The following is a 61,799-nucleotide window of genomic DNA, read 5'->3' on the forward strand; positions in this document are numbered from 1 at the left end:
TTAAACACACAGCTGGAAATCAGGTAAGACGGCAAGAGGAGCCCATCTTGCTCCATGTGCCCCAAAATAATAAGACCTCCCCGAAAATAAGGCCAAGCACTTATTTTGGGGTTCAAAAAAATATAAGACAGGGTCTTATTTTTGGGGAAACACAGTAGGAGGAGAACTGTGTGTATTAATGTAAAAAGTCAGGAGGAGTCTTATGGGACTTTTTCCAACTAACACATTTTCTTAAAAGGCAGAAACTTTTGTGAGTTCGCTTCATCCGATGGATCTTGTACTGCAATTTCACCTGCTAAAAAGGAAAGAGTTCATTATTTCACTGATGTGCTATAAGGCAAAGTGAAACCGAATCCAATCACATGGAAGGGTTTGCATAACACATGGCACCACGAATGGTCATCCTGTGATTTTCTATCCCTTGGTTCAATTTTTTTCCCCTTAGCCCACAAAATAAATCATGGGAACATGAGAATGTGTATTTATTTACTGTATTTGTATACAGCTGGTGCTTGACTTACGTCCACAATGGAGCCCAGAATTTATGTCGCCAAGTGAAAAATGTGTTAAGTGAGTTTTGCCCCATTTTACGACTTTTCTTGCTACATTTGTTAAGTGGATCACCGCAGTTTTAAATTAGTAACACGATTTTAAGTGAAACTGGCTTCCCCATTTTGACTTTGCTTGTCAGAAGGTCATGCAAGATGGTCTCATGACTCCAAGATACTGCAAGCATCATAAATGTGAGTCAGTTGTCAAGCATCCGAATGCAAATCGTGTGACCATGGGGATGCTGCAACGGTCATAAGTGTGAAAAATGATCATGTCGCTTTTTTCAGTGTCATTGTAATTTCAAATGGTCACTAAACAAACTGTTAAAAGCCAAGGACTACCTATACTGTCTTTATATGTTTATATAGTACTCTCAGTATGTGAGAGCCAGAGAGTACTAACCTTTGGAATACTAGCAGCAGACCATTTTGAAGCATAATAAACCCCTCTCTCCGTAAGTGTGTGCAGGAGATTTAATTTTAAAACCACTAGTGTAATCACACACACCTGGGATTAAACAGGCCAGGAAAAAACCAAGGCCTCTTTCAGAGTAGATTTTTAAATGTTTTAACAATTTGTACTTTTGGTCCCTAACAATTTTCAGGGGTGTCAAACTGGCGGCCTGTGGGTCGGATGCATCACATGCAGGCCATGCCAACCCCAGCTCCACAAATGGGGAAAAACATTGCGAAACGTCACATGACGGCGTGAGTTTGACACCCGTGCCTAACATCTTCTTTAAGGTCTTTAGCCTTGAGGAGACAAGAGAATATTTAATGGCATTCAGATCAGGGGTGAAATCTAAAATTTGTTACTACCGGTTCTGTGGGCGTGGCTTGGTGGGGGGGGTGGTAATGTGACTGGGTGGGCGTGGCCTTTTTTTTTTTTTTTTTTTACTTTTAAAACCATTTTTTCTACAACCTCTTCAGGGAAGAGGTTGTAAAAAAATGCTTTCAAAAGGCTCTGACGATCCCAGCTGAGTTGCCTGATCGGCAGAGACTTTTTTTCTTTTAAATGCCTCTGCCAATCAAGCAACTCAGCTTGGATCGTCAGAGACATTTAAAAGAAAAAAAAGGTTTTTTTCTTTTAAAAGCCTTTGATGATCCCAGCTGAGCCGCATGATCATCAGAGGCTTTTTTTTTACTTTTAAAAGCATTTTTTCGGCCGAAGAGGTTGTAGAAAAAATGCTTTTAAAAGTTTTTTAAAAAAGCCTCTGATGATTGTGCAGCTCAGCTGGGCATGGGGGGAGAGGGCAGGGATTTTTGCTACTGGTTCTCCGAACCACCCGCCTCCATCGCTACTGAATCGGGCGATCCGGTCCGAACCGGGAGCATTTCACCCCTGATTCAGATACATGAAAGAGGGTCCTATCCAATTAATGGCCCTATCCAATTTGCTTCTAATTAGGAAAAGCAACATTTTATATCTAAATAATTACAATTATTTACCGTATTTTCCGGTGTATAAGACGACTTTTTAACACATGAAAATCTTCTCAAAAGTCGGGGGTCATCTTATACGCCGGGTGTCGCTCTCCTGTAACCAGGCAGACCAGCCCGAAAGGCTCTGACGAGCTTTAAATGGCTCTGGCGATCCAAGCTCTGACGATCCCAGCTTTGCCTGCTAATCAGGCAACTCAGCTGGGATCACCAGAGCCATGTAAAAGGAAAAAACTTTTTTTCTTTTACATGGCTCTGGCGATCCAAGCTCTGATGATCCCAGCTGAGTTGCCTGCTAATCAGGCAATGCAGCTGGGATCGCCAGAGCCATGTAAAAGGAAAAAAGTTTTCCCCCTCCAGCTTGCTTACCTTAGCTACTAGTCGCAACGCTTGCCTTGCTTCGCTTGCCTGAATCCATTCCATCAGCAAGCCACTCCCTGCCTGCAATCAAGCAGGCAGGGAGTTGTGGACTTCAACTCCCAGAATTCCTCAGCCAGCAAAACAAAGCTGGCTGAGGAATTCTGGGAGTTGAAGTCTACAAGTCTTAAAGTTGCCAAGGTTGGAGACCCCTGTTCTATTGGGTAAGTTTTTTCCCCCTTTGGGAGCTTTAAAAAAAATAGTTAATTGGGGTTTTTTTTAGTTGTTCTTTTTTAGACCTAGCCATTTAAAGTTTAGGAAGTTTTAAATTTAGTTTTCATATAAAAATAAAATAAAATAAAATAATATTTGTGCAGCTTTCTGAGATTTAGTGTGTTTCTGTAGTGTTTCAGTCTAACTACACAAACACAAAAAATCTCACAAAGCTGTATGTGGAATTTTGTGTGTGTTAAAGTGTGAAAGTTGTTTTTTGGGGCTTTTTGTGGCTGTGTGAGGTTCCTGCTTGTTGCAGGGGCCATTTTGGGTCTAGCACAGCTGCTTTTACATTGTGGGTGAGCCAGTTGTGTTGTGTTGTGTGTGTGTAAAGTGTGAAAGTTGTTTTTTGGGGCTTTTTGTGGCTGTGTGAGGTTCCTGCTTGTTGTAGGGGCCATTTTGGGTCTAGCACAGCTACTTTTACATTGTGGGTGAGCCAGTTGATGTTTTTTAATTTTTATTTGGTGTGCGTTGGAAGAGGGGTAGTCTTATACGGCGAGTATAGCCCAAACCCTATATTTTAACAGGAAAAGTCGGGGGTCGTCTTATACGCCCAGTCGTCTTATACGCCGGAAAATACGGTAGCTTTAGCAAAAGGTTTAGCAACTGAGACTTCTTGAGGTTTTTTTTTTTTATTGTAGTAAGTAACCCGGCTTACTGTAGGAAACGTCCTGTATCTTCCATTAACATCGTTGACCAGAAGGAAGGATTGAGCAACCAAGGTACTCAGTAGGGCTCTCTCTGAATCATGCAAAATTAGATCTACTTTAAAAAGGATCCCTGAACCTCTTCTGCTCTCTGTGTATGATAAGCCATCTGCTTAAGTGAGGCCAGAGCTCAATGGAAAAGCCCCATGTAGAAAGAGCCCTGTATAATGGGAAAGGCATCCAGAGTGAATTGACACATCTCCTTGCTGCAACTTTCTTGGGGAAGGACTTGGCAGACATGACAGGCAAGTGGAATCATAACCTGGTCTGGATTTAGCAGTGTCCTTGACTGTAAAAAGAGCAGGCGAGTAACCCATACCATAAATGTCCAGACACAAAGTCATTTTGGACCACAGACAAGACATCTGAGATGCGGCAAGCTCACTCACACTTATTACGCCCCTCTTTGAACCCTGGTCAAGTTCAGGCGGTAGCTGACAAGAAGGGTGTGCACCTCTAGTGGGAAAGGAAGGGGGATCAATACACAGGGCCCTACTTTTCACCTTTGGAAAGGATAGTGGGTTGTCAGCTGATGCCTTAGACCTTGTTACCAGGGCAATTCTGCACATGTTTTCTCAGAAGGCTCCAGTGAATCAGCATGATTCACTCTGAGGTAAATACGTAAAGGATTACAGGTAGTCCTTTGCTTGACATCCATTTGTTCAGGGACCATTTAAAATTATGGGGGCACTGAACAAATTATATTCATGACTGATTCTTGAAGTCCCAACCTTTGCAATAACCCTAGATCACGTAATCAAAATTCAGATGCTTGGCTTCGAAACATATAGGAGTGCTTCAACTCCCCTCATCCATCTTTCTCCCCTTATCTCTGGCCTTTTGGCTTTCCTGCACTTCGCTGTATACCCTTGCTGCCCTCCACCACTGCTGCCCCCAGCTGAATTTTGCCATCTTCTTTCTCCTGCTTCTGGGCCTAGAATCTAAGCACTGGGTGAGAGTGCAGCTCTGTGACATATACAGAAAAACCGCTGCACAGCCTTGTTTGCTGAAGGAAGTACCTATCCCCACTTACAAAACCAAACTTCTCTGCTCTTTGAGCCAAGGGAGCTGCAGTTAAATGAAGCAATACTATTGATAATCTTTTATACGCATCAGCCACCGTTATCCCTACTAGTGCAATTTTCTTTAACAGACTCTCCAAGGTTCTTCGCTGCTTTTGTCTTGGGCTTCAAAGCATCCTGCTGAGTTTCCTGCTTTCTTCGGTTGCATAAATTAGCCAATCTTTTCTCTTTCCCTGCCTTCGTTCAGACAGTGTAACATTTCTGCGCTCCAGGTTTTTTTGTGGCAAAAAGCTATACAAATAGTCCTCACTTAGCATAATTAGAACCATTGGAATTGCTGTCACTAAGCAGGGCAATCACACAATGTTTTGCCAATGATCCCTTCGCTTAGGGATGGAAATTTTGGTCATTAAGTCAGAATTGTCCCATTGTTGAGGGAGGACCTCACACTTCTCTTGCCCTGGTGTGCTTACCTCCACTTTAATCTCCCATGCTCCATCTCTGCCCATTTGTCCACGCTGCACTCTGTGGGTTACTCCTGCCACCTCCAGCTGACTTCACCATATTTTTCCTCCTGCCATTGGCCTGGGACCCCGGCACTAGATGAGGGTGCAGCTTTGAGATGAATGTGACAAGCAATGTAGGCAAAGACAGGCAAAGACCTGTCTGCTGAAGGGAGCTTGCCAGGCCCAGCTGAGGAGGAGGTGGTGAGATGGGATAGTGAGATATAGTGTAGTGCACTTGATCCCTGAGTGACTTAGGAGAGGTGGCAGCAGTTCCCCAAGTGAAGGTGGAGGCTGTGAGGAAGACACTTGGATGGCAATAGAACTGAAGGAAGCAGAGAGAGAATGGCTTCCTAGAGGCACAGTGCATGCTCTGCAGCTCATGTTGATAATGTACCTGGAGACTTGGCCTAAAGGCTTCAGGAGAAGTAGAAGCAAGCTCAGCACCGCACCAACAGAACGTAACCAAAGGCCCTCAGCGCCCTCTCAGACCAGCCTTCCTTTTGCAAAACCTCAAAAAGGTTCAGCAGCTTCCAATGTGCTGAAGCCAGTGGTGGGTTGCCCCCGGTTCGGACCAGTTCGCAAGAACCAGTAGTAAAACCAGCGGGAGGCCCCGCTCACCACCCCAGATGTCATCATCAGCTATCTGCACATGTGTAGAAGCGATCCCATTGCAAACCGGTAGTAAAGGTAAGTAGAACCCATCCCTGGCTGTAGCCCATAGATTGGTTCTCTAGGGACCTTCTGGTGCATACTCTGCAGCTCACATTGGAAGCTGCTGGCTCTTCTCCACTCCCTCTGGTGATACAAGAGACAAATACTTTAAGTTTGGCTTCAGTCTTCACTCATCTTAGTGCACAGGTGTAAAGCAATCTTTAATCAGGAAACATTAGAACACCTGTAAGGTTAATGATCTCTTGAAGTACAGGAATATATTTCCTCTCATTTAGAAGTTCAAGTTGCTTTCCTCAATTGATGCTCTCCAGATGTATTTAATGAGAATTCTCATTCTCTTCCCCCAATAAATATATGAGTTGGAGATAAGCCAGCATATTGAAATGCAAAACATCATATTGATAGATAATGTTTTAGAGAGGCAGTAGTCTCCCAAAAAAATTATCACATATAATTTTAATTTTTTTAAAAAAAAACTGAGCACTAATGTTGTTTATTAATAGTATTTATAAATCAGTTTGCACTTACTAAAATAGTGTCAATTTATTCATTAATATAGGTTAATTGTTTTACATAAAATTCCAATATTTTCTCCCCATATTGATTGCTTTATAGACTTCACTTCGGGGACCATTTCTTTAGAATGAAACCACATTATCTTCTAGGAAATGCAATATATTTTCACAGCCAAATCAAGTCCAATACATTTGAAAAAGTAAATTTAAAATACAAGAAAACCCATGTTAGTTAGCCAATGCAATAGTACCACAAAAACTATATTGCAAATATTACAAAGTCTATATCCTGTGTGGTTCTCAATATACATAGAAATACTTACAACAGGTAGCCAACCTCACTGGTGCTGAGTACCTATTGTAAGTATTCCTTTATAATATAGTGATTGCATTTTAAAAATTTTAAAAGATTTTTGAACTTCAAAACTATCCTGAGTTCAGCAATCTCTGATTTCTAGAGAAGCAGAAATATTGCAACTTCAAAGAAGGTAAATATAGTTCCCAACAGCAATATAACCAATGGTGAAATCCAATTTTTTTTACTACAGGTTCTGTGGGCGTGGTTTGGTGGGCATGGTGTGGCTTGGTGGGTGTGGCTTGTGGGTGTGGCAGGGGAAGGATACTGCAAAATCCCCATTCCCACTCCACTTCTGGGGGAAGGATATTGCAAAATCTCCATTCCCACCCCACTCTGGAGCCAGCCAGAGGTGGTATTTGCCGGTTCTCCAAACTACTCAAAATTTCCACTACCGGTTCTCCAGAACCTGTCAGAACCTGCTGGATTTCACCCCTGCATATAACCATTCTTTTTTCAAGCCTTTCCTCATAGCTTTTTCTTTCCAGTTCTCAAAATACTGAATTCTATGATAATCTCATTTTCTTGTTTACAATAATGCAACTTCAGAATCTATCAGTTCTAAACCTTGGAATTTTCCCTTACATATCAGCAGCACTGCACAAAATACGCCTTTTGGTTTCAACCAATTTCCTGTGCCTCTCGGGCTACATAAGGAGACTTACCAGCCATGGGCTGGGCTGAGCCGTTTCCATACATTCCTCATTTCTAATTGATGGTCATAACTCGTTTCAATATTAACAGTCATTTATTTTGCTCTACTTATCACAAGAGTAGATCATGCTGGTTTAAAAGACAGAGAATTTTCTGTATTTCTTGCACCACCTCTATCCACTGCTGACCTTCTGATCAGAGCTGAGCCAGAGTCAGAGTATATTGGCTGCACTATTATATAATGGACTATTTTCTAGTGAACCTCAAAGAAGCAACTATAAGCTTATTTAACCATGAACCAAACCCAACAGCTGGACATCAGGACTGATGGTATAGGACCACACCATTTATGTTTAAAAACTTACACAGTGTTTATTGAGGAGTGTTCAGTGAGGCAACCTGGCAGTTCCTGATAAAATATGGAAGCCAGAGAAGTCATTAATCAGACTACGTACACAAGATCAATTGTGGCTCTATTTCCAAGTTTCAGTCATGAATAACATGCTTGATTTGTGAACAGTCTTTTCATAGAAGTCATTATTGTATAAATCAAGTGCACAAACACCAAAAAAAAAACATTGGACTTTTAATACACTTAATGTAACATATTACAAACACTTATTTCCAGAATGTTACATGATAAGCATATCTTGTGGACAGGTCCAAGTGATCAGATAAATCCATCCTTGTTGAAAAGGATGTTCCCAGCTCTTTTTAAGGAGGCACTGGTGTACCCCTTCCTCAATAAGCTATTGCTGGATCATGTCATTCTGGACAATTTTTGCCCAGTCTCCCACCTCCCCTTTTTAGGGAAGGTGGTTGAGAAGATGGCAGAGTTGCAACTCCAAAGAATCCTGAAGGAAATGGATTATCTCTGGATCATTTTCTGTCAGGTTTCAGGCCCGGATATGGGACTAAAATGGCATTGGTCATACCCATGGATGATTTCTAGAGGTGGAACATCCATCCCTGCTCTTTTTAACCTCTCTGTAGTTTTCAATACCACTTTTGGGGCCAACTTAGAGTTAGGGATGAGTAGCACGATTCTATGCTGGTTCATCTCTTTCCTCCGAGGTCAATCCCAATCAATATTGATAGAGAGTGAGAGGAACAGCTCTTGGACACTGCTTTGTGTGGTGGCACAGGGATAGGTGCTCTCTCTGCTTTTTAATATCTGCATGAAACTGCTGGCCAAGATCATCTGTCACCATGAGATGAGGTATCATCAGTACGCTGATGATACCCTGTTATATATCTCTATCATGTGAAGTGAGTGACATTCTTTCGTAGTGCCTGGAGGCTGTGGGGGCCTGGATGGGGAACAACAGACTCCAACTGAAGCCTGGCAAGACAGAATGGCTGTGGGTGGGCTCCTCTGTACCCAGGAGTTTATCACCTGTGGTCTTGGATGGGGTTGTACTAACCCAGACTGATCCAGTGTGTAACCTGTACATCCTCCTGGATTCACACCTCCTGCTCGAAGAGCAGATGGCAGCTGGGGCTAGGAGGGCCCTTTGTTGTGCATCAGTTGTGTTGTGCACCAGTTGTATTGTGTACCAGTTATGCTGTTTCCAGGGTAGGGAGGCTCTCCACTCATTGGTCATTTCCTGTTTGGACTACTGCAATGCACTTTAATAAGACTACCCTTGAAAAGTTCCAGGAAGCTTCAGCTGGTACATAATGTGGCCACATGGGCAATTTTAGGTGCCCAAAGAAGGGTACATGTAACACCTATGTTCTACAAGCTGTGTTTGATACCAGTTTATTTTCAGATCCAATTCAAGACGTTGATTGTGACTTTTACAGGGCATAGGGCCAGGCTACCTACAGTAGTGTCTTTGTCCCATTACATCAGCCCATCCCACCTAGTCAGGCAGGAAAGGAATGTTGAGGACCCCTTTAGTTAAAAATTCCAACTAGCAGGAAGAGAGACTTCTCTGCTGTTGCCTGTGGAACATTCTTCTCCCGGAAGCGAGACAGGCCCTCACTCTCCTGGTCTTCCAAAAGAGCTAATACTTGGCTCTTTGGCCTTGCATGGGAGCATGGGGCTAGTTAGTCCCCTGAAAGCCCATTATTCAGATCTTAACTGATTTTAATCTCTTGCCTCTTCTTAATTTTTTAAAAATTTTCAACACACACACACACACACACACACACACACACACACACACAGGGAGGGAGGGAGTTTTATATTTTTTAACGTTTTATTCAACACTGCCTAGAGTCTGTTTTTGAGAGAAATGGGCAGTACAGAAATGTGGAAAATAATTAAATAAATAAATAATGTTCATCTTAGTAGGATTTTTTTTTTAGACCTAAATAACAATAATGCATACTAACACAGTCATCCTATGTTTGGAAAGACTGGCTTTCACCATTTGAAACTAAAGGGCACAACATATAACAAAACCTATGTAAAGGAAGGTATATATAATGTATGCATACCCATGTAAATGAAAACATGTATTTTATGCTTACAAAAACCTGTTTTAGGTCTAGAGACATTTGTTTAAATAAGGAGGCATCCGATCTATCTCAAATACAAAGAAATCTTTATTTGTATTAAGCTAATGCATTCCACTCCATTCATAATGATTGGATAAATTTCTGAACTTCAGAACCTGCGTGGCCACTCAGTAACATTGGGTGAATGAACATACTTTGACTCTCCACTGATCATCTGGTATGTTTTACTGGATTCCCAGTTTGGAACAGATCGTGGGGAAAAAAAAGGGCAAATCCTTCTTATAACTTATGTCATGATGTGATGATTCAGCCAGGAGCACCAAAGTTAACTGGATGAGTGCTGCATGGATTTGAGGACGAACAAGCTAACATGAAGCTATCTTGCCTTTAGCTCTCGAATTTATCATTGCTGTTTCTCACTGGAGTAACAAAGGGACTCTTGGCTTTTGCCAACCAATCAGGTTGCCAGTTAGTAAGTAAGTTCCTGTTAGTAAGTAACCCCTTTAAATTTATTACTGTACATTTGATATTTGGTTATTCTGCACCACACACACAGACAAAAAATAAAACTTTTTGCTATGGGTGCCACATTTTTAAGAAGTGGCACCTCATTAGGAGGTCTCCAAGTCTCCTGGAAGGAACCTAAAGTGTACTAGACAAGTGTGTCAGCTTTAAAATAGGGACATAGATTGGGGAAGATATAATCCCTAAGAATTTGCCCCAGTTAAACTCCTTGCTTGTTGGAGTGAAAGCAAGCAAGTTCATCCTGCTAGAACAAAAATTCATGCTTGGGTGTTGCAAATGAACCAGGTATTTAGATAATTGGCAAAGAAAAATTGGTACTTCTCAATGTCAGTTAAAACTGTTCTGGTGCTGTCTAAAAGACTTGGCATCTCAGCAGATCCAGGATTGATATCTATGGGCTAACTTGTCAGATAGAAATTGCCCACACAAATATACAACTGGGCACTTACTACAGTAATTTATTGCAAACCCTGGGAGAAATGACTAAAAAATCTCTGAACTGGCCAGAACATCAAAGTGCTTAACAAAAGGTTGATAAAACCCTCATGCTTATCATGCCAGACCCTGTAAAAACTGAGGATTGTAAATGGTGCTTTTGTAAATCAAGCAGCACCTGATTTCAGGCAACATTTTTTTAAACAATCCTATCTAACTGGCCAAACATGGATCCTAGGAATTGAACAGAATAACTATTTTTGCTTTTAATCAAAGAAAAAGAAAGACATGAACAAGGCACCAGTATTTTCTGTTGGCAAGCATTTGTCTATGTAAATTTGTGTATGCATTTGTCAAGGCAAGTGGGTAATACACGGCTTGCTTCACCTTATTCTCAAGATATGTGGTGTTTGTGCCTGCACATATGTATGTACTGTATATAAAATGTTAATTTGGAAACCGTTTCGAGCTGGACAGAGAAAATTAAAAGCAATGTGGGTCTGTCTTGTGAAAACTGAACAATTGGACAAACTGGACAAACTCCCCACAATTGGAAGCAACCTATGGCCAGGCCATTTATATTCCCTTTGTGTATGTTGAATGCATTATAGAAATTAGGAAATTTCTTCTTAGCTTACTGCCATTTACTCTTCATTGTTTGAAGTCTGTGTTCAGTAAGTCATGCCATATTGAACTACTTCTATTTTTTGCCCCCCCCCCAAAAAAAAAAAAAAAGCTTTGTGAGTATGAGTGAGAAGCTCTCGATTTTGTTGGTCAGGATTGTTTGTCTGATTTCCTAATTGCATGGGAGGAATTGAAGACCTGTTCATGCCCCACTGGGCTGGGCTTTTGGGGTCCTGAAAGAGTGAGCACTGTTCTACTTAGCCTGGGATTCTGTCTATTCTTATTTTCTTTTGATATTGAATACATTAAGAAAACAATGAATAAAACATGTAGGTGTTGAATTGAATGAAACTAATCACTGTTACAGTAAATCTTTTTGTGGTCCTTCAGAAAGTGTAGGTTCCTATGATCTGTTAAGATTGCTGTCATTCCAGAGCAGCTTCATCTGTGAGCACTCAGAAAGATAAGATTTATTGCTGATATCTGGCTTCATGATCCATGTTTTCCTGTAGCTCAAGTACATTCTCTTCTGACATTAAAAAAGGAGGAAGGAAGGCTAGGAACCAAAGTAGTAGAAGCAATTACAAGCATGGAAAGATTCCTCTCAACATTTGAGTAGTTTTTTAAAAAATCTGAGGAAAAGGTTATGGTTTTTATTATTAAACAAGACAGTCTTTACAGCTGCACAATTCTGGGATTAACTCAAAATAGTTAAATTCAGTTGTGGCCTTAGATCAGTAATATACTGTATACAACGAGCTATGCCAAAATGTAGCTTGTTTTTAGTTTAGCATGTAACATACACCCAACTGCTGGTAAGCATGTTTTATTCAGTAAACCATATTTAAACAAGCAATGTTGTATGAGATCAGCCACTTTTCCTCAGCCTGAAGTAGAATGAGAAGAATCATATACACTGCACATTTGGAGAAAGGGTTAGCTTAAAACAGAATACAAGAGATACTATATAGAAGTTATTAATGCATTTTTTCAGCATTTCCATAGCAATTCAGACAAATAGAAATGAAGTAACCCTATGACTAATCAAGTTTTCATAAATGTCAGAAGCAAGTAAGCTACATTTATAGCTATCAGCAGCAGAGACAATTTTAAAATCTGTTTGCCATCATGAGTCATTTACCTTTTTAATAATTTTATTGAAATATATTCCATAAAAGAGGCAATTAGAAATAACATCAGTAGAATAGTTCCATTCTCTAATTGCCTAAGGGAGAAAAAAGTCTTGCAGTAAGGCATGAGAAGGGGGGCCTCAAACACTGGGGGGGGAGACTTTGGATCAGCCATTAGAAAGGGGTGGGAGGGAAGAATCCAAAATCTCAAGAGCTGAGCTGAAAAATAAAAGCTGGATCAGCTATCACTTTTAGTGGTTCACTTCCACCAGATTCAGAGTAGGTATCTTTTTATTTTAGTCCCCAATAATTAGCTTCAGCCTGCCTTTAAAGATTGTGGAATTGAACCCTTATATATGCATGTTCTTATGTCTTTTGGGGGAAAAGACATGTGCATATAAAAACACCTTTCAAATCTCTTTGATAGTCTTAATTCTAATTATTTTGTAAATAGATCAACCTTTGACGGCTGAAAGGGATTACATTTTTACAAATATCGTAAAATTTATGTAAATAAAATTGTGCGAACCAGACATGAATCCTAAACAACTGGACTGAACCAAATTCTTTTGCCAGCAAAAGACACCTTACTGTAACATAACTTTTATTACCAAAAAGAAAAAAAAACCATGAAAAACATGGCTGTAATACAAAGGCACCTTATTTGTAATGTTAGTTTAGCGTCTAGATTTTGTATTTATATATTGCCTGCTTGTAAATAATTTTTATTTTTATATTTATACAGGTAGTCCTCGATTTACGACAATAGAGCTCAACATTTCTGTTGCTAAGTGAAACATTTGTTAAGTGAATTTTGCCCCATTTTATGACTTTTCTTGCCAACAGTTGTTAAGTGAATCATTGCAGTTATTAAGATAGTAACATGGTGGTTAAGTGAATCTGGCTTCCGCACTAACGTTGCTTGTTCAAGTCACAAAAGGCCTGACCCGGGACACTGCAACCATCATAAATAGGAGTCAGTTTGCCAAGCATCCAAATGTGGGGATTCTGCAACAGTTGTAAATGTGAATCATGGTCATAAGTCACTTTTTTCAAGGTTTTTTTTTGTAACTTTCAACTGCCACTCAATGAACTGTTGTAAGTCGAGGACAACTTGTATTATACGCTGCTCATTACTTCTTTGAGTTGGGAGACCTTGTAAAACTTGAAATGAAGGGAGATGAGAATCAAGAGACCATCTTCTTCTTCTAAAGACCATCTTGCAAAGCATTGCTGCAAAAAAAGGAAAAAAAAAACGGGAGAAGGACAAACGAACAGCAAAACTGGGATTGATATAACCGGGCGGCCGCCGTTTTTATTCAAAAACACCAACGATTCACCATCGCGCGAGCCTCCGCCCTCACAAGGATCGTCACTCCCAACGACTTCAGGATTACCGCTTCGTGTCGCTTTCTATACTCTTCCGCTTTTTGGCCGCCTCTTCCGGTACGCTGCGCATGAATGACGTATCGTCCTGATCTGGGGGAGGGGAGGCGCATGCGCATTTGCGACCGCTGCCTACATAGTTCCGGTTGGTATAAATTACCGGTAGGTATAGTCTTTAAATGTCGTTGATGACGTAACGAGGGACGTAAAACTATGGCAAATCAGCTGTTGGCTCTGCAGTACAGTAATAAGGATGAAGATGTAAATCTCGGAGGTCACTCCTTGTTCCGAGAAATAATTTAATTTGCCGTGTGTCTGCCGTGCTAGAGGCCTGTTCATAAACAATGCCTTCTCAACAGTCAGTTTGAACCATCAGCTTATAAAGTGTGTTGAAAATGCAAATCTTTTGCCAGTGGAGTAAGTCGGTCCAGGGGAGATCGAACTAAAAGGGACGATTGGGCTTTATTACTGTAGAAAAAACACGCAGATGCAGCTTTTTTCCCACCTCGCCCCCCTTCCTCTGCTTTTTCGCCAATTTTTTTTTAAAAAAATATATTTTGGGGATATTCTGTAGTTTTCTGGACGGGAAAGGGAAAACTGCACCTTGTTACGCAACCTCTCAGGGTATAGAATAGAATAGAATTATTTTTATTGGCCAAGTGTGATTGGACACACAAGTAATTTGTCTTTGGTGCATAGGCTCTCGGTGTACAGAAAAAGAAAAGATACGTTCGTCAAGAATCATAAGGTACAACACTTAATGATAGTCATAGGGTACAAATAAGCAATCAGGAAACTATCGATATAAATCGTAAGGATACAAGCAACAAAATTACAGTCATACAGTCATAAGTGGAAGGAGATGAGTGGTGGGAACGATGAGAAAATTAATAGTAATGCAGACTTGTAAATAGTTTGACAATGTTGAGGGAATTATTTGTTTAGCAGAGTGATGGCGTTTGGGAAAAAACTGTTCTTGTGTCTAGTTGTTCTGATGTGCAGTGCTCTATAGCGTTGTTTTGAGGGTAGGAGTTGAAACAGTTTATGTCCAGGGTGTGAGGGGGTCTGTAAATATTTTCAGACCTCTTTTTGACTCGTGCACTATACAGGTCCTCCGTGGAAGGCAGGTATGAAACAAAAGCAAATGAATAACAAACTCACAATCATCTCGTCCTTTTTAAACCAATGAAATAAAATACCAACAAAAACCAACTTTCTTTTTTAACTGGTTAAAAAACCATCGCCAAATTTTCAAACCTTTACTGCATTAGCATCTCCCTAACCATCGCATCTCCCATTTGCATTGGGGGGCAGCAAAGGGCGAAACTGGTTCTCTGAAACCCGGAAGTTTGACCCTTCAACGATGGCGTCTGTGGTTTGCTTTCTTGGACCGTACCAAGAGCGGCGGGGGGGGAGGGAAATGCTATCTCCGCAATTTCTATTTTAAAAGCCTGGAAAGGGTTAAAAGCCTTTATGTAAATGAAATTCAGGCGTTTCTCCCGGCGGGCGGGCAGAAGCGACCTTGGCCAAGAAGAGTAAGTACTTCAGGCTCGCCCTTGAGGATGATTTTTCAAATCCCTCTCTCCCATGTTGTCTTAGTTGAGCCGATCCGAAGATTAAGTTGCTTGTGTAGGGAAGCACCCAGATCTGGGACAGGTGAGTTGCCAGCTGTTATTCCCAACGGGCACCCCTCTGCCTCTTTATGCCCCCCCTCCCACCTCCCAGGAGGCGCGAGCCCTTGTCCGGTCGGTTGCCTTAGTTACCGAGGGCCTCCTCCTCCTCCTCCTCCTTCCCCCTCCCCTCGAAGAAAGCCTAAGGAGTGTTTTGGTCACAGCACTGCGGAAGTCACAAGAGGTTTACCACCCCTCTCAGGGCTGAGGTCTGCGTTAGGAACTAAACACGTTCTTTTCCCTGGTGGGGTTCAAAAGCCCAACGTGGTGTATTGGTGAAAAGACTGAAATATATGGTCTTAAATGTCCCAGCCAATCAGGTCATTCGGAAATAATTCGAAAATAAAAAGTGACCTCACGTAGGTGGGTACATGAGGACCAAAGACCGTCCTTACTTTTATTGTTGGGTCAATGGGTGGCCTTACTTGCAATTTTTTTCAAGTTACAGTGCTGCTGGGTTGAGGACTACAGTATTATATCCCCAAGGTGCTTTTTCAAAAGGCAACGACTTCTTTTTTTTCTCCCCTTGAAGACATTTAGCTTCTCATCCAAGAAGCTTCTTCAGTTCTTGGATGAGAAGTGAACCGTCTTTAAAGAAAACAAAGAAAATCCAGTTGCCTTTGGAAAAAACACCTTTGGGGCAACCATGACCTGGATGACTCCATAGATGTTGAGGACTATTGCATCTTTCAAAATTCTTGGGAAATAATGGGATTCTTTTTTTTTGTTTGTTTGGTGATCAGTTTCAATCTCTTGCACTTGATGACACAAGATAACTGGGTTGTTATCATTTGGGGCTCTGTTACTGATTTTGTTTCCGAAGAATTAATATTGGTTGAACATGAAAAGTAACTGTTAAATCAGTTTGAGGAATAAACCGAACCTTTCTAGCATTGTTGTTTTGGACTGTCTCACTTTTCAGAGTGTTTAATTTTTAAAACTTATGTGAAATTTAAAACTGATTTTGATTTGCCTTAGAGTGCTTCTTCGTAATTTATTCAGTATCAGCATTTTTATTTGTAGTTCCAGAAAACTAGGACAATATGAACCAGTTATGAAGTTTAAGAAAGCCATGCAACTCAGAACTATTGTAAAATCCTCAAAATGGCTCGTTTCACGCTGTTCTTTAGAACAGTTTGGAACCAGACATTTTCCACCTGCTCATATCTATCTACTATAGATGCTACAGTTTTCCGGACTGCTCATGTAGCTTTTTTTCAAGAGTGCTTGCTTATTTTTCCTTTGCAGAAGTCACAATGAACTGCCGTTCAGAAGTGCTGGAGATATCAGTTGAAGGTCGCCAGATTGAAGAAGCTATGCTGGCACTTTTGCACACCATATTACTTCATCGCAGCACAGGAAAATTCCATTACAAGAAAGAAGGCACATATTCGATTGGGACAGTTGGCACACAAGATGTAGATTGTGATTTCATTGATTTCACCTATGTCAGGGTTTCTTCTGAGGAACTTGATCGTGCACTGAGAAAGGCAGTTGGAGAATTCAAGGTAAAAGTTAAGTATGTTTATTTCAGAATGATATGCATTTCCTGTTGCTTGTTCAGAATCATCGTTTGGCCCAGAATACAGATGCCAGACAGTTAGAAGGCTGTTTCCAGGATTAATTCAAGGTGTTGGCTTTATTTTACAGAGCCCAAATCAGATTGGGATTGGAACATATCTGGAATTAATGTCCAAAAATTCTGTTTCTTTGCTAAATACATTTACTATTTCTTGAGCAATATGTTCCTAAAAGAGGGAGTCTTCATATGCAGATTACAGAACAGTTTAGGAAAGTATTCTTGATTCCATCAATACACAGTTAGCAAGCTGTGAAAGCAATATTATTTCTATATTATTTAAATATTTGTTCTCTTTATAATGATTTAAATTATTTAATTTAAATTGCTGCACCAGGTCATATTAAAATAAATCTCAAAGCGATTTACAATTAAAATTATACCCTGTTTCCCCCAAAATAAGACATCCCCTGATAATAAACCCAATCGGGCTTTTGAGCACATGGCAATAAGGCCAAGCACTTATTTCAGGGTTCAAAAAATATAAGACAGGGTCTTATTTTCGGGGAAACATGGTAATTAGTGAAATACAGTCAGTTTACAAATTTTAAAATAAGCATTAAAATAAAAAATGCAAAATTAGGATGTTAATGATGCATAGAAAAAAAATGGAATTGAAAAGTTTAAGATCATAGCATAGTTAACATAGTTTTGAAAGCCCTAGGAATATAAAAATGTCTTTGCTTGGCACTAAAAGGACAGTAAGGAAGCATGCTAGGCCACATATTTAATCCTTTTGAGAAGTGTAACTCCATATAAAATTGTTGGAATTCTGCTCATCAGGATAGGTAACCTATCCACTAACAGCACCTCTATCTTATTTAGAGTGATCTTCAGTTTGTTGGCCGTTATTCAATCCATTACTGTATCCAAGTGCTGATTCAGCAGTGTCTAGCATAGACCCCTATGAAAAAGCAAGGTAGAGGTTACTATTGGTATGCTGCTAATTTACTTCATATGTCTGAGTGAACGCATTCAGTGATTCCATGTAAAAATTGAACAGCATGATGGGTAAAATTACACTTACAGGATTAGGCAGCATAAACATCATGAAGAAGACTATCTAGGTATGAGTTAAACCACTCAAAGCTCATTTTACTCACTTTTAAGGTAAGCAATCTTTCCCAAAGAGTATCATTGTGGTGGTATCAAGCGAGGGATCCAAGAGAATCAACAGGATTGCACTCTCCCTGTCTCTTTCCCAGCAAAAATCATCCAACATGATGACCAAGGTAGTTTCGGGGCCAAAACTAAATCTACATTCTTACTGAAAAGGAAATACCATATTTTTCACACTGTAAGATGCTTTGGACCATAAGATACACCTAGCTTTTGGGGAGGAAAACAAGAAAAAAAAACTGCCTCTGCCTCCCAGCAATTTGTCTCCTTGCAGCTAACAGCCTGGCCAGCTTCAGCACAGCCTGATTTAGCATGAGCAGCTGATTGGCGTTTGGATTGGCCTCCCGGAATACTGCCAATCAGCTGTTCCAGGCTGCGGGGATCATCGCCGCTGTCGCCTATCGCTACCTCCAACACCCCATTTTCGGTCTCCGTGCACCCCATTTTTGGCAGTGATAGGCAGCGGGATCCCTGCCGCCTGAAACAGGCTGAAAACGGAACACACAGAAGCCGAAAATGGAGTGTGTGGAGACAGCAAAAGGCGGTGGCGATGGGTGGGAGCAATCCCCGCAGCCTGGAACAACTGATCGGCAGTATTCCAGGAGGCCCATCCAACCACCAATCAGATGCTCGTGCTAAATCAGCCTGTGCTGAAACTGGTCAGGCTGTTTGCTGCAAAGAGGCAAATTGCTGGGAGGCAGAGACCAAAGGGTGGAGGCCAGTAGGTGGGCGGGGCTTCGGCAACATTCGCTCTATATGACGCATAGACATTTCCACCCACTTTTTTTGGGGGGGGGGAGGAAATGCGTCTTATACACAGAAAAATACAGTAGATTTCATCCAAGAATATCTGGATGTGATTAACCACCATATGCTCAATCCCTTTTGTCAGGAGAAGGAAATTGGCCTGTAAATGTTTACATTTTATTCAGTAATCATCTCACTGCAGCTTCCTTTAATAAAGCTAGAACCACTCCTTGTAGCAACATATTTATAATTTTATGGTTCTAGAAAATGCTGCCCATCTACTACATATGCCAAACTAAGCCATGAGAAGCACCTTGTCTGCATCATTGAAGCCGTAAGAACTGAAACTCATCCCAAAAAATCTGACAGGTCCTTGGACAAATAGTAGAGTCTGTCATGCCACATTAGACTGATTTTGTCCTTGAAGTATCTGACTGACATGTCCAACAACTATGATTTTTTTTCATATAATTCATATATGAGCCAGACCCCTGAACTCCTTGCATCACTCAAAAAAGTTCCACTGGTGCTGAGGGTACACAACAGAAGGAGAAAAAATATTGCCACAGAATAGGCTCAATAATGAGTTCTTACTAGCAACCAATCAGATTCAAGATGAGTTTTCTTCTACTTGTGTTTTATAGTCTTCCTCCAACTGCCTGCTTTGCCCTCAGCCGAGATGTGTACCAAGGGGCTGAATGGGCTCTGCACTGGGAAGAGGAGTTTGAAGAACAATTGTTTCAGCTGCTGTTATCATCTCTGTAGCCAAACATTTGACAGGGATTAAGGAAAATGCTTCAGAGCCTTCTGGAAGCCATTGGAATCTATCATCTTCTGAGATGATAGAGTTCCTCACCCCTGCAGTGAAAAATAGTCTCTGCAAGCTTTATTTTCAATACAAAATAATATATGACAGAAGAACAGATATAAACATAGCCCCTTTTCAAACCATCATCCACTTGCCCACTAGGGGAAAAAAATCCAGAGTCTGATTTGCTATTTGTGTTGGAGCAGTAACAAGTTAAGACAGACTCATCATTATCAAGAGAGTTATGACATTTTGAGTGGCTCCTGTAAGGCAGTCCCAATTTAAATATAGAAGACTTCTAGAACCAATATTCTAGAAGTCCTACACATCACATCTGAAACCATCTCTAACAGCTCAGGCAGGGAGCATCCCGATCAGCAGAATGAACAGTACCAGCAGAAAATCCCATTTGAAATGTACAATACAAAATGCAAAAACATTCTAGATTGCCATTTGAATAGATGGGAGGGGGGTGGGAGAACTTTAAAGAGAGTTCCTTAAAGAACATTAAATTTATATGCATTAACACCTATGATCACAATTTCAATATTGTGTTAGGAGTATCATTATTGAAGAATGTGCATATTGCTAAGGTTCTGTAGATGTTATCATTTACAGCTTTCCACTGCAAAAGTACATTATGGTCAATAATCATTTTATAAATGGCCACTTTTATAAGCCAATTATTCTTGACTATACCTTTTACGTTACATTAACAATCATTAACAATAAATACAAAATTATTTATTTATTTTATTTTCTTCCTCTTCTGCTGCCGTGAAAGTAAATATACTACAAAGCGTGCATCTGATGAAATTCTTGGTCCACGTGAAAGGTTATGCCATAATAAATATGTCATCTTTAAAGTGGCGCCACAAGATACTTTATATTGCTGCAGGCTAAATGGCTATTGTTCAAAAAAGTGTTATATTTCTATCTTTTTTTCAGTAAATTGGTAATTGCTTCTTTTCTTCCCCAGGTAACAATTTTGAGTTGCCACTTCTGTATCTTAATAAAAACTGTAATTCATTGCAGTTGCAAGTCACATGACTGGATTTGATATATATATATAAATAAAAATATATAAATATAAATAAAAACTTTTTTGGCAGTAGTCATTAAGTTTCTTTTATAGGTATTTTTTGTTCCAAACCAGAAGTAAATGCTGGAAACTGGCAAAAAAATGCTGCAAAATGTCATGTGATTGCAGGAGGCTGCAAATGGCCATAAAGATGAGCCAGTTTCCAAGTGCCCAAAATGCAGTCGTATCACAGAGAGAGAAAGAGAGAGAGCGTGCTGCTGTTATAACTTCAAAAATAGATTATAAGTAAATCTGGAGAAGTCCACTGTAACTTCAAAGAGTTGTTAAATGACCAGTTGTAAATTGAAGTCTACCTGTATTAGAAACAGGTATCAAGAAAATAGTTTATGATTGAAACTATACCCATGTGTTAAGACCTACTATATTAAGGACTCTTCTTCAGTTCTTTTTATTAGAGGGTAGCATATGAAAACAAAATAGTCTTTGTGTGATTAGTGAGATTTCAGTTTTGGAATATTTTCTCTACAGAAAAAGAAAACATCATTCAGCATGGCATAACTTTGTTCCGAGTAAATATTCATAAGATTTTATTATAAATATACTGAAAATATACAATAATTCCAGTGAAACATGGAATAATGCTTTTTTCCCCCAAGGACGCATTGCGAAACACAGGCAGTGATGGGATGGGCCAAATTTCCCTGGAGTTTTATCAGAAGAAGAAATCACGCTGGCCTTTCTCAGATGAGTGCATCCCTTGGGAAGTTTGGACGGTCAAGGTAAATGTAGTGAGTCTGGCTAATGAGCAGGAACGGCAGATATGTCGTGAAAAGGTAGGTGAGAAACTTTGTGAAAAGATTATCAACATTGTAGAAGTGATGAACCGACATGAGTACCTGCCCAAGATGCCTACCCAGTCAGAGGTGGATAACGTCTTTGATACAGGGCTGAGGGATGTCCAGCCCTATTTATACAAGATTTCTTACCAGATCACTGACTCACTTGGGACCTCTGTCACCACCACCATGCGTCGCCTCATCAAGGACACCCTGGCGCTCTGATGTCCAGGATATCATGGACCAGACATTTTTGAAAAGCAACACAAGCAATTGGTTTTCTGCTCTCACCTAGCTCAAGAGCACCACATCCATCATTCTTGGAAATTTTTGGATTCTTGACATCCGTACATCCTGTTCTCATTCACTAACTGTTACAGGTCGAGGCTAGAATTAGCTTGTCCACCAGTTCACCAGATCCCAACTTCTTCCAATTGCAATAGAGAATGGAAATTAAGTCCTCTTCATGTCCTTTTCTGTTAAACTAAATTCCATTAGATGAACTTCAGTGTGTCTATGGGAAAAGATGGCTTGCATGCTTCATAAGTATTTTGGTAACATCTAATACACATAATACCAACATTTGCACTATCAATGAGCTGTAAACTAAAATGTAAACTAGATGCCCTGATTTCTTGATTTTGAGATCTTCTACAAGGCTGCCAAGGCTGAGGTTACTTTTCTTGGCAAAAAGTGTGCCTTCCTTTCCTGATTACCTAATTGTTAGCTCATCTCTGGCTTTGGAATAATTAAATCTGTTAACAGGACATTTTTGCTTCTAGGTGCATGTTTTCAGGGTGGGAGTGTTTAAGGGTTTCAAGCCTTCTGTCTTTTTTGTAAGTGAAAATTACCAAATGGACCCATTCAGTAGACTTTGAAATCTGTAGGCTGTATTTCTAGAGAAAGAAATTTCATGTTTTGTATATATTTTACCAGTGTAATATTATATGTATAAAATAATCTGAGAATAAAAAGAAAATTCCTGTCTTTTGTGTCATAACTTTCTACAATACAAAGTAGCTTTGAACTAACCTATACCCAAAGACATCTAAATTATTCCAACTTGTTTAACTTTGGTTGATAATCATTGAAATCAGTTTCAATGCTGATTTCAATGTTGAATTCAGTTATGCTTCCCGATTTGTTTTTGAGTTTCATTTGGTAAAAGTGAAGCTTGGAAATGCCACGGAAATTCACATGATGAATTTGAGTTATTCTCTGTCCTCAAGCTAGCTTTCTTATTGAGACATAATAAACAATATAAAACCAGATATATATCCGGGATTTCTGATAATTAAGAAGAATGTCAAGATTTATTTCCCACTAAAAACTTGGCTTGGGAATACATTGGTAGATATTATAATCCAAATAATATGTACTTACATTATAATGAGGCGAACTGTTAACAGACCCTTGCTTATCCAGGTGTGTACGTTGTAGAAGCATGTTTCTCATTTGCACAAAATTGCATTAATAGTGCTGAGATTAAATCTTAATCATTGAATTTAGGAAATTATATTCACCTTTCTGGACAACATGTGGCAGGCATGGCTGAAATATGCCTGGGAAAATTAAAACCCCTACTTAGATTTATCCCTAGTTATTTAGTCCATTGAAATAGTGAGTTCTAATGAGATATTAGAGCCACTGGAAAAAAGGACAGCCTGAGTTCCAGTCCCACCTTAGGTACAAAGCCAGCTGGATGATCTTGGGCCAGTGACTTTCCCTCAACCCTAAGGAGGCAATGGCAAACCATTCTGCCAAGAAAACTGCAGAGACTTGTCCAAGCAGAATCAAATATGATGGAACCGAAGGGGAAGGGGGGAAAAGTGAGATAAGCCATTACTTCACCCAGTAAATGGACAATTAAATGATAATACACAAGACCCTTATAATTTTGCAAAATTACTAACTGGTATAAGGAATATTCCTCAAATTATCATGGAAGTCCAAATATCAGTTTCAATGTGGAAAGGAAAGCAGGATGCACTGGTTTGTCCTATACTTTCAAGTATGGTTTAACCTCTAAATCAGGGGTGTCAAACTCGATTTCATTGAGGGCCACATCAGGGTTATGTTTGACTTCGAACTGCCAGGGAGGAGGGGGATAGGCGTGGTCATGATGGGTGTTTGACACAGGCTCAAGATGCGCTTTTCCCTTCTCTCTTTCCACAATACTCCCCAGCCTTCAGAAGCACTCTGCTGGCCAAAAACAGGCTGCACGGAGGCCCCGCAGCCCGTTTTGGCCAGCAGAAGCACCGCAGGCCGGTCCTTTGATATTTCCAGGCTGACCCCGCGGGCCAGATTTAAGCACTCTGCAGGCCAGATCTGGCCCATGGGCCTTGAGTTTGACACCCCTGCTCAAAATTGATCTCAAAATGAGCTATTAGGTATGTGTTTTGCTACAGCATTAAAGTAAGCCCCCAATATTAAAAACTCAAGAAATCTTGGTACTGTATGTATAATTTTACAGAAAGGTATTAAAATCTTTAGGAGGTTTTCAATGGGAGATTTGTCGGGGATGGTGTAGGGTCTCCTGCTTGGGTGGAGGGTTGGACTAGATGACCTACAAGATCCCTTCCAACTCTGTCTGTCTGTCTGTCTGTCTGTCTATCTATCCATCCCTCTAATAAACGCCCCATCTTAAACAACTAACAACAGTTTGCTTTTTCCTAAATAGAGATTGTAGCTGTTATCAAATTTACATATATTTGTTCAGAAGCCTACCTGTGTGTTATGTACCCCTGATTCTCTGGAGAGTTAATATTCTTACATCACAATCCTTTGTACAATTATACTGGAAACGTAATGACCTAATTTAACTTAGATCAGAACCATATTTTATATCATTAGTTCATTGGGCTTAAATATAGTTAGCTCTGCACAAGATCATAACTTTTCAGTTAAATATAAATCTAATCCGAATAATTCTTAATGCACTCTATGTTTCGCAACGCAATAGCTGCCAGTCAGGCACCCCATAATCTCTCTGACCTACCAAACCGCCGAAGCTTTCAGTTTACACAAGGACAAACCTAGGGCATCCGTTCAGCCTTCAGTCTAGAAAAGAGCGCTACCTGTTTTACATTTCTAATCGCTTTTTTCTATTCAATTGGTAGAAGTTCCTTTAGAGGCGTGGCTTGTAACATCTGTCCAATTAATAAGCAGGATTTCTTTGAAGCGCATCGATGCCATCCAATAACGAGGGGCCCTTAGCGAAGCGAGTAGCTCACGCCCAGGAAGCTAGCATTTTCGTATTGGGAGAGCTCAGCATGTGCCATAGCTCCGCCCTTTGTAAGCCTGAGCGAAGCAGAGGGAGTTTTTCCAATCAGCAAGTCCTCAAGCGCGTGAGTGACAGGAGGGCACCCAATTAGACTCTAAGAATGAAGCCCGTTGACCAATCTGGATCCAGAATTTATTCAGCGAGCCCTTTAGAAGCCGATCTAGGTTGGAGGTAGGGGCTGCTCTTCCACTTCGCCGGGTGGCAGCCATGTTGGGGTTCGCGAGTCGGTGCTGCGCCTCTTCGGCCTCCTTTTTACTGAGGGGAGCGCGGGGCGCGCCGAGTCCCCTCCAGGACCTGCTGCGGCTTCGGGGAGGGGCGGTTGCCGCTGCCGCCGAGGCCCGTAAGTGGCGGGCGAAGCACCAGAGGGAGCTCGAGGGCGGGGTCACCTTGCGGCCTAGTGCTGGAGGGGAGAGTGGACCGGCCGTTCGGGAGGGTTCCGGTCCGAGAAAAAAAGGCATCTGCACCGAGGGTGCTGCTCGGCCCGGATGGGAGGGCTGGCTTTAATCCTGCCTATACAATAGCTGCATAATATATATAATAATACTATATAACGGCTATATAATACCTGGCTAGGTGGCTAAAAACGCTGAGCTTGTCGGTCAGAAAGGTCGGCGGTTCGAATCCCTAGTACAGGTGAGCAAGGGGTTGGACTAGATGACCTCCAAGGTCCCTTACTGTTAACGTCTCTCTTTGGTGCCCCGCTTGGAGAAGGAGTGCGGTGGGGGTTGGGGGGGGAAAGAAGCAGAGTTCCCGCTTTGGCCCAGTTGCCTTGTTTTCTGCTGGGTTTATCGCCTCTCGTCGAGCCAGGCGTTTGGCCTGGGAAAAGAAACCAACCCCCAGGAACGCGGGGTTTTTGATTCGGTGTCTAATAACGGGCACGGCCGTGTTGCCCTTCCTCTGCAGAAACCCAGATGCCGAACCTCCCTCAGGTCGTTGCTTACGTGTCGGCGGCCGCAGGGATGGGGGTTTGCGCCACTATCGTCTCCTTTTTTTGCCCACCCCGTTAAATACGGATGGAAACGATGGTTTCTGGCCTTTTCTGCATGGGCGGGGAAGGCACCTCAGTGCGGCTGTTCTTAGCTGGGGGGGGGGGCGGAGCTGTGGCGATATATCCCCCCCGCTTCCGAATAAGACGGCTTGGGACGATGAAGGCCGCATCGGAAGAGAGCGAGCGAGGAAGGAAGACAACCTAGGAGTACTGAGCTTGCTTGATGGGCTCCTTTGCCGAGGACAAACATGGCGTCTTTCGGCACTTAGAGGGCATGAGGAAGCATTGCGGAGCTCTCTCGCATCCTGCACGCCGTTTGCCATCCCCTTCCTCTTGTGGGTGCAAGTGGCCAAGATGGAAAGAAGAAAAGCGCAGCAGGATAAAAAAGAGGATTTCCACTGGTCCGCTGAGATCTAGGCACGAACCTTCCTCCATGAATTTATATGGTGCACACCTAGAGACGGTTTTTAAATTGCACTGACAGGATTTAGGAAGGTTTTGCAAGCACTCAACCATGCTTGATGGATCTATGTGGTCGCTAGGAGCAGAAAAACGAATTTTCAGCAATGATCGTTTCATGCTTTTTATGATCATCGGCTTCATGAGTTTGGGTGGATCTTTAGCATAACCTGGCTGGGGGTATTAACAATCCAGGCTTTGTGAGGAAGAAATGATTTCAGTAAATTTGGTGGTCTTGAGTCAGGGAGCTATTCAGGCATCGGCATTTTGACTTTTTTCAGAGTCTATGATTGGTCTGTGAGAATTCCAGTTGTGATAAGGAAAGGTTCCTTCAAGGGAGTGATATGGTTATTGATCTCTCCTGGATGACAATTGCAAAAGCCTGGCCTTCTATATAGCACATATAGGTGTCTCATAAAAGTTATTTCTAAGTTTTTCTTTAAAGCTTGGTACTAATGTATTCTTAGAATAAAATCCCTTCAAAACATTATGGAAAACCTGAGACTCATTTTCCTCCAGAGTTCTGTATTTGACCATATATATATATATATGAGACTAGATTGCTGCTTCGAGTGATTTTATATAATTGGCAGAATTATTTATAAAATGTATGCTGCTCAACTTGTGACAACTCTGGGAATAAAACTACAAACAATTGAAGTTATCTTGCAAAGAGGAAAATCTCAATCTTATACCTTTTTCAGGAAGTGGGGGTGCTTATAAGTTGCTGATTGTAAAGATGTATAATTAAGCATCTAATTTGCCTGCTGATGGTTGTATTTTCTTTTGTAGGCCGGAACTATGCTGCACAAACATCTCCTGCAGCTAAAGCTGAAGTTGCCACTGGACATATTGTGGCAGTCATTGGTGCTGTGGTTGATGTCCAGTTCGATGACGCCCTGCCACCAATCCTCAATGCCCTTGAGGTGCAAGGCAGAGATACACGCTTGGTGCTAGAAGTGGCTCAGCATTTAGGTAAATTTCATTGATCAACCTGGCTTTCATTCTGTTAATGCTCCTTGTGATGATAAATAAAAATGACTTTCGTTCTTCTGAACATAATGAAGTCATATTTATGATCTGAAAAGGAAGTCTTTTAATCAGAAAACTTTTGGATCTGAGGCCAAGTAGGCTAGTATTTTTTATTGATATTGTGGACCAGTCTTAAGTTTTATGAGCCTCCTGTTATGTTTCAAGGTTCAGTATGTCTCCGAAGCTCTCACATAAAAGAATACTTAAAATTTTGCATGTCTAACTGAGCATTCAATACCAGTTAATTATTTTGCAAAAATTATTTCTGTTAATTTTTTGACTGCATGAACTTTGTGTATCTCTACAGCTAATATTACCTACATAATAAAAGGCACATTGTTTTATAAACAACCTTCTACCAACTTTCCTAGAAGCTATTTGGATTCTTTATTTTTACACATTGGTAAAAAATAACTTTTGAAATGACCGAGTACATTTCTGTTGCTCAAGCATTATTTCAGGGTAAAGGCATCTTCTGTTATATTTCTTCTATTGCAGGTGAGAATACTGTTCGTACCATTGCTATGGATGGTACTGAAGGTTTGGTGAGAGGCCAAAAGGTTTTGGATTCTGGAGCACCAATCAGAATTCCTGTAGGACCTGAAACCCTTGGCAGAATCATGAATGTGATTGGAGAGCCAATAGATGAAAGAGGTCCAATAAAGACCAAACAGTAAGCACAAATTTGGGGGAAGACAGTGAGGCAACCATCATTCATTATTTGGATGGCCTTTTTTACCTGGTCCTCTCCACTAGAAAACTATATTTCAATCACAAAATCGAAGTCAGTGAAATGGAAAAGGAGAGACAACATGTGTACCTACTGATTTCCATGCCACTTCCTAAATGTTTGAAGGGACAAGAAAACTTAATTTTGCACATATGTGGCATCTGAATTATCTAACTGGGAAAAATGGTCTTAGATGAGTCCTAGTGGATGGTTCAATGAAAATGTTGTTTTAGTATATAGTTGCAGTTGACAAGAATATTCCATACTAGGGATAATTAGGAAAAAAAATGCCAACATTAATATGAAATATGACACTGAAATATATATCTACATTTAGGGAACTGTATAATTTTGGTCATCTTGGAAAAAGATATACTTAACATATGATCAATCCCTTTTTTCAGGTTTGCTGCTATTCATGCTGAAGCACCTGAGTTTGTGGAAATGAGTGTTGAACAGGAAATCCTTGTGACTGGCATTAAAGTTGTGGACCTTCTTGCCCCATATGCAAAGGGTGGTAAAATTGGTAAGTTAAGTGAGGTAGAAGGGTGACCAGTTGTGTTTCTGCAGCTTCCTTGCCATAGCATGGACTTTAAATCATTAGCAGTCTCAGTGTTTTACATACAACTGATGTCAGCTGTCTTTCCTTCACTGATGAGCAAAACTCAATGACTTTCGTTCTTCTGAGATTGCTGAAGCAATTCATCTTCTGAGAAGGAAAATGGGAAATTGTAGAGGAGCTCCTAATCATTCTTTGGTACTGACGCAGCTTTTTTTCTTCAGGTCTGTTTGGTGGTGCTGGTGTAGGCAAAACTGTATTGATCATGGAGCTGATCAATAATGTTGCCAAAGCTCATGGTGGCTACTCAGTATTTGCTGGTGTTGGAGAAAGAACCCGTGAAGGGAATGATTTGTACCATGAAATGATAGAGTCTGGTGTCATCAACTTGAAGGATACCACATCCAAGGTGAGCAAACAAGTCAGGATCTAGCTGTGACCCTAAATTCCAAAAGTGCGATATGGGTTGGCTTAATCTGCTGTCTTGCTTGCACCAGAAATTGGCAATTATTCTTAAGGGCATGCAGTTTTGAATTTCCACTGTTGATCTTGGGTCATGTGTTGACAATACCAGAGAAAATTTCAAGGACTAAAGGAATTTCTAGTGCACCAGGAATATTTTGAACAACATATGAAGTGTACAAATATTAGACAGTCACTCTATGAAAGAATTACATAGGCTGGAAGAAAAGTATATTATTAGAAGTAAATCCCATTAAGTTTCAGAAAGACATTAGAGTTGGTAGGATAATAAATCAGCTAGGATATTTCTGGGTATGTATCATAATACACCAATTTATTGCTATGGAGCAGAAAATTTTTAACCACACGCTAATGAAATGGGACAATTAACATAGTGTTATTTTAAGTTTCTTTGCTCTCCCAAAGGTTGCTCTCGTTTATGGGCAGATGAATGAGCCGCCTGGTGCTCGTGCCAGAGTTGCTTTGACAGGCTTGACTGTTGCTGAATATTTCAGAGACCAGGAGGGTCAAGACGTGCTGCTCTTCATTGATAACATCTTCCGTTTCACACAGGCTGGATCTGAAGTAAGCTTTAAACCAACTTGTCAGTCAAAGGAGAACAGTTTAATAATATTAAGATTGGGATCTTCCCAAATTGTGGACAGGGGAAGCATAGATGCATTGTCTGAGACTTTCTGTATCGTAAAAGAAGCAACTTTGGCAACTGCAGAAGATTTTAATTTTCTCTTCCAGGTATCCGCCTTGCTGGGTAGAATCCCCTCGGCTGTGGGTTACCAACCTACTTTGGCTACTGATATGGGTACCATGCAGGAGAGGATCACAACAACGAGAAAAGGATCTATCACCTCTGTGCAGGTAATTTGCTATAAATGTTGTTTCTCCAATTATATTGTCTACCAGTTCAGGGTGTACTATGTTACTGTCTCATTTCTGGAAGGCAATTCTATTTTCATCTCCATTCCCTATGGGATCTAATGGAATTGCTCCCCTTGTTATATAAATAGCTACACAAAGCTGCTGATGGTTAGCATTAAAACTGTCTATGCAACTGGACTGTTAATGTAGTAAATTTTCTTTTTCCCAAGGCCATCTATGTACCAGCTGATGACTTGACAGATCCAGCTCCCGCGACCACATTTGCCCACTTGGATGCCACCACTGTGCTGTCTCGTGCCATTGCAGAGCTGGGCATTTACCCAGCTGTAGATCCTCTGGACTCTACTTCACGTATCATGGATCCTAATATTGTGGGACAGGAGCATTATGATGTGGCCCGTGGGGTGCAAAAGATCTTGCAGGTGAATGGGGGGGGGGGGGTGTTTGAAAACCATGAATTCTAACTTATGAATTAGTGAATACTTTTTGTATTCTTTTTCATTGTGCATGTAGAATATTAATACATTTTTATAGCAAGCGTGATACTGCAAACCAGCAGCAAAGCTGCTTGGAAGAGGTAGAATATAGATAGGGTGGCAAGTGGCTTGATCCACTCCATGGTGCCCTTGCTGTCTCAACTCACCTGCAGGTTTCCTCTCTAGGACTACAAGTCCCTCCAAGACATTATCGCTATTTTGGGTATGGATGAATTATCTGAAGAGGATAAGCTGACAGTGGCACGTGCCCGTAAGATCCAGAGATTTTTGTCCCAGCCCTTCCAGGTGGCTGAGGTCTTTACTGGTCATGCAGGCAAACTGGTGCCTCTGAAAGAAACAATCAAAGGATTCCAACAGATTCTGATAGGTATGTATGGCAACTGGAACTGAAACCCCCTGAAGCTGATGGCTGTCTTGTTGCCATCTTTTCTCATTGCTCATTTTCCCTATTCTAGTCACAGGGTATCTACTGCACTACAATCTTAATTGCTTTTCAGATGTAATGTAGGCATTTTTCCAAATAATCGTCTAGTGATTACTGTCAACATTTTTCCATTCAAATCTAGGAAAATAGCCTTCTGTAATGAAACTACAAATAATTACAGGTAGTCCTCAATTAACAACTCCTGGTTCAGTGAGAGTTTGAAATTATGACTGCTGAACAAGTGACTGGTCATTGAACATCTAAGGACGTGATTATGATGCAGGCACTTGGCAGCCAATTTGCAATTAATGATGGTTGCAGCATCTTGCTGTCACGTGACCACTATTTGTGACCTTCCCAGTCAGCTTCCCACGAGCAAAGTCAATTGGGGAAAGGTGGCAAAGAAGATCATCTCAAATTGCTGTTGATGCTTTTTCTCCTGAGGAGCCCAGCTAAGGAGTACAAGGTCCCAAGAATCTTGTACTGTGCCCTGTGCACACATGCCCACAGCAGCCATCCCCAACCTCACCATGCTCTGCCTTGCCACACAGTCACGTGTCCACCAAACTGCTTGCAAACTGCCTGGGACTTGCAGGCAGTTTTACTATTGGAAACTGGCAAAAGGTTGTGAAGTGGTCCTCATTTAATGACTGACAAATCTTCACAATGATGGAAGTAGGAACTACTGGGTTTCCCATTAAGAGATGTGGCAGTGGTGGGTTGCTCTCAGTTCGCACCGGTTTGCAAGAACCAGTAGTAAAAATTTCTAGTAGTTCGGAGAACTGGTAATAACATTGGCTGGCCACACCCCCGAACCGGCCCAGCCCAGTCGCCACTCACCCAGCCCACCTCATCAGAGGCTTTTTTTTTTTTTTTTTTTTTTACTTTTAAAAGCATTTTTTTCTACAACCTCTTCAGCTGAAAAAATGCTTTTAAAAGTAAAAAAAAAAGCCTCTGATGATCGTGCGGCTCAGCTGGGATCGTCAGAGGTTTTTAAAAGCATTTTTTCTACAACCTCTTAAGGTTGTAGAAAAAATGCTTTTAAAAGTAAAAAAAGAAAGTTGGCCACGCCCACCCAGTCACATTACTCCCCCCACCAAGCCACGCCCACAAATTAAGCCACACGCACAACCAGTAGTAAAAAAATTTAGAACCCACCCCTGGGATGTGGTCACATAACATTGTGCTTTATAGTCACATCACTTAGCGATGGAAATTCCATTCCCAGTTACCATCATTAAGGAAGGGCTATCTGTACAGTTAAACCATGGTGCTCAGTTACTATTTGTTACTTAGATGTTGATAGAATGGGCAAAAAGGGCGTGTAGTTGTGATCTGTTTCTTCTTAACAATTTTACTGATTCCAGTTTTTGACTTTGTCTCTGCAGGAGAATATGATCATCTCCCAGAACAGGCTTTCTATATGGTGGGGCCCATTGAGGAAGCCGTGGCCAAGGCTGATAAGTTAGCTGAAGAACACTCATGAGTTTACCTTTGAAGCAAATCTTGTATGTTTTCAAATGTCCAGTGGTTCACTTTGTCCCACCTCACAGTTCTTGAAACTCTTGGAAATATCTTGAAAATATTTAAAAGTTTCCAATAAACCATCTGGTGCGATTATAGAAGTAGTTAATGGTACTGTTGCAGCACAAAGAGAAGCTATAGCTTTGAAGCAGACCAAATTTGTTGATTCTGGGTTCACTGACCAAGAGTAAGGCATTCTCGCTGACCATATTGGAAAGCAATGTTGTGTTTCTTAATTCCAATGTGGTGATTGCCCAGAATATTCCACAGAGATAATTGATGTGAACTGGATTGATGCAGAAAATTCTTCTACACTGTAAAGATCATTAAATGCTGGCACTTACTGATTCTTTCCTCTTCTCCTAAGCATTTGCCAAATAAAGCAGATTAGCATAGTTAATATGCTGGCCTACAGCCAGCCATTCATGCAGGCTGAGATTCCTTGGACAGCAGTCCAGAAATGCCCCTGCATATTCTAGATAGTGTGCATTTAAATTTTGATCTCCCAGAACAGGCATGTTTGCTATGAATTCCAAAACACACTTCAGTTTTTTGTAGGCAGCTTCACCCAGGCTTGGTCAAGTAAGTGCCATGTTCTCTAATGCAATTGAATGGATACAACATGGAAGGTTGGAATGGGAAGATTTTGGCTGCATAAGTCTTTGAATAGACCATTATTGAAAGAATGCTCAAATGTTGCTAAATCTTAATCCTAAAACAGAATCTAAAGATTGACACACAAACCCTCTGTGTTTCCACAGCTTTGTATCAAGTCACAACACTGCCTATTTGGTTTTGGTTTAATGTATTGTGTGACTCCCATTCAGTAATATGTAAGGTTAACAAAACTTAACTACATAAACCTAAAGAAGATCCCACTGATACCTGATGTAACAAGATGTTTAAAAGAGGTAGTATCCTTTTGGCTTTTTCAATCTTGAGTTAGCTTTGGTTTTTAAGTACTTTTTAAGCAACTTCCTCCTGAATCTCGTTATCTAACTCCTACACCACACAGAGAGATGTGTTTCTCTCTCCCTTGCCTACCATGGCTATTGAGGTTTCCTTTTGGAAGGGAGGGGGACAGCAGTTCCCTTTTCCTTTGCCTGCTATAAGGAGACTGGGCAACATTAACCTTGATGTGGTTGCCACGTATATTCGATTTGTCATCAGACACTCATTTTAAAGGCGTTATGCCTTGATGCTCAAAGAAAGGATAGAAATCGATAACTTGCTGTAAAATGAAAGTAATTGGGATTAATCGGCTAAGGCTCAAGGGATAAGTAATTGCTCTAGTATCAATTTCTCAAGCTTATTGCTCTGTTTATGTCTGGCAGTGTTGGGTTACAGAATCTCCTGATACCTTTTCAAAAACACAAAACAAGTCAATTTGGCAGAGGTTAGTTGCAGTGAAGAGATCTAAAGCAAGTAGGGCTTTTATTAGAAAAAGACTTTCAGAGGGTCGTTTTATGGTTGAGAAGTCTTATCAAACGTAGATTGTGTCCTGCAAAATTGAGACCTGATAGTTATGTGCTATACATGTCTACCCTGCTGCAATTAGAATTGACAAAAGATCCATGGCAAAAGTTATAAACATTGGGAACAATTATAACAAAATCACATATAGATGAGAAATTTCTAGTAAACCGAGCTTGTGTTATGGTGCAGGGCAGTTTTGAATCCTATGTTGGATTTGATGTATTCTATACCTGATTAGTTTTGGTTAAACTGATCAAACCACGCAATGTGTGAAGCATGGGATAGTCCGCTCAAGGGAAGTAGAATTGTCCATTTCTTTCAGTTTAGGATTATGCTAGAATTAACCTTAAAGCATGCATACTTGCTGTAGGACTGCCTTTTCTATTTTTTAAAAAAGAAATTATTCTATAATGCAGAACTGTCCAGTACTTAATTAAATGCTACATATGGGATATTTTACCAGGCCTTACATTTTGTAATTTATATTTTTTGAGAATTTAAAAGCTATATATTTAATAATTGGAAATATTATTTTATTTTTGATACCTTGACATGCTATCATTTCCCATTTTGCCTTTTAATTTTTTTATTAATTTACCAAAATATAAAACAAAAAATACGAAAATAATGGAAAAGTAAGAAAAAAAGAAAAACATTGACTTCTAACCCTTTAGTGCAGTAGAATAAGATAATATACAGCCTCAATTTTTAAATTTATATAGTAATATATATTAACCGTTTCTATAACAAACTTACCAGGAAAACCCTATTTCATTTTTTTCCCACCTCGAGCACAAAGTTAGAAGCAAGTTTCCAAAGGGAAACAAAGCTAGGTGTATTCTTTAATTAAAACGCAATTTATCTCTGCTAACTCCCATCAGTTTTTGCAATCAGTAGAAATCAAGTATCTTTCTATTTTCATGCATAGAGCATTCTTGCTACTTTCAGTATATACAGTGGTACCTTGGTACTCAACTGCTTTGTGACTCATTAGTACTCGATGCATTTTGACGTAAAAATTTCATCCTGGTACTCATCGTTTGATATTCAGTGCACAAGCTAGAACTTATTGGTATCAGCTGCCTTGTGACTCACTACATTATTCCTTATGGAAAAATTTTGTTTGGTATTCATCGGTTTTGGTACTCTCACCTCCCAGAACCAATTAATGATGAATATTAGGGTACCACTGTATAACAAAATTTCATTTTTTTTTTTTCAAGTTCTTTGTCCATTAAGCCTAAGAGGCAAATTTGATTTTACCTTTATATTCACTTTGAGACACTTGGGTATTAAGATGCGAATCCTACTGCAGTATTTTTTTGCTTCGTCACAAGTCCACCAAAGATGGTAAAAGGTTCCTTTACGTTTACATTTCCAGCATGCCTTTCAAATACCTTTATACATTTTTGGCCATTTATCCAGTGTTAAATACCATTGGCACATCATCTTATAAAAATTTTCTTTTAAATTATAATTTAATGGAAATTTTAAACCCTTTGTCCTCATATTTTCCAATAGTTCAAGCATCATATCCAAAATTCTTTGCCCATTGAATCATACAATGTTTCATGTATTCATTCTTGCATACTTCTGATTCCAACTCTTCTTTAAATTTGGAGGTAGGTTCACCTTGATTGAAAAATTATTAGACCATAGGTCCACCAGTCTAACCTTGCCATCCTTTCTTTTCTACAAAAAGCTTCCTGGTGCAATGCCTTAATTTATTCCAAACCCTTAGGATGGCATGTCTAACAAAGTGGTTGTTGAAACATTTATTTTAACCTTGTATCATAAGTAAGCATTTCGTCCAAATCTTAGTTCATGGCCCTCCAAATCAAGTAACTTATTTTGAAGAGACCCATTCTTTAAGCCAGCCAAACAGCAAGCATCGAAGTACTATTTCAAATCTAGTAAACCCAAACCTCTTCCTTGAGTATCTTGCAGTAATTTATATCTAATTTGTTTTTTCCTCTTGCCGTATAAACTTACCCATTTGCCAAGTTTTGAAATATTTTTGATGCCATGTGACCTGCTGAAATCCTATTGTTTCATGCAGTGCATCTTGATGGTCACCTTTGTGTCTAACTACAACAGTAGCTTTTGTCCTGATTAGGATCAGGTAGATGGGACAGGTTATCTGCAATTGACTTAAATCAAAAATCAACTCCAGTATGGGTCAGTCAATCCTTTTCCCATGAAACTCACACCCAATAGGATTCTACTTGGCACTACTGGCATAGCAGATCTAACCACATTAATCTTGCAATTTTACATACTCCAGCAGCAGAATTTGCTTGTACACATTGCAATGGCTTCCTTTGCAACCTAGTTGTCCTGGAAAGGATCCAGTTTTCTTTTAGTACATTCTAGGCCAGGGTGTCAAACTCGCCTTGTCACGGCAGCATCACATGATGTATCGGGACTTTTTCCCCCTTCACCAAACCTGGCATGGGTGTGGCCAGCGCATGATGCATCCAGCCCGCACACCACGAGTTTGACAGCCCTGTTCTAGGCTCTGCATCTCTTTTGTCCTATCTTACAGCCAAAATGAACCTAAATAAAAAGGGCTTTGCAAGATGCCAAATAATCACTCTAGAAGAGCTGTTCAGCTAGAGCAGTGGTTCTCAACCTGTGGGTCGCGACCCCTTTGGGGGTCGAACAACCCTTTCACAGGGGTCGCCTAAGACCATCAGAAAACATATTTTCAATGGGCTTAGGAATAATTTTATGGTTGGGGGTCACCACAACATGAGGAACTGTATTAAAGGGTCGTGGCATTAGGAAGGTTGAGAACCACTGAGCTAGAGCCTAGATAATCAATAAAGATAGGTGACAGGCATTGTATTTTTTACATCATAACATGTTACCTTTTACACATCGTGTGGCCTGGGGCATAAGAACATCAACTACAGTACAACTTACTAGTGAGGATGTCAAAGTAGTGATGTAAGCAGGTGGGTATTCCTGGTAGTTGCCATTGAATGTGGGATAAAGCAGGAAAAGGGAATTCTGTGCAAATGTTGCTGAAGTATAATTTGACATCACTATGGTCCATGATGCTAGGGCTTCTGGGAACTGCAGTTCTGACTTGAACTTTCATCTCTACCCCTGGAATAATGATTCTGATCAAGTAGCTGACCTTGGCTGAGCTAGAAAGCCAAGTGGGATTAATATTAATATTTGGATAGGAGATTTCAGAATTGTAGATTAAGGGATTGCCTGAAAAGGATGACAATAAACCACTACTGCAAGTCTGTTGGGAAAACTATCAATAGGTCGGTGAACTTAACCAGAAGAGGAACTCAAAGGAGACTTGATCGATAAGAAAGTGAGCCATAAAGAGTAGCAATCCTTGAGTGGCTGCCAAAAGAAAAACTAGGTAGAAAAGCCCATTGGATTTGAAAACCATGCAACGCACCAGGCTACAATCTGCTTTGTTTAAACTGTGTTGCAACATCTCAGCTTGCACGACTAGCAGATAGTAGGTTGTGTTGTACTGAGCCCAGCAATTGGGTGAATGGTGCAAACCACAACTGAGTTAACGATACTTAGTTTACTCGTACATCACAGCTTCTCACCTTTGAAAAAGAATAAGTGAGAATGGCCTTCCCTTTGGAAGTGTGGGGTCATGAAAGACTGGGATGTGTGGAGATAGCTTACTGTGTCCTGACATCCTCCTGATGGATTTGTAAAAAAAAAAAAAAACCCTCTCCTTTTGTTTCACCAGTCACTGTAGAGGAGAACAAAAGGTTGTCATCTGCATATGAAGGATGCTTGGCATTTAATTGCACTTTCTTTGAGTAAAAAAGGGAGGAGATACAATAGAGCAATTGCTGAAAAGAAACATTTAGCCAAGATGCTGTGTTTCCTTAGTGCAAGGCAGGTGGGGGAGATGGAGACAGAAAAAGTCCAAGAAATTAGACTTTTGGAGCAAAATGACACTTTTCCCGTCTTTGCTTATGCATATGGGATGGTCTTCCTGATGCCCTCAGGAGAGGGAAAATAGAGCTGGATCTTGTAGGAAGGATACAGGCTTTCTGTTAAGTGCCAGGAGTGGACGCAAATTCACACGGGAGTTCAAGAGGAAAATGGAATGCAAGCTGCTCCCTTATCCTGCCAAGTTCCTTTTTCTGGAATCTCCAACATCACCGCTCCTTGCTTTGTGAGTCTGAAGAATGACATAAGCACTCCCAGGATATCAGATGAGTATTTCCTCTGGTTAGCCTTTATATATACATGATAGAGCTGAATACACCACATTGAATACTAACACTTTCATGTGGGTGGGGGGGGTGCCACCCCCCCATCAACTTCTTTGAGAAAAATTGTTGACATTACTTCCAAAGAGAGTGCCAACATATGTCTTCAGGCTATACGGAGCCTATGCTGAGGCTCAAAGATAAAACTCACCCATGGCTGGCTCGCTGCTTCTTGCCTTGGGTCTGGCATCGTTCACCAGCAGGGTATTTACAGTATTTCAATGCAATAATGCCAGCTTGCTGGAAGCATCACTATTTCCACTGATGAAACAGGATTAAGCTTCGTTTTTTGTGATCCTTGGAATACAGGATAAAGCGTCATCACATTTTAAAAAAAAACAAAACCCAAACAATAAAAAGTAACAAATATGCAGGACCTTGTACATGCAAGATTTCTACAATTTCAGATATGAAAACCATTTACTTCCTGCAAATACCAGCATGGGTGTCCAGCAAGGAACCGCCTCAAAACCCATTTTGCCATCCCTCCCTTTCTTCAATTTCCCCATCATTCCCCCAACTCCCCTTTCTGCTCTCTTCCCCCTTCCCAATTGCACCACATGTACAATAATGTCCTGATCCATATGACCTCACTCTGGCTTTGGTCCTATAGAGAGAGCCCTTCCAGGACCAACAGCAGTGAGTTATGTCAATTGATTGCATTATTGAAGTAACCAGGGGAAAATATATCTCTTCCCCCATGGGGGTGGAAGGGTTAAATGCATGTTAAGTATTGTGAAGGCTTAAAAGACAGCTAAATGTTGTCTTTTTAGTGAAAAAACAGAGTGGGTGAATCTAGGTGTTCCTTGAACGGTACAAAATGGTTCTGAGGCCATATAGGCTGCTCACACTTTTTTTTTTTTTTTTTTTTAAAGAAAGACAGGAGTCTTATCTTTTTTAAATAAAGATTGTAAGGCTTTTCGTTTGGATACTTCTGCACTTTTGGGACCTATGCTTCTAACCACAGGTAGGTCTTGTGTGTGTGTGTGTGTGTGTGTGTGTACACACACACTGCAAAAATCTGGACAGTCATTAACATCAGCAACATGTTCGAGCTTTCTATATCACTTTACTGCCAGTTATGACCATTCTGATTTTTTTTTTTTAACCTCCCTGAGGCACCCAAATGTCAAGAAAGAAACGTGACAGTTCTCTTCCGCGAGGTGGTCTCCAGCATCCGGTTGTCTAGATCAAATAAATCCCATTTGCTTACTGAGATTTGTAAATGTGAATAGCCATGTATTTCTTCATTTGATCTAATAATTTTTGAAAGCAAGCTGACTTAATGAAAACTGCCACAATTAAAAAACTGCCTCTCCTGAAGAAATACTTCTTTTTGTCTGTTCTCAACCCATCACAAAAGAAGCTGGTGAGGTGACCGTAAACTCATGCATTATTAAATAGGATGGAAAGCCATATTCTATAAACTTCTAAATGTACAATGTTAGAAATGCATCTTCCCCCCCCCTCCGTCCCTCCCTTCCTCTGCCTCTGCCTCCCTCTCTCTTCCTCCCACCCTCCCTCTCCCTGGAGAGCTGCTGCTCTTAACAGTAGGCGATACTGCACTGCATTAGACAGCTCTGGTTCTGTTTAAAACAGCAGCCTAAATGCCTGCCTCCTTTTGCCTTTCTCTGCAGAGCAGATTAGTTCACCCCGCAACTAACTGCAAGCAACTGCCCTTCTCAAAATGGTCTGATTGGTGCAAATTTTGACGTGGATAATGTGAGAGTGCTGGTTGGGCTGGCCTGGTTGTGTGCGGCAAACGCACACAATCTCATCGGGCAAAAACATAAGACCCTGGGATTGCTGTTCCATGCTGTCTTGATATGGATACAGCCACCGATCATCAGATGCAACATCCGCTTTATCCCTTTTGCTCATTCCTGTTCTTTGGAACATTTCTGCAGCTCTTCTTCCTTCTTCCTCTTAGGGAGTTGCTAGGGTACCAGCTAACCGCCAGGGCAGCCCTCAACCTACAGTTCTGCCTAGTCTCTGTGAAATCCTGGCTTATTACAGGCAGAGCTGCGGGGTGCCACGTGGTTCTCTTCCGCCTCCACTCCCCTTTAATTAGCAAGATGAGGCGGCCTGCGTCATTCCCATCCGTGGGGAGAGGTCAGGGTGCGCTGTCTTCAATGCAGCAGCAACAGAAAAAGCGAATCTGTCTTTTCTTTTTCTTTCTCCCCCCCCCCTTCCACCTCCAGTTTCTGAAATCTTCTCCGCTGAACACTAGAAGAATAAGAGAAAGCATCCTCTGTTAATTACTCTTCCCCCCCCCTCCTTGTCAGTGAGGAAATGGCAGAGAGGAGGAGGAGGAGGAAGAAGAAACGAAAAGGATGCTAGCTCTGAACAGTATGTCAGAATTGACGCACATTCCCTTTATTTATATTCCTCCAGTTCGTTGCTTTTTGTCCCTTGGGGATTTTGGTCCTTAGAACTTCCCTATCCCGATCAGTATAATTCAGTCAAATAATGGAAGGCATGACAATTGGAGACAATATGTACCCGTGACCGATGAAACTATTCGGTGTAGGACAGCGGAGGGAGTTGTTGTTTTCTCTGAGATTCTCTCTAATAAGGCAGCATCCTGCGTTTTGCTTCCTTTCATTATAATTATAACGGAGGACAAGGGGCTTCTCAATAGCTTCAAACCCCCTCCCTCCAGTTCCCACAAGCTGCACTGGTTGCCTGTTTGGATCCACTTCAAGGTGTTAGTTATCAGCTTTAAAGCCCTTCACGGCATGGGTCCAAGTTATCTGAGGAACCTCCTCAACTTGATGAGATTAGCCTGCCCGCCCCCCCCTCGTCCCCCCAAGCCAGCAGAAGAGGCATGCTGCTGATCCTGTGGGCCAAGGAATTTCGGCTGGTGAAGTCCAGGAAAAGAGTCTTTTCTGCCATGGTGCCTGCCCTCTGAAACATTATGCCTCTCCAAATGAGATCCACACCTTCCATTTTGGCCTTCGGAAAGAACTTGAAGACCTGGCTGTGTCAGTTGGCCTGGGGCCCCAATGGGGAGGAGATATCTTGGAGGTGGTTAATGGATTAGACTGACCCCATCTCCTTCCCCATGTACATTTTGCTCCCTTACTCTCCATCTTCATCAACTGAATTTTAAATTATGGTTTTTATTGTTCTAATGTTTTATATGATATTTTTACTGAATAGCCAGCTGTAAGCGGCCTAGAGTTGCTTTACAAGATGGATGGCATAGAAGATAGATAGATAGATAGATAGATAGATAGATAGATAGAGCAAGCAGGACCCTCGTCTGCCAGAACTAGCAGCGGAGTCGGACAGTGAGAAGGCTGGGGAGGAACATGGGCCAGTCCTGGAGTCTGGGGAAGGCTCAGATGAGGGCTCTGCGTCAGAGGCAGAGATGGGGCCAGGGCCATCTGGGAGTGATGCGCGGACTCCGGAGCCTCCAGAGTTGGACATCAGAGAGGCAGAGGAACAGGAGGAGCCTGTTCCTAGTGCGCGCATGCGCAGAACTGCCAGAAGGCAAGAACAGTTAAAACTAAAGGGACGCTCGGGAGTAAGGCCTGGAGATGATTGGCCCCTCCCATAAGGCTTAAAAGAGGAGCAAAAGCATGTAGGCCCTTTGCAGGAAACAACGTTGTTAATTCTGTTCCCAGTCCGTGCAGCTTTGCCAAGTAGGTCTTTGGCAGCATGTCAAGGGAGATAAAAGTTGGTGATTATTCCTGAAGGACTTCTCCCGAAGGACTTTTGCAAGTAATTGGGACTCAATAAAAGAGGTTTTTGGGACTACTAGTCAGGAAACCTAGATCACAACAGGACTATGGAACTTCCCTCCTTTGCTTCCTCAGTGGAATGGTGGGGAGAGGGGGAGACGGGACTAATTTCTCCTTTATCCCAAAACTGATGCAAGAAAATCCCATTTTGTTGGTTTGTTGGGAAATTGTGGCCTTAAAATTCTACTTCTGATATGAAGGTTTAGGAGACACACCTAAGAGTTAAATCATATATTAGGATGTTGCTTGCAGCTATATTTTTCCTTTCCTTACTAAAATGTAATTTAGCGTATGTACATATGGAAGGAACTTCTAGATCAGGGGTGTCAAACTCAATTTCATTGAGGGCCACATCAGGGCTGTGGTTGACCTGGGGGGGCTGGGGAGGTCAACTAGGAGGGCATGGCTAGCTTGACGCCACTCCCCAAACTGTTGGCATGTTTCCTCTTTGCATTGGGTAAACTGGGCTAAAGCCATGCTGGCCTGATCTTTCCTCTTCGCATTGGGTAGACCAGGCCGAAGCTGCGTTGGCCTGATCTTTCCTTTTCACATTGGGTAGACCAGGACAGCCCCACGGGCCAGATCTGATCACATTGCAGGCCAGATGCGGGACATGGGCCTTGAGTTTGACACCCTTGTTCTAGATCAAAAAAGCACAGAGATAAGTAGAGGCAACTTTAATTCCCCTTCTCCTACTGTAACCCAAATTTGGGAGGAGTGGGGATGATTCAATCTGGTTTGTCCCTGTTTGTTTTTAACCTACATCTATTCGATAAGAACAACAACATGAAGAGTGGGACATTCAGTATTTTTATAGCTAGATCTCTGTTGAATATCTGAAATGTGTGTCTGATTTTATACATAATAATTTTCACAGGACACAATTCAGTCGCTTTTATGATATTTCAAATCAGAAATGAAAAAAAAAAGCTATTATATGTGGGTGTTGGGAAATTGCACTTGATATAATGTCTGCATTTATGCAGCATCCTGACTCATGATTTGTTTAACCATAGTTTACTGAGTAAATTACACTTGAATTCTGAATGTGTTCTGTACATGGCATATATAGAGTAAACCGCAAACCACACTTGCATGCTGAGAATGTTTCTGTACACTCCATGTGCTCCTTAATTAATGGGCTGTGGGCAACAATATATTTATTGTAAGATAATTATTAGCCTAACTTGTATAATACAGCATAAGGATGCTGGGGAAAACAGCTTAGTTTCCACTTGTGGCATTCTAGTCAAAATGTGGCCAAACTGACCCCTCTGTCTCCTACAAGACCACCTCTAAGGCAGGGGTGGGTTCTAAATTTTTTTACTACCGGTTCTGTGGGCGTGGCTTATTTTGTGGGCATGGCTTGATAGTCATGTGACAATTATTTAAGATTTAGCAGAGGTACTGGTCTACCAGGCTGTACCAATCTACCCATTTATTTTTGCAGGCACTGATCTACCCATTTATTTTTGCAGGCACTGATCTACTCTTGTATTTTTGCAGGCACCGATCTACTCATGTATTTTTGCAGGCACCGGTCTACTAATTTGTTTTCTTTTAACACTGATCAGCTGTAGGGGAGGCCCTTTGAAGCCCCGCGGCAAGAGTTTAAACAGTTTTTTTCCCTCTAGCCAGCAGCTGGGAATCAGGAGGCAGCAATAGATTGGGGGTGGGGCCAAATAAAAGGTAAGAATAATGCGGGGAGTGAGTGGGGGGGTGGGGGGGCAGAACCAGTTCGGTGACGTTATATCGTCACCGTTACCGGCTCGGTGGAACCGGGCGGAACCGGGAGGAACCCACCACCGCTCTAAGGTCCCTTTCAACTCTGTTATTCTGTATTCTCTGTTAGTAGAGAATATTGTGTGTGATATAGAATGACAACATTGTTTAGAAGGGACTGAGTTACCAGCCTATGTGAAAACTTCACTTGATCAAAACCAGAATGATTCATGGTGGGCCCAATCACAGCATATGGAACAGTGTGGCTAGGAATGGAAGAGGATTAAATGGTAAAGAATATGAATTAACATATGAAATTACAGAAGAGAAACAAAAAACATGTTCACATCTGTGAAGCTAAGAGAAAGGGGAGGGGTGTAATTGATCTGAATGAAAGCAGCCAGATTGTGAGGTGTACAACTAATGAATAAAGGGAAATTGTTTAATTATGAATGAAAGAACTAAAATGTCAGTCTGAAAGTCATCACGATTGTTGCAATTGTATATGAAAGTAGAAATCCATAGGATGGTGATAGTCACATGATGTGCTCTAATGAATAGTTACCACTAAATAAGAATGAGTTGGGGAGGGAATGCAGTATGTTCTAAATGTATGTGATCCTGAAAATATAGTTAGACGACATGAGTAGATGGGAATGGGCGAGAGAACAGAAAAAGTGATTGAGCCATTTGGAGACCTAAGAATTAATGAAAATGGTGACTGATAAGTATCTGCTTAGAAATAAAGGTTTGCTTTAACTGAGAAGTCCTTAGTGCTCTCTCAGCTTGGTTGTTTGCTTGCAGACATTTCATTACCCAACTAGGTAACATCATCAGTGCTAATGACTGTGGGGTTTTCTTCCTGTTTATATACAGTAGCTTGTCCTGCCAGTATTGGTGGGAGTGTGGTTTTGTCTTTGGTATTCCTGATTAGGGTATTGTTTTCTGCTTCTAAACAGCCAGAAAAAGTTAAGTTGGTTCATACCGTAGGTACACATGGCAAAGGTATGTAATAGCATGGTTAATATCATGGTTTATGACGAAAGATTGATTCAGTTATAAAAATAGAATAGAATAGAATAGAATAGAATAGAATAGAATAGAATAGAATAGAATAGAATAGAATAGAATAGAATAGAATAGAATAGAATTCTTTATTGGCCAAGTGTGATTGGACACACAAGGAATTTGTCTTGGTGCATTCGCTCTCAGTGTACATAAAAGAAAAGATACGTTCATCAAGAATCATAAGGTACAACACTTAATGATAGTGATGAGTGTGATGAGAATTCTGATTGGGGGACGTTTTTTTTTCATTGCGTCAAGAAATAATCTTGAGAGGAAATGGACATTGAAGAAAAGGGAACAAGTGAAAGAAATGAAAATAGAATAACTTGCAGGGTGCAGACGTGATTCCTGTATGAAGACACGTTAGAGGATAATATCCACAAAGAATGAACGCAAAGTAGACGTAAGGAAAGAGAATGTAGAAACTACTTGAAACAGAGTAAAAAAAAGTAATTCTACAAAGTACTACAGAAGCGTCTTGAGTTCCATTATTGGAATGCATGCAAAACTGGGTGGTATTTTGAAGTGGAAGAACCTGTGGATGACACAAAATATATTCAAGAGAATGATAGCTGTAAAGAGAGCTGAGAGAAAGATATTCTATAATAGGTATAGAAAAAAAATACAGTTGCAAATGTAATTAGAGAGAGCAAGGACAGGGGCGGGTTCCAAATCCCGTCGCTACCGGTCTGCTCGTACATGCGTGCGTGCGCGGCGCTTCTGCGCATGCACAGAAGCATCCGGACGGGTGGGCAGACCCTCCTGCCGTCACCGCTACTGGTTCGCCCGATCCGGTGCAAACCAGTAGCAACCCACCACTGAGCAAGGAACAGTTAAAGTTTTAAAAAGCTGGGTAAATGCAGAGCGAATTGGATAGAAATGTGAAAAGAAGAAGTTTGAAATATGAAAAAAGAATCCTATTCGGTGCAGTGAAAAGGATTAAAAATACAGAATAGAAAAATAGAGAATATCTAGAGAAATATAGAAAACATAGAGAAATATAGAAAAATATATAGAAAAATAGAAAGTCTACTTACATGTCAGAGGCGTGTGACAACTGCAAAAGGATGCAGATAGATATGCAAATGATTGCATGCGAAGGAATTGTGGGATCAAAAATTGGGTGCAAATCAGAGCTGGCAAAGTACCCAACACTCGGTGCAAGCAAAATGGGGAGAGGCAGGATCTCAGCTGAGCCTTCGCGGGCTAGCTGGAAATCTTTGGGCAAAGTCACCATGGGGTTGAGGGCAGAGGCAAGGAGGGGCAAGGAGGCAGCCATGCACCCTTAACTCATACTTACCTGGCAGAGGAGACACCATGATCATGAAGGTGGTTTTCCCAGGGTGAGGCTCATCCATTGCACTCTGGGTGTGCTGACCCCTGCAATTTCCCCAAATGTGGGAAACTTGACTGCATAATTTGTGGTAGTGGGGGACTGCGTTCGCGCTTTCCCCTGATCTTGCTTGTTCAAAGACAGAAAAGAGAACTTGGTTTCTTGTGCATGTTGTTTCATTTGTTATCCCAGTACAACCTTTTCCAGTATTTGTTTACTGATTTTATAAGCTATCCTTATCAAATAGGATTTCCACTGGGAGTTGAAAGTAGCAGATTTAAATGTATACTTAGTTGGGAAGTGAAAAAATAAACGCAGGAAGACTTTACAGCATCTTTGTCATCCAAGGGGAAGGGATTATGATTTGGGGTGGGGAGAGAGAAGAGGCTGGGTTGCTGGGTATTTCAGATGGAAAGAAATGTATCTTGATTGGATTATCTACTGTTCTTTTTCAGTTCTTTAGTCTTTAGTTTATTCTGATCCTTTATTCCTTCCTTGCATGGCTGTATGAGAATTCTAGAGGACAGGTGGCATAAATATTAAAAGATAAATTGCAAAAAAAAAAAAGGATTAAAAATATAAGTGGAGAAATTATTTGAGATTAAAATTAAATAAATGAATGCTGGAATTTTAAAAATTTCTACAGTGTCACAGAATGAAATTGAAACAAATGCCCTAAATGCTAGTGTTCTGGAAAAAAAGATGAAAAAAGGGAAATTGTAAATTCTGTGAAAATGTTGGACACCAGTAAAGTTTTGGTTTATGTTACAAAAGAAATGGTAAAAAATTAATCTACTTTGCTAATCAAGTGGTGTGCAACTTGTTTAGTGTATGTGCAAAGCTCTGTGCCTGACAGTTGGAAGGATGCTATTATTACATTAATAGAGGAAACTACAGTAGTAAATGTAAATCCTTTTTTTAAGAAGCCTTTTGATAGTATTCTGACCGAAGGGTATGTTGAGCAGACTTGATAGCATTGTCACCCCACCTAATCAATATTTCTATTCTACAGGTTGACCAAATTAATTAGATTCTACACTGATTAACCACTCCACCATTCCTGCAGAGATCTGTAGTGTTTGTCAGATTAAAATCAACTTTGCCTATGGCAACAAGATTTGCAGAAAGCTCCTCCACTCAGACCATTAACACCAAACAAATGGCATAGCATATTCAATGGGAATCTTGCAACATTAGTTACCACTTGAAAAAAGACCACAGTCATCATAGTAAACATTAACCTTTGAGCCACCCCTGATTGGCAGTCTCTGGAAGGCCACTGAATTCCTCAACATAAACCCAGGATAGTCCAATGCTAAGCTAGATGTTCTGTCCCCGTACCCCCCCACCCCCCACAGACGGCCCGGAGTTAATAAGCCACACGACAAAACTCTTTGAAGATAAAGCTGGCAGCAACCCAGTGGCTAGCTGCCAATTCAGACTTTACTCACCCAAAACAAAGATTAGACTGCAAGCATTCTGATAAAACAGGCAGAGTTTCAACAATACAAGGATTAATCCAAATGCAGTCCGATAAAGCAGGCAAAGTCCAGTAACGCAGAGATCATGGATTATTTCCAGTTTTTGCTCGTCACAAACTGAACCGGCCACCACACCCACATTTATACCCGGTGGGGTGTGGTCCAGTGACTCAGCTAATCTCTGGCACGCCTTCCCCTCTGCTGCGCACGCTTCTCCCTGCGCCTCTGCCGAGGGTCCAGCCAGCACTTATCTTCTTCGTCGCTGTCCACCTGTGGCTGCGGGGACGTGCCTGGCTCTGAGCCTATATTTTGGCCTTCGGTGTCCTCCGGAGGCATTGCCAGAGAGGAGGGTCCTGGAGAGGGAGGCCTTGCCAACTCCTCTCCCTCACTCTCAGAGTCTGTATCTGTCGATAGCCCAGGCTCAGGCAACGGAGCCACAACACTAGAAAACACCACAGCTAACGGGGGGGCAGTAGGGTGGACAATACACTAACAGTATCTTTACATTATCCTGGCCATCTAATGGTAATACTGAAAATCTGATGAAGCTTCTAGTCAATGAGATGAAATTCTTATATACCAGAATCACGCCATCACTTCCTGTCCCATCTAAGCCATTACTTGATGGTCAGGTTGGAACTGAAGAGTGAGAAAATGGAATGATGGCCATTTAACCTTACTACACGTTGAAAAGTACAGCACTACAGCCGGATTCTAGTCTGGATGGCTAATGTAAGCAGAAATCAGGATGGAAAGAGACAGTATGTATTCTTTGCAATTTAACAAAACCTAGTTTGCTGAGTGATACTAGCAATTTGCATTGCCCAGGTCTTTGCAAGATAATACACCTAAGTGCCTTTTACCATCTGCCCTGCAGCAATTGGACTGCTGTTTTAACATTGCCCCAGCTATTTTACCTTGCCTCCCCTGAGATTCACAGCTTTTTCCCCCATTTCTGCTCAAACTGGCAATTTCAATCCTTATTAGCGTGTATAATATTACATGCTCACCAAGCACTTAATTACCTACCCGGGGAGAACACTGCATTACCTGAAGTGAAATCTCCAACCCAGGCATGATTCTCTTTAAAGCAGAAGAAAGGAACATGTAGAGGCGAATCTGTTCCTAATAATGGAGCATCTAAGGAAGAATTGCTCAATTCAAGTTAAGATTGCATATTGCAAGATTTCAAGATAATTTTCTAGGACAGGTCTCTGCACAGAATATATCAGTAATATTACAGGACCCAAGGGTGCATCTGAGCATGTGCAGTATCATTTCTTCACCACTGAGCAACTGGGGACTTGTCTTTACAGGATAGGAACTGGGAAGTAAGGTTTCCTGAATAGCACCGATTCAGTAACTTTTTTGGGAGGGAGGGGCTCTCACCAAAATGGAACCTTCTCTGGAACTGACACAGGAAATGAAAGGAAATCCTTCACACTTCAGAATTCACTTAGACATAGCATTGAGCAATTTGGGGTCACAGTTGCTACCTGTAATTTTGGAAAGGTACCAAAAGATGCAGAAGGCTGAGCAATTATGCAAAGTAGGCAGAACCAGTGGTGAAATCCAATTTTTTTTTACTACCAGTTCTGTGGGGGTGGCTTGATGGGCATGGCAGGGGAAGGATACTGCAAAATCTCCATTCCCACCCCACTCCAGGGGAAGGATACTGCAAAATCCCCATTCCCACCCTACTCCTGGGGGAAGGATATTGCAAAATCTCCATTCCCACCCCACTCTGGGGCCAGCCAGAGGTGGTATTTTCTGGTTCTCCGAACTACTCAAAATTTCTGCTACCGGTTCTCTGAACTGCTCAAAATTTCCACTACCAGTTCTCCAGAACCTGTCAGAACCTGCTGGATTTCACCACTGGGCAGAACCATGTATGACTTATTAAAACAAAGCCAAGATTGGAAGTGGGAATTTTCTTCGGTTTGGAGATGTTTTTGAGGTTCTCCTACATTTAAACCATGAAGTATATTTTAAGAATTAGGCTACAGTTTGAATGAATTAGTTGTCTCAAAATGGTTGACAAGGGTAGAGCCACATTAGTTTATGGCAGCAAAAAAATCAGAAACCTGGGAGTACCTTTTCTGATCAACAAATGTTATCAAAAGATTAAAGCTTTCTTCATTTGACACTGCAGTTCAAAAAAGGTTATGTTTTTGAATACAATTTGTTAGCTGGAAAAAGTGCTATCAGATTCCATCTGATTTCTTGAAATGGTAGAAAATTGACTTTCCAACCATTTAACCATTGTAGTTAAGAGGCAGCTACAAAAGCACAAAAATGAGAGCAAGAAGGTGGCGCAGTGGTTAGAGTGCAGTACTGCAGGCTATTTCTGCTGACGGCTAATTGCCAGCAGTTTGGCAGTTCTAGTCCCACCAGCTCAAGGTTGACTCAGCCTTCCATCCTTCCAAGGTTGGTAAAATGAGGACCCAGATTGTTGGGGGCAATAGGCTGACTCTGTAAACCACTTAGAGAGGGCTGTAAAGCTCTGTGAAACGGTATATAAGTCTAAGTGCTATTGTTGAGAAAAGGAAAAAAGAGTTTGGGTTCAGTTCGGTTAATTATGCTACATAAACTGGTTATCTATCTCACATTTCAGAGGCTTAACATGTTTTTGTATGTGCTGGTTTTATCATCCTAGTGATATTTATTCATTTCTTTACAAAGCAACCATGTGGTCCAAACTAACAACTTAGTTTTCATTCTGAATGTGTTGAAAGTTCTAGTAACACTTATTAACTACAATGGAGAATGTTAGGCATTTATTTTATAATTAGCATTTGTGCACTGCAATTCTTTACAAAAGCCAATGCATCAGGTAGCATATCAAATCAGTTAAAACAAAACAAACCAGAATTAAAACAATCACAGTCAAATCTAATAAGAAGCAAAAAATGTTCCATAGGTACATTCTGGGAGTGACCACACAAAATAAGTCCCATTGTAAGGCTTACTGTTAAGTAAACATAGAAAGAAATGAAATTTAGCTGACATTTCAATTGCTATTAAACTGCTTAAAAGATAGCCCAAGTGAGCTTTCGTCAGAAAGATTCCAAAATATAGCATGAGAGATATTACCAAGAGGGCAAGTCTACATCCTAAAAATTTAATGTCTTTAACACCCCCCACTAAAGCCTCTTTACCAGATACGACGGCATACAGAGAAATGTCTTTTCTTACCTATTGCCTCCCAGGTAGACTACAGCTCCCATCATTCCCAGCTCACTTGCTCAATTCCTAGAGGATATCAGGGCAGGAAAGGTTAAACAATATTTATCTGGAGTGTAGCTCTTACCCTTTGGTTCAAATCAGGTGTGAAATGCTCCCGTTTCGGACCGGCTTGGGCGAGTAGGTAGCGATGGCGGCGGGCAGTTCAGAGAACTGGTAGCAAAAATCCCTTTCCCCCTCTCCCCCCCAGCCTCCAGCTTGCTTACCTTAGCTGCTGGTTGCAACGCCTGCTTTGCTTCGCTTGCTGTAATCCCTGCAATCCATTGCATCAGCAAGCAACTGAATCTCCCTGCCTGCAATCAAGCTCATCGGTAAGCAGCTCTTTCTGCCTGCCTGCCTGCCTGCTTGCAGGCTTGCCTTGTCCCGGTAAGTTTTTTTTCCCCTTTGGGAGCTTTAAAAAAAATAGTTAATTGTTTTTTTTTTTTTTTAGTTGTTCTTTTTTTAGATCTAGCCATTTAAAGTTTAGGAAGTTTTAAATTTAGCTGCTTTTATATAAAAGTAAAAATAAAATAAAATAAAATTTGTGCAGGTCTCTGAGATTTTGTGTGTTTCTGTAGGGTTTCACTCTAACTACACAAACATACAAAATCTCACAAAGCTGTATGTGGAATTTTGTGTGTGTAAAGTGTGAAAGTGGGCTTTTGGACTTTTTGTGGCTGTGTGAGGTTCCTGCTTGTTGCAGGGGCCATTTTGGGTCTAGCACAGCTGCTTTTACATTGTGGGTGAGCCAGTTGTGTTGTGTTGTGTTGTGTTGTGTGTGAAGTGTGAAAGTTGGTTTTTTGGCCTTTTTATGGCTGTGAGAGGTTCCTGCTTGTTCCAGGGGCCATTTTGGGTCTAGCACAGCTACTTTTACATTGTGGGTGAGCCAGTTGTGTTATGTTGTGTTTTGTAGGTTAAAAAAGGGCAAAGATGTGACATCGACCTGGCCACGCCCACCTTACCAACAAGCCATGCCCACCCAGTCACCTTACCACCAAGCCACACCCACTAATTAAGCCATGCCCACAGAACCGGTAGCAAAAAAATTTAGATTTCACCCTTGGTTCAAAGTTACTATCCCATAGAGCTGAAGAAGCTTCTTGGATGAGAAGCGAAATGTTTTCCAAGAAAAACCAGAAAGTCCAGTTGCCTCTTGAAAAAAGCACCTTTGGGATTATTGTCCCATACCTGCCTAATAACCATTTCAAAGAAATTAAATGATTGCATTTTCCCCTCCTTCTTTCCATTTTGTTTCTCCTTCTTCTGTTGCCTGATAGGGCAAATAATCCTGATTTGGTCTGGCAAGAGGTAGTTAATCACACTGATGATAACCCAGTATAGGGAAAGATGTGCCTATGGGAAAAGAAACTTTTAAGTATTGAAGCCACACCCAGTTTGTCTCTTGAGCTACCTTTGCTAGTGACTAACTGCAGACAAGCAATATCAGATCATGCCTGTAAAGGCACATATAAAATCAGCCTCCTCCAACACCATTGGCCAAGTGTGGATCTTGATTACAAAATGCTGCAGATTGATTGGCTGTTAGAACAATAAATCCTTTTAGATGATTTAGCAACCCAACTATGGGTAGGTAGCGTTTTGATATTTCAACTTTGGAATAGCTCCGAAATCTTTGAGTTACTTTTTCAATATTAAGATCATTAAGAATGTACTTTGAATTTATACATTCTAAGACAAGTCTACAAGTGACTGGGAGCTTGGAGATCTCCCCTAGCAGCTTCTGTTTGGCATGGTGTACCAGAAGTTGCTCAATTCTATAGTTGTCTATAGTTTTTGTAGGGTTCCCAGATTTGGGCAGCAAGAATCCAGAGGAACACTAGGTGGCTGCCAAGTTTACACATATCTTTGCTGCCATCTAGTGATCATCTGATTTGTTTGCAGCCTTCATCTAGCTTTTGTCACCTCAATAGCCCACGTTTTTACATCTTTTTCTATGCTAGCCCTTCATTTTAGCAATGCTCCAGACCATTTTAGGTTATGGATTTAATGGTCGTATGTTTTCTTCAACTGACTGGGTAGCCTTTCCATTACTTCAGGTATGTAATAATCCAGCCTTTATGCATTTGTGAGCCCACCTACTCTTTCTGCTGTTTTGCTTAAACTTATGATGCTGCCACTGATTTTCCTTAGGCTAGTTTGTTTTGAGGTCATTCTGCTTTGGAATTATCTTGATGGAGGTCTTTCTTCTGTTAGAGGTTCCCTACTTAGTCAGTTAGTGTGAACAGCAAAACCAATCTTAGATGCTTTGCTTAAGTCCAGGTTGCAAACGTCTGGACAGCCAATAGATGGCAGCAAAGTGATACATAATCTCTACTTCTTTGCTACCATCACTCATGCTGGCCAGCGAATTCTGGGAGTTTAAGCACATACATCTTAAAGCTGCTGAGATTGAGAAACACTGATCTAGTGGACCCCAATTTTGCTTAGCAACCCCAACTTACTTAAAAGACAGTGATCCCCTAGAACTTTTTTTTTAAAAGATCTTATACAGGTAGTCCCCTACTCATTTAGTGATCGTTCAAAGTTACAACGGCACTGAAAAAAGTGATATATGATTGTTTTTTTAAACTTATGACAAGGGGTGAAATGCTCCCGGATTGGACTGGATCGCCTGATCCAGTAGCGATTTTTCCCTGTGGTTCGGTGATCTGGTAGCGATTGCCGTCCAGGTGTCATTACTTCCTGGTTTTAACCAGGAAGTAATGTTTTTTAACCTTCTGCGCATGCACAGGTTTTGCACATGCACAGAAGGTGTGTGCGTGCACGTGATGCATGCACAGAGCATACTCTGCGCTTCCGAACCGGTAAGGAAGGTAAGTAGATTTCACCCCTGCTTATGACCATTGCAGCATCCCCATGGTCACATGATCAAAATTCAGATGCTTAGCAACTGGTTCCTATTTATGATGTTGCAGTGTCCTGGAGTGATGGGATCACCTTTTGTGACCTTCGGACAAGCAAAATCAATGGGGAAGCCAGATTCACTAAGCAACCGTGTTACTAACTTAACAAATGCAATGATTCACTTAACAACCATGGCAAGAAAAGTCATAAAATGGGGCAGAACTAATTTAACAAATGTTTCACTTAGCAACATAAATTTTGGGCTCAATAGTGATAGTAACTCGAGGACTACAAGGCTTTTCTGAATTCAGCTAGATTTGCCCCATTCTACACTTTCTGAATTTGATTTAAAATACAGTACCCCTTTTCAAGTCAATAAAAATAGAATTTCTCAGGTTTTTTTTTAAATAAAGAAAAACAAAAAAAGAGGACAATTTTAATTTAACCTGCCATTCCTAGACTAGACTAGGAAGTTAGGAAGAAAAAAAAAACCCTGAGGAAAATGATGGCATTGGTGCTGGTGGCGTACCATTTAATAACTTCTTACAAAATTTTCCTCATTTTGCAGTACTTCTGGTGGCCAGGCTAAATCTGATGCTCCTAAAGTATCAACATAATCCTATCTGGTCAGATAGGCAGAATTTGTTAAAAGCCGAAGCTAAGAAATAACAGCGATGAGTACCAGCCACGCTTATTTGAAAAAGGGAAAGCAACCAATTTGATTGCCCAGGTGATCGACACGTATGTATTCTCTACACAGTAAGGGGAAGAAACAAGATACTCATTACGTCTCTCACTGCCACCCTCTTACACAGCAATTGAATGTATGGAGAGAGAAAAAAGCATTCAGCCAAACGGGGCTTTCTTGTGGGAGGGGAGTATATAATATCATATACGTTACAGTTGTATAGTATCATTACTATAGGACCATAGTCCGTTTTGGAACTGCTCCTGCCCAAGGAGTTATAAAAAGCGGGGTGAGGCCAATGCGTGTCCTACTTAGGGCCCCTCACTGTGAGCTTGGAGTAGCTTGTTGACAAGGTTACTCAGTCCGACTCGGAGGTCTGGGCAGGGTATTTCTTTCAGTTCGTGTGATTTACTTCCCCCTCCGCAAGGCGCAATTAATACTGCCCGACCTAAAGCGTCTTTCCTCCCGCTGGAATAAATCCTCTTGACTGCGGTAGGATTTACTTCTATCCACGGAGATGATCCCGTGTACGCTCGCAGCCTTCGCGGTTTCCCAGAGAGCGGGCGAGAAGGAGGGAGGGAGAGAGAGAGAGAGAGGGAGGGCCGGCGTCTTCATCCGAGGGCTGTAGAGAAAGAACTCAGGGCTGTTTGTTCCCCAGGGTGCATTAAGGTACCCAGGATGATGTGCGTCCGCCTGCAACCAACCGCGTGACATCTACCCATTAGTGACCTCCTGGAGTAGGAAGACTGGGAGGGTGGGAATCCCTATTACTAAGGATCTTTTCTGCCCCCTCCCGACTCGCTCCTTAGCCGGAGGGATCTCCCCGTGTCCCCATTTCTGGGTAGAGGGGGAGGCGGGCGGTAACTGGACTAGGCAACGGGAGTACAACTCCCCCCCCCCGCTTTGCGATCTCCCTCGCCTTTGCCTGCAAGGCTCCTGCACCTTTAAATAATTCATCGTCCTGCCTTCGCCTCTGCCTCCTGCATGGGGCTGGGGAGGAGACAGCAGCAGCAGCAGCCTGGTGACATCAGCGCCAGGGCTTCAACAGCCACCTGCTCCCCGACGGAGACGGAGAGGAAGCAAGAGAGGAAACGGCTGGGAACCCCCGTCGGATCCGCCGCCGCCGCCGCCCTCCAGCCCGGCTCTCCAGATCCCCTCTGCCTCCAGAGAGCTTTCCTCCGCCAGGTAAGCGGGCGCGGGACGTGCGGGACGCCTGGCGCGGGTGGGGGGGGGAGCGTGGGGGGAACCCCAGACGATCCCACCGAGTTGATCGGATCCGATCCAGGAGGAGCCTGGGAGTCCTTGCTTCACCATCACTTTTCCCCCGCCTTATTCTCTCGTCCTTCATGCCCTGCCTGCGGCAGCTGCCGCCGCTCGGAATCCCCCGGGTCCCAAAGGCAGAACGATTCCGTGCGGTTTCTGTTTTCCTTGACAATTGTTTTAAAGCAGTCGAGAGCCCTGGCGGGGGCGGACAAACACCACCTCCCCACTTTTTAAGAAGAGGGATTCAAACGGGGTGGGGGTGGGGGTGGGGGCTCCTTCTCAAGCAAGTTCTCCCCGAGTGTTCGTTTTTTCTTCTTGCAGTCCAATCAATCCCAAGCCCCTTAAGAAACAGTACATTCCTATTAAATCGGAAAAGAGATCTAAAATTGGGAGGCTAGCGAGCGGCTGAGAGGAAATCCTGGCTTCTAGAGGTCCCCTGAATGAAACGAAGCAACTACAATGACGTGTTATCTAGTGCTTAGGCTACCTGAGCAATTCTCTTAAGATCCTGAAGTGATCCATTGGGTGTTTTTCCCTTTTCGGAACTTCCCTTGACCGTGAATTGTTGCTTAGGATCGGGAAGCACAGATCTGTCCTCAGTTAAGAACATTAAGTCGAGAATGGTGTTTTTTAATAGAGCCTGAACAGACCCCTGAAGGTATTTGGGCATCCAGAGGAAGAACACAGGGGTGGGGTTTGTAAATTAATAGAAGAGGATATTGGTAATAACACCCTTCAGAGCTCTGGGGAGAGATGGGTGAAAAGCTATTCTGGGAGGCTGTGCTCTCTCTCCCTGCGTCCTGCCTGCTCTCTCAGCTGCCTGGCAGGTGAAATTGGGAGATGGCATCCCTATCCCATAAGAAGGTGAATGAGTTTGCAGAATAAATGCATTTGCGTTGCAGCGCCTGGATTTTCATAGTCTTCATGAAAAGCACTTTCAGTGGAGCCGTTTCACCCTGGAAGAGGTGGGTATGCTAATGAGACCGTCTTAGCTAGCAGCTTCTTCACCTTCATAGGAAGAAGGGGAAAGAGATCCTACTTGGAAGAGCCCTTTTCTCATTTCAAGCACCAACAAAAGTCCTCATTTCTGAAGCTTGGTTTGGCTAAGTCCTGTGGGTGGGGGCGGGTTACTACTCCTGCTCTAGAATCTTCTGCTGTTGACCTTGTGTTTCGGTCCCAGGTAAATCCCAATCTTCCTGAATGGGTCTAGGTGGTTCTTAGCATACTTCCAAATTGATGAGCAAGCTGCTATTCATTGACTAGATCAACATACCACATTAAGCCATAATCTTTTGTCTTGTCTTGTCTTGGGTGAATTCACACATTGGGTCTATAAATGATTTGTCTTTTGGTGAAACGCATTTATACAGTTAATTGTAACTTGTTAACCAGTGTAGACTAATAGGCAACCCACAACATGTATCTTAATTACGGTTGTCATATACCCGCCCATGGTGAACCTGGCTACCAACTTGGCTGGGCTTCAGAAAAGGACTGGACCAATTCATGAAAGTCCTGGACATCAATGGCAGTGTGCCTATCTCTTAAGGCCACCTTCCTGGCAAACTAGTGAGTTTTCTTATGCAGTTGGTTAGCCACTGTGAGAATAGACTCCTAGACTAGATGGGCTAAGTGTATGATCCAGCAGGGCACTGCATATGTTCTTAACCAATCTAACGAATAACTCGAGTTTCCTGAGTTTGTGTGATGCAATGAACTATATACTGATAACATGGTTTGGGTTTAGCGAGCATGCTGGACTGAAACATGGTTCGCTAGTTTCAGCATGGCTACATATTCAGCTCAAGGTATTAGTCTACTCAAGTCAGAGCAGCAAATCCACACACTCCTTCGTGATAGCTGTGAGTTTTGGTCCATAAGAGGAAGTCCCACAAGATTCCTCTCCTTGTCCTTAAATAAATAAATGCAATACTGGCAGTCCTTGACTTACAACAGTTCATGTAGTACCATTCAAAATTACAATGGCACTTTTTAAAAAGTGACTTATGGCCATTTTTCACACAGCAACTGACTCGTATTTATGATGACTGCAGTGTCCTAGGGACAAAAAATTTTGCAATTTTTTGACAAGCAAAGTCAATGGGGAAGCCAGATTTACTTAACAACTGTTATTAATTTTAACAGCTGCAGTGATTCACTTAACAATTGTGGCAAGAATGGTCATAAATGAGGCAAAACTCTCTTAACTGTCTCACTTAGCAACATAAATTTTGGGCTCAATTGTGGTTGGGGACTACCTGTAACAATAGAATGCTTTCTTTTCCTTTCTATAATAATCTACACAGGATGGCCACATACCCCTTCCCTCTCAAAGCTTAGCTGTGACCCTGAAAATCATTTTGTGACCTTGGCTTTTGCATTGTCTGAATACAGTACATCTATATAGTGCATGCACCATGTTTTGAAAAACCAGTGCCAGAGAAAGAGCAACTCTTTCTTCAGGTAACAACTTTTGATTCAGTGCTCAGAATATTAGTAACAGTGCTTCCTAAACTAGATCACTTGCTCCATGAATTAGATGTTCCTGATTTGTTTGTTCTAGTCTACTCTTCTGTTGAGAAACATGCTATCCAGTAAATTACAGGATCTTTATAAAGATGTGTGCAATAAAAAAAACTATGAGAAAATCTGAATCTTATATCATTCTCATTCATTTTAATGTAGAATTATGCAAAACCAGATAGAGAATAGAAACTGGCACTTTTCTTTATTTTGTACGGTTTAATATTTCTCACGACTTTTTCTGGTTTTTCTAGAGATGAGGAGGGATGGCAAATTAACCATGGCGCTGAAAGTCTCTCCCTAACAATTTTTACTCTTTTAGTAAATATTGAATAGACATTTTCAGCTACATTTTAGCAATCACCGCCCTAAAAAGGATCAAAGGACTTCTCAAAGTTGTACTCTATTCCCAAGACCCATGACTAAGTCATGGTTTAAGACAGGGTTTATTCAATAAACCATGTTTGGATGGGTGAATAGAAAAGCTAAAGCAAAAACCAAACAAGTAATTAGCATAGTACAAAGTGCAAACATAGTTCTTATTTATTTAACTTTTTTACTGCCTGATTTCCAATAACTCTGGGCAGCTCACAAGAAAAAAATACAAATAGTCCTCGACATATGACCACAATTGAGCCCAAAATTTATGTTGCTAAGCAAAACATAAAGCCTTGGTACTACAGTGGTTTAAAGCACCCTGTTATTAACACAGCTGCCTGCAATTTACTGCTGGTTCGAATCTCTCCAAGGCTCAAGGTTGACTCAGCCTTCCATCCTTTCTAAGGTAGGTTAAATGAGGACCCAGTTTGTGGGGGCAATAAGCTGACTTTGTATAAATATACAAAAGTATGAAGGCTATTGCTTAATGCACTGTAAGCCGCCCTGAGTCTCCGGAGAAGGGCGGCATATAAATCAAATTAAAAAAAAAAAAAAAAAACATTTGTTAAGTGAGTTTTGCCCCATTTTACAACCTTTCTTGCCACAGTTGTTAAGTAAATAACTGCAGTTAAGTTAGTAACATGGTTGTTAAGTGAATCTGGTTTACTCATTGACTTTGCTGGTCAGAAGGTCATAAAAAGTTTATCATATGATCCTGGGACACTGCAACTGTCATAAATATGAGACAGTTGCCAACAGTCTGAATTTTGATCATGTAACTATGGAGATGCTGCAATGGACGTAAGTGTGAAAAATGGTCATAAATTACATTTTTCAGTGATGTAATAACTTTGAACGGTCACCAAATGAACTGTTGTAAGTCGAGGACTACTTGTAACTATAAATGATTCATATTTATGGTTTGGTCATGCTCTAACAGAATGCAGCAGAGAAAAAACAGTGCAATAATCCTCTTCTTTGAACCAAAACCTCAATTCTATTATAAAAATGGAATCCATTGGAGTTGGCAGTCAATAAATTTAAATAAATAATATAAATAAAAACAAAGTTATATCTTATGGAGTTTATTTTTGTTTGGAATTAGGTATTCTTTTCAATTACTTAGATTTTGTAAGGCATGTAATACATCCGAATTATGAAAATGTGCCCCAAATTAGATATTTGTTTATTTATGCTTAAAGAGGTAAGCCCATTTTTATACTTTACTCCTTGCTAAGCAGATTTTAATCAGAGTTGGGCATGACCTGACCAGAAATAGATTGCAGCCAGCCAGCAAATCTACATTGGAAATTGTAGTCTGAACTGAGTTTGCTAACTGTGATTGTAATATTTGCAGTTTAGCATTTTTAGGTTTTAAACAGTAAGTCTGATCTGCCTTATCAAGATGCTAAGTAGAAAGAAGTTGGAAATAGTCAAGCTGATCGTAATTTGGTTAAAAAAGAAAGAAAATATAATTTGGCAGATTAATCCATTATTTGCATTTTAAACACTGGAAAACATGATGTATAAAATGAATTATGATTTGACTCCCACTCAGCTTGGAAGGAATTTGGATCAAGAATCAGAACTAATAGAACCAATCTACCCTTTGTGGTTAGTTTGAGCCATTATTTGACATGACATCAGAGCTGAGCCAATAAATGAGTTCATATGTTGGGCTTATTCATTAGTTTAACCATAGTTTATTAACCATCCTAACAAAACACTGTTTTAGGGATGCCTAAGCTACATGTAATTTCTCTAGTAACTTAGATCTGATTTTCAGGTTTCAGGACAGCAATGCAATTATTGGCTAGGGGTTTCTATTATGCCACTGATATACTATATTATCACTAGCTACTCCCTTTCCACTGACTTATTGAAGGACAATTCCTGTAGTATTCTAGAATTACTTACCTTAGCCAGTAGATGCAGTAACTTGGAAAAAGAGAATATGACTGGCTTCACACAATACCTAAGCCAGTGATGGCTAACCTTTTTGCCGTCGCATGCCAAAAGTGGGGGGGAGTGCGGGGGGGAGTGCGCGCATGCGTGTTCACACCCATAATTCAATGTGGCCCACCCCCCCTGCGCATGCGCGCATGACCTCCCTCCCAACGCTCCCACTGCTTTTGGCACGTGATGGCACAGTGGGCCTGGTAAGCCCATTTTTTGCCTTCCCCAGGCTCCAGAGGCTTTCTTGGAGCCTGGGGAGGGCGAAAACGGCCTCACCCCCACCCCTGGAGGCCCTCCGGAGGCCGGAAATGGTCTGTTTGCCGACTTCCGGTGGGACCAGAAGGCCTGAAAATCAGCTAGCGGTACGTGCATGCGCGCTGGAGTGGGACTACGGCAACGCTCGCGTGCCCACCGACATGACTACGTGTGCCACAGGTTCACCATCACGGACCTAAGCCATACTAATAATCACTTGGCGAGCTGTGGGAACTTAGCCTTTGTGGTTTTATTGATTCTGTAAATCCAGTCAACTTGTTCTATCAGAAAACAGTGATAAATCCAACACGTATGCCATTGCTGGAATTTCTTTGAGAAGCCTGTGTTTTAGAATCTAGGGTTGCACCTGAAGTAATGACATCGTTTACAAATTAGGTAAGGATTTCTTAGATGGAAGACCCACTAAGTTTCAAACATCACAAGGCAATGGAAGATGAAAAAGTAATGTTTGAGATGACCACTTAACCCAAATTTGACAGTTCACTGCTCCAAATTCCAAAGCCTTTCTATATACACCTTAACAACTGTTATTTATTGCTTAAGTCTCCTTTTGTTGAAAAAGCCTTTTATGAAATCCTAAGGGCAGAGATGGGAAGTGTGGGGTGGATTATATACTACCATTACATAGATGTAGAACTGGTTGAACAGTTGTACCCAATGATTATACATTAGTGGCACTGCACCAGGCTACAAAGTGTTGAATAGCACATCACGGGGATCTGTCCTAGCCCTGTGCTGTTCAACATATTTATATATGACTTGGAAGAAAGGCTTGAAAATACGATTATCAGATCTGTGGATGACACCAAAATGAGTGGATAGATTAACACTTTATAGAGGACCACATCAAGATTCAGGAAGACCCTGACAAGCTGGAACAATGGGGAGAAGCCAGCAAGATGAATTTCATCAAGGACAAATGCAAAATCCTTCATTTCGGTAGAAAATCACAGGCATGAATTTAGGATGGAAGTCACTATGTTGAAGAGCAGCATGTGTAAAAAAAGATCTGGGCGTCTTGGTTAATAACAAAATGAATATGAGGCGACAGTGTAATAGAGCTAGGGGGAAAAAACCATGCAATCCTGACTGCATCAATAAAGTGGTCATGCTTGTTAAAATTCTTTTCTATTCTTTGTTGATCTGCACCAGGGGTGAAATCCAAAATTTTTCCCTACCGGTTTTGTGGGCATGGCTTGGCGGGCTTGGCAGGGGAAGGATATTGCAAAATCTCCATTCCCACCCCACTCGGGAAAGGATACTGCA

General features: G+C 41.3%; 2 protein-coding genes and 3 non-coding genes across 6 annotated transcripts; all 5 read left to right on the forward strand.

Annotated features, from left to right (window-relative positions):
- Positions 1 to 13,728: 13,728 nt before the first annotated feature.
- ATG101 (autophagy related 101) lies at positions 13,729 to 22,406 on the forward strand. Of its 2 annotated transcripts, none has more exons than XM_070934863.1 (3): positions 13,729 to 13,780; positions 16,537 to 16,796; positions 21,240 to 22,406. In XM_070934863.1, exons 2-3 carry the CDS (start codon positions 16,545 to 16,547, stop codon positions 21,642 to 21,644), a joined length of 657 nt encoding a protein of 218 aa, XP_070790964.1. In that variant the 5' UTR covers positions 13,729 to 13,780; positions 16,537 to 16,544; the 3' UTR covers positions 21,645 to 22,406. The 2 variants fall into 2 exon arrangements, with proteins under 2 accessions (XP_070790964.1, XP_070790963.1); XM_070934862.1 differs by lacking the exon at positions 13,729 to 13,780 and adding an exon at positions 15,163 to 15,274.
- Positions 22,407 to 24,868: 2,462 nt separating this feature from the next.
- Positions 24,869 to 32,375, forward strand: ATP5F1B (ATP synthase F1 subunit beta). The gene is made up of 10 exons (XM_070937824.1): positions 24,869 to 25,042; positions 26,942 to 27,124; positions 27,680 to 27,854; positions 28,316 to 28,437; positions 28,695 to 28,879; positions 29,359 to 29,517; positions 29,686 to 29,808; positions 30,039 to 30,251; positions 30,492 to 30,693; positions 32,139 to 32,375. Exons 1-10 carry the CDS (start codon positions 24,910 to 24,912, stop codon positions 32,234 to 32,236), a joined length of 1,593 nt encoding a protein of 530 aa, XP_070793925.1. The 5' UTR covers positions 24,869 to 24,909; the 3' UTR covers positions 32,237 to 32,375.
- On the forward strand, positions 27,167 to 27,238 carry LOC139313483 (small nucleolar RNA SNORD59). The gene has a single exon (XR_011600094.1). It is a non-coding gene; the product is annotated as a small nucleolar RNA SNORD59 (small nucleolar RNA).
- LOC139313482 (small nucleolar RNA SNORD59) lies at positions 28,557 to 28,629 on the forward strand. Its single transcript, XR_011600093.1, has one exon. It is a non-coding gene; the product is annotated as a small nucleolar RNA SNORD59 (small nucleolar RNA).
- A 13,465-nt stretch (positions 32,376 to 45,840) lies between the features above and the next one.
- LOC139313515 (U1 spliceosomal RNA) lies at positions 45,841 to 46,004 on the forward strand. The gene has a single exon (XR_011600119.1). It is a non-coding gene; the product is annotated as a U1 spliceosomal RNA (small nuclear RNA).
- Positions 46,005 to 61,799: the final 15,795 nt, after the last annotated feature.

The sequence above is a fragment of the Pituophis catenifer genome, unplaced genomic scaffold (genome assembly GCF_029215685.1).
Source record: "Pituophis catenifer annectens isolate HBS135680 unplaced genomic scaffold, rPitCat1.0.hap2 SCAF_2, whole genome shotgun sequence".
Classification (NCBI taxonomy): Eukaryota; Metazoa; Chordata; class Lepidosauria; order Squamata; family Colubridae; genus Pituophis; species Pituophis catenifer.

Coding starts and splice junctions, on each gene's coding strand:
- ATG101 (XM_070934862.1), top strand. CDS start 15,181: ATGATTTTTCAAATCCCTCTCTCCCATGTTGTCTTAGTTGAGCCGATC. Junction 15,275..16,536: donor AGCACCCAGATCTGGGACAG/GTGAGTTGCCAG, acceptor TTTCCTTTGCAG/AAGTCACAATGAACTGCCGT. Junction 16,797..21,239: donor AGGCAGTTGGAGAATTCAAG/GTAAAAGTTAAG, acceptor TTTTCCCCCAAG/GACGCATTGCGAAACACAGG.
- ATP5F1B (XM_070937824.1), top strand. CDS start 24,910: ATGTTGGGGTTCGCGAGTCGGTGCTGCGCCTCTTCGGCCTCCTTTTTA. Junction 27,855..28,315: donor GGTCCAATAAAGACCAAACA/GTAAGCACAAAT, acceptor CCCTTTTTTCAG/GTTTGCTGCTATTCATGCTG. Junction 29,809..30,038: donor GATCTATCACCTCTGTGCAG/GTAATTTGCTAT, acceptor CTTTTTCCCAAG/GCCATCTATGTACCAGCTGA.